This window comes from Thermobia domestica, chromosome 4, assembly GCF_964235325.1.
Source record: "Thermobia domestica chromosome 4, izTheDome1.hap1.1, whole genome shotgun sequence".
In the NCBI taxonomy this organism is placed as follows: Eukaryota; Metazoa; Arthropoda; class Insecta; order Zygentoma; family Lepismatidae; genus Thermobia; species Thermobia domestica.
Window position 1 is genome coordinate 25,138,320 of NC_137457.1, and position 69,274 is coordinate 25,207,593.

Genomic DNA, 69,274 nt, shown 5'->3' on the forward strand with positions numbered 1-69,274 from the left:
ATTTCCCTAAATTTGGGCAAAAAATTCGAAATTTTTGTTTATAAATCCGTACCCATACGTCCGAGTCCAAGTCAACTTACGCCAATTGAACATTTGTCCTTACTTACCAAACGCAAGTGCAGATCGTTACAATGGGGTAATTAGGGGGCGCGCGAAAAGTTCGTATTTAGGTTCTAACCCTTGATTTCTCTAGTTTTTCCCTACTTTTCTGTTCACCGTAATATATTTTTGGTAATTAGATGCTTTGTTCCTTAAATATCGCCATAATACTTGTAGGATATATTAGTGGTGTGCCAATGTTTAACTTAAGATAGTTTGCGTCTGTCTGGTAGCATGTTGCCAGCTACAGAAAATTTTTAATTCCAGATTTTAGGGGGAAATTTTGGGTAAATTATGAGTTTTGTCTCTATTATTTCCCTCTTGTTGGCTATATCGGAACAAACGTACCAGTGTCTAAAAAGCCTCGTCCTTAGCTTACACAGCGCACCATAAAAAGTTTCACTAGAATAATTAGGGGAAGTGCAATTGAGGTTTATAATAAACTATGTTCTGGAAATTGTAAGAAAATGGTAAATTTCTGAGGTAGAATGAGATATTTTTTTAAAAAATTATGCTTACTTTGTTAGATATTGCCATGATACTTTAGGATATATTCTTGGAGTACTAAGGTTTATTTTCAGATAGTTTTCGTCTGTCTGATGGCAGTGCTTCCAACCAAAACAATTAATTCCCAATTTTAGTTGAAAAATTCAGAAAATTTCCCTTTTCCCCTCTATTATTACCCTCTTGCTGGCTACATTGAAACAAACGTACCACTACCTGAAAGCTTCCTCTTTGCCCTCCAGAACGCACCATCAAAAGTTTCAATAGGATAATTAGAGAAGCTGTAGCTCCGGCATATTTGTTGATTTTTGCTTCTGAGGCGTAAAAAGTGTCAAAATTTCATGTGTATGATGACAGAGAATTTTTTCTTTCCCTCTTTGAATGGAAGCCAGCGAGTTCAGGATTTCACTGTATTTTGTCAACACACCAAAGAAATTTTTTAGATGACTTGAACCCATATAGCAGCAGTGGTGCTAGATACAAAAAATTTTGAAATTCGATTAGGGAATTTTGGTAAATTTTAACCTCTACATTCCCCCTCAATAATTTCCCATTCATTGGCAACACTGCAATGCAATTTACACCGAAAAATAGCCACATCCTTTTTCTAAAAAACAAGGCCTTAACCATGTCAATCGAATGAATGGTTTTTGAGCAATAAGACACTAACTGAAAATGTAGGAAAACGCTAAAAATGACCTGGATCTGAAAGGAATAATCACATATGGTGGGCCACCATCCGCTGTGACCCACCATAAACCAGCGACCCACCATAACCTACATACCCACTACGACCCACCGACACACTCTGCTTAGTGCATTGTATATAGCACTCTCTGAAGAGTGGTGAATTTGTCTAAATTTTACTTTTAAGATCTCCATTTTCTTCTTCTTCTTCTTCTTCTTATGCATTTGTTTCTATTTACTTACCTGAGATGAGTATATCTAACAAGGACAAGGCAGACTTTGTTAAAGAAACTTAGGGGCCATCTTTCGCGACATATTAGTGCACATTTAAACTGGGAGAGCCCAATAGCCAGAAATAGCTTAGAAAAAGCGTCTCAAAGTTTCGACTCGCCGTATATATGGTATGACGCCTAAAATTAACAAGTAGCGGTGTGGCAGAGTGTGGAGCATTCACGTCTCTCGTGTAAAGGGTCCAGCGTTCGATTCCTGCTGAAGTCAACTTGTTTTTGCCTTTTACCAATAAAGTAGTCATTTATAACTACAAGTAAAATATTAATTTACTATATGTTCATATATTCTAAACGATAGGAATTTTCAAATCAGTTGTAAAACTTTTCAATGTTTTATGTGAACTAGATACAAAATATAACCTATTTCATAAATCTATTGATATCACTAGCTGTATTACTGTTACCACAGTCGTTGTGTCCGAAGTTTCGTGTTTATATCTGTGTGGATATTGTGCGAATTGCAAGCGGGATGAGTGGGAAATCCGCTAGGGAATACTGGATGTATGCTATAGCCAAAGGGAATTTCCGAATAATCCCCTTTGCAATTCGCACTCTCTCCACAGATGTAGCCACGAATCGTCAAGAAAATTTTTCATTTAACGACTTTACGAAATAGGTTATATTTGTATCTAGTTCACATGAAACACTGAAAACTTTTACAACTGATTTAAAAATTCCTATTGTTTCGTGCATTATAAACATATGGTGATTTAATATTTTAGTTGTAGTTATAAATGACTGCTTTATTGGAAAAAGCAAAAACAAGTTGACTCGAGCGGGAATCGAACTCGCGATCCTTTACGCGTGAATCGTGAATGCTCCACACTCTGCCTCACCTTCACTTGGGATTTTTAGAGGTCGTATCATATATACGGCGGGTCGAAACTTTAAGACGCATTTTCTAGGCTATTTCTGGTTATTGCGCTCTCCCAGTTTGTAATATGCACTACTACCTCGCGATAGTTCATTTAACAAAGTCGGGTTTTTCCTTGTAAGATATAGTCATCTTAGGTAAGTAAATAGAAACAAATGCCAAAAAAGAAAAAAAGAAAATAGAGACTCTACAAGTAAAATATAGACATATTCACCACTGTTCAGAGGATGCTATATACAATGCACTAAGCAGAGTGTGTCGGTGGGTCGTAGTGAGTCTTTAGGTTATGGTGGATTGCTGGTTTATGGTGGGTCACGGTGGGTGGTGGATTGCAGTGGGTCACATCCTGTTGACCCACGACCCACTAACCAACTTACACATCTTGACCCACATGTCTAACCTGACACAAGACCCACTTCAATTCTGGTGAGAGGTTTCAAATTCAGCATGGGAGAGACAATATAGGCTTTGTTAAATCCGAGGCGAGACGAGACAAAGCGTCTGTCTCGTCTCGTTTTCCGACACGAGATGTGACATGTCCTTGTCTACACTCATCGCGTTTTAAATGTCTCGAAAGCATTCCATAGCCCTTTCTTGTCCCATTATCAATTCTAACTTGTAAACTTCGTTACATTTCGAAGTCGCATGGCTTCCAATTTTACTTCTATTATTATGAGGTTTAAGAAAGAAAATTAGAGGAAAGGAGACGAGATAACAATTTGTCTCGTTTCGGAAACACGAGATGACACTGGGATAGCCACGAGACGAGACATAGGCTTCGTCTCGCACCGCTAAAATGAGACAATTTAACATGAGGAGAAGAAACAGGCAACCATGTTGTGCCTAGTGCATCATAATAATTTCTTTTCTAAAGTTCTGTTTTCATTTCATTATCAAATTATTTCTCGACGTCCGACATCGAATCATGTTTCACTGACCGTCACGGTTCCGGAACTTTAGGTGATAATGCTTGCAATTATCACTTTGATGTTTTATAGTTGTTTGTATTCCGCATTCTCATTATGTAAGCGTCTATTTCTCAACTCGTTGATTTGAATGGAAGCACCTCACTCTCAGTTCCGGGAACATCTCTCTCTTTCCGTTTCATAGGTGATGATAGACAAAGGGGCAAAATTGCATAGAAATTTTACGGCATTGCTGGCAAGATGGTCTCTGCAATAGGCACATTTCTGAAGAAATTTGCCTATCGTAGAGACTCAAGTCGAAATCCACTACAAGTAGAATGATTTTTTAATAATGAATACAGCACGTGAGAGGTGGTAAAAGAGAGCGTATTACCCGTTTGAGATGTTAAGTGAAAACTTGGTAAAAATTCCACTGACATTTATTAGAGTAGTGATACAATGAAAATGAGGAAGCAAGTATATCTAATCAGGGGTATGAATCAGAGGGCGGTGATCGATAGAACAAAATTTTTCCGAGTTTCACACATGTGAGTCTCTACAATAGGCAAACTTCTTCAAAAATGTGCCTATTACAGAGACCATCATATTCCACCGATTGCTCTAGCCAAAGTTAGTTTAACAATAACAAATGGTGTAGTGTTTTTTCCTTAGAACGATAAATTAAAAAGTGCATACTGCAGATGAACGAAGTGTTTCGAATGTCCTAGTAATTTCCCTGTCCTTTCCTAATTAACATGCGTAAATCGTCTCTATCATGATACAAGTGTTTGCGTCCACTTTCTTAAGGATTGCTCATTTAGTGACAAGTCACTCTTTGATTCTTCACGATTGCTTTGAAAATAAAATAGCTTGAAAAGGATTTGAAGCTATATTGATTACCTGTATTACTCACAAGTCCGGCACTGCAACCCTACATTATCTTCTCATGCAACATCATAAGCAAAATATTGCTAAGTTCAGCCCTGATGTTTGGAACGAACCGGTAATGTTCCTGTAATGATATTTCCACCAAAGTGCATGCCGAAGTTAATTTATTCGATGATCTGGAGAAAATTTAGTGTCCATTAATAAACTAAATAACATATAATGGAGTAAAATTACAGAAATGATATCGTATTATACAGTAATTTCGCCGTGCAAGTTCAATAGTATAATAATAATAATAATAATAATAATTTTTCATCAGACCTGCGCGGAAATTGAGAATTAAATCAATCACATGTGTAGTCAAGGTAAAGAGCAAAGCCTAAACTGAATAAGACATTGAAGCGGGTCACAAGCTGGAATTAGAATAGTGCATGGTGTAAATAAAGGACGACACCAACAGAGAAATCCAGAAACGGCAGGTAAACGGAGAAAAAGAGTAGAAATTGTTGAAGTGGAAACATAAAATACAAATACGAATAGGGATGAGCACGAGTCGAACCAAAATTCGACTCCACTCGAGTTCAATTCGAGTCAAGTCAAAGGTAATTTTCATTAGTTGAGTTCCGAGCCAAGTCGCTGTTTTCGAGGCCGAGTTTCGAGTTGAGTCGAGTTTGATAATGGCTCGCTCGCTCGTTCAGCTCGTTTTAACTCGTTTTGAAATAATGGCTTGATTAGACTGGGAAGCAAAAGCCATGAGAAATGTAAGCAGTAATGTGAAATACTTTTAGTGTTGCTCACAACAGGGGATCATCTCGTCTCGTAATTTTAGTGCATCTCGTGGGGCAATTTTAGTGTATCTCGTCTCGTCTAAATAACGAGAGGACAAGAGATTTTTTAAAAATTATTACGAGACAGCCTCAAATGTCGTAATCACCAATATAAATATATACTGTAGTTCTTAAAATCAAGGCTGAGACCTGCACGGTCGAATTCTTGAGCCCAAGCAGAAGACCAACCCGGGTAGTGATATCAACCGGCTCGGCTCGTATCAACTGAGCGAATAGCTCGAGTCGGCTCGGTTGGGATGAGCCATCTACTCGGCTCAATTGAGCCGATGGCTCGAGCTTTCTCGGTTGGGATGGGTCTCCTACTCGGCTCATGTGAACCGGTTCGAGCCAGCTAAGTTGAAACTAGTCCTTCGGCACGGTTCGACTCAGCTCAACTAAGCCGATGGCTCAAATCGGCTCGGTTGGGTGAGCTGTTGGCTCGGCTCACTTCTAAGTTCGGTTCGGTAGTGAATGAGCTATAAGCCGAGCTGCTCGAGCCGTTGAGAAGCCTAAACCCGGTCCCAGCTGTTTTGAACATATTTGGCTGAAGCCTATAAGTTTTAACAATTTTTGGCTCGAGCCCGAATACTTCGGAAATCAAACCCAGAACGTGACCAATGTACTTGCCTCCTGAGGACTTCTCGACGACGGAGATCGACAGTCAATTAGCTTTTACTATTCAGATACAAACCGCATATCTTTAGAGATTTTACACGGTGTTAATATAATAATAATAATAATAATAATAATAATAATAATAATAATAATAATAATAATAATAATAATAAGAAGAAGAAGAAGAAGAATGGCGTTAAAAGTTTTAAACTTGCCATAAAATTTGGCAAAACACTTAAAAATAGAGATTTCGGGGAAAGGGTTCCGTTCCTTCAAGACACACCTCTGCAACTACCAAAATTTTAAACTAGAGCGTTCCAATGAAGTTTCATGCAGAAAGTATTCTACTGTATGTTTTAAGAAAAATAACTGTAATAAAAATAACTGAATATCACGCAACAGTAAAGCATATAATATACTAATTTTTAGGATATGCAGAGGTAAATATAAAAGCTTTGCTACAAAAATACCTACACAGGCCATAATTCAATGAGCTCTGAAATACAATGTAACGAAATAGCCTATAAGGTTCAGCCTACAGAGCAACTGTTACTTAAAGAAGGGACATACACTATTTCGGGAATCGAGACAAGACGGGAGATGTTTACGACACTTTCGTCTCGTCTCCATTCTCATCTCCAAAGCGAGACGAATATTTTGAGTTAGCCTTGTCCCATTTCGAATGTAAAATGTTCATTCTCATGTTATTTTGTTTGTTTTAGAAACGAGATGAGAAATTCCTTTTCTCGTGGGCAACATTAAACCAAACCGAAATATTCTTTCCAAATGTCACGTTTCTACTTTTAATGGTATGACCTGAGCGATAATTAGCTCCTAGCTTTTAATCTTCTACGAGATATTAATAATTATTATTAGTTTATTATTTTACTATTATTATTCCTGAAGATTTGATAGTTCAAGTATTGGAACATCCGAGCATTAAAATTCTGAATATAATAAAACGTATGTCATCGCCGATCAATCGCCATCAAAAATCCTAAAGTAAAAAAAAATTGCGACGTGCATTCGCACAAGCACCTTGACCACTGAACCGCGATCTCTACGAAGTAAACGATTCATCTTTAGTCTGGTTACGTTAGGTTTCTTTGTCTCCGCTTGCAAACTTGTATGTTATATTTCTTCGATTCAAAATGTCTTTCGTATTTCTTTCATGATGTCGGCAAAGTTTACATTAATAACTTGAGTTGTTCTTAAACCGTTGGTTCACAAGTTTGTTTTTTCTCCACACGAAACTACAGATATGACAGATTGAATTCTCTTACTCTCCATTTCTTTCAAAGCAGCCGCCATTATCTGGTCAAATACTTATTTCCGTCATCATTCATATTAACCAAAATAAATTCATTTTTCGGAATCGGAATTTTCACTTTCCGGATTTCGGAAAATTGTGGAATTCAGTTAAACTTCGGAATTCAGAACAATTCCGGAACTCGGAAATAATTCGGAATTTAGAAAATTTCGGAATTGAGAAAAACTCCGGATTTCGAAAAAAATCCGGATTTTTCGAATTCCGAAATGTTACCGAAATCAGAAATTTCTAAATTCCGGATTTTTCCGAATTCCGGAATTATTCCAAAAACGGAATTTTCCGAATTCCGGAATTTGTCCGGTTTTACTTTCGGGAGTCCGGAAAGTAAAAATTCCGGAATTGGCCATCCCTAGTTGATACACAATCTTTCAGAACACTTGGCAATTAGCTGTCTACAAACAAACAAGTAATGCAAAACATTTTGTATCCTGCAATACGTCATATATTAAAATCCGACAGCAGTTTTAGTATCTAACCAGAAATTGCATGTATCTAGCTACTGGAAGCTGAGGTATGAAGAATTGTATTGTGTCTTATCTTTTTATGTCTTATACAACCCTGCAAACCACTGAATATCTAAACGGTTTTCGTTAAATCCAAGTTGTAAAACTCACAGTTTCATCCATTTGTGTCTATATGATCGTGTTACTAAAGCTTATTATATGATAGCGTTAGTAAGTCTTTCTCTGCTCTCCCGTAAAGTTATGATACGATCTATTACATGATACAGAACGAATTATCATTTAACCAAGTTGTTGTGTTACTACACATCTGCTTCCGCCTCTTTCAACTCTGGTCGATTTCGTTGATCGCTACATATTTGCTTTTTTTTACCCCTTTCTTCGTTTACTGAACTAAACAGTAACTATTCTGAATTATACTACTGCGCATACCTCGAAGATAAATATTTCTGATGCCAATAGTTTCCGTTTTGTCCAAGGAATGTTCTTTTTCTTATTCCCAGCATGACCCTTTTATTACATTATATGAAGAGCATGTAGGTCTAAATACCTCATGTATTACATAGAATGTAGGTTTAACTCTTCCAGCAAAGAAGGAACATGTGATCATAGTATACAACCCACAGAAGTGATAGCTGGCAATACGGTGGTCGAAATCCATAACGACACAGGGGGTGAGCGGTGTCCTCCCCGCTGGTCTAGTGGTTAGCACGTGCGCCTTTGGTGTATGGTGTCCCTGGTTCGATTCCCGGCGGGAGAGCATTTATGATTTTTAACTGTCCTCGATGTTTCTGTGTTCGTGTCCTTTCGTTATAAGTTATTAGAAAAAGCAAGTTAAACGAGTGAAGCAAGTAAAATTAGCAATAAGTAAGTTACTGAAACACGTTCGGTGAGTCAGTTAAAAAAAAGTGGACAAAGCACTGGCTTTTCACGCCGTCCATGCGAGTTCGAATCTATCTCGGCTAGATTTTTTTATCAATTTGAGAGAAATTATTGTTTCTTTTCGCTACAGGTAGTCCCTCTTTTCGTATTTTTCGCCGTCCTTCACAGTTAAAGTAACTGGCTATTCTTATTCTCTCTACGAATGGTGAATCTTCTCTTTGGTTTCATGTCAAACATGCACACGTAATGAAAAGACGCTGTTGGTAATAATAATAATAATAATAATAATAATAATAATAATAATAATAATAATAATAATATGAAATATTACTAGCTAACTCGTATGTGTATTTCGACAATATCATTTTATATTATTATGTGAAAATAAGTAAGGCTGGCTAGCGCCCCCCTAATTTTTTCAATGCGCCTTACGGGTCCACGGTGTCCAACGTTGGTCCCATCCCACTATCATTTCCTGTCCTCTCGATATAAGTTATCGACATTTTGCCTAAAGAGGGCTCTGCCGTGGCTCCATGACTCCCCATGACAATGACTCTTCGTTCATTTTGCATTGAAATCGCTTATTTTTCTGAGTACTATGAGTGCATACTGTCCAACGTCGCTCCCATCACTATACAATTTCCAGTTCTCTCGATATAAATTGCTAATATTTTGTTTGTAAGGGAGATATGGCGTTACAATCATTACGTTTGAAGAAGAATTGCGCAAGATATTGCCTTGCCACAAACAACAGCTATTATTATTATTATTATTATTATTATTATTATTATTATTATTATTATTATTATTATTATTATTATACTTACTACTAATGTTGCCTACCTTTATTTGCAATGCAATGTGTTACTAAAAAGCAAATCAAATAACACTCCTCGCCATTCACGCTCCCGAACTCGAAATACATGATTTACAGATCTCTATGTTAGGGGAAAGCACATTTATTATATTATTCTTTCAAATAACACGTTTCACAAATTACTTCACTTTCAATGTGTAATTTCATATCATCACTAACAATCATCTTGTTCCGATAGGAGAATATCCCTCCTCTTGCAAAAAAAAAAAAAAAAAAATCCTGACCGTAGCGAAAGGGCGTGAACCTTCGGGTCCAATTAATCGGGTCCAATATTTCAATAAAAGAGGATAAGTCCCTGCACACAAATATTTCAGTAAAAGTGGAAAAGCTACTCCAACTTTTTGAGGACCTATTCATGGGCGAAATTTGGTTCCCTTGGAACTTTTTAAGAGTTTGAAGGGCCGCAATTTGAACATTTTCATCTGATTATTCAGATTAACGAACTCATCAAGATATTTTAACAGTTAATGTTTGTGCCAAGTTTTGTCTCAATCCGCTGAAAATTAGGATGGTAATGGCATTCTGAAATAGCGTTATATATATATATATATATATATATATATATATATATATACAGATAGATAGATAAATAGACACACAGAGGGAGAGAGAAAAGGTGTTTTGCTCCCTTCTCCTTTTTCATACCTGTGCTGCGTCAGAGCTAAACCGGGCCTCTTTGCAAAACGTATTGACCAGCCTAACCTAAACACAAGCCTCTTATTTGCTAACATAGAAACATGACATCTTTGACATCTTTAAGTTTAACGTCCCACGGAGATGGTGATAATGAGAAATGAGTGAAATGGTGGAATGAAGAAAGTGGGAGAAACGGGAGAACCCCGAGAAAACCCACAAGCACGGTGTTTGTCTACCACAAAGTCCACACGGCGCGAGCTGGGATCGAACCAGAGACCCCAAGCACCGGAGGTGAACGCTCTACCACTGAGCCACCGCGCCCCCTAACATAGAAACGTGGTCGAGAGGTGTAAGGCATGTGGAGATTGTATTTTTAATAACCATGAGTATGGATTCGAACCCCTCCACTTAAATATTTTTTTTTTTACTTTTTGCAGCTACGTCGGAACGTTCAATTTTTATTCTTTACTAATTGCAAATGGTGTTTACATTCAAAATAAGCGGAATTTTGGTGGCATTTGTTCGGATATTCTTCTCTTTCGAAATGAAAACAAGAATAAAAGCAATACGCAAAGACAAAAAGTATTATTAGTACTAAACATTACTAATAATAATTGCTACGAAAAACTAAATACGACCTCTTTTACCATCTCTTATGAGCTGTATGTATTATTAACAAAAGCTTTTAAAAATGTCATTGCCGGGGATTGGAACTGGCGTTCTTTGCATTTGTAAGCCAGCACCTTAACCACTACACCAAGATCACGGCGTGTTAAATGTTTAGTTGTCGGCGTATTTGTTGTATTTGTGTTTTATGTTCCCAATTCGAGAATTTTTTCTCTATTTTTTCCGTTTGGCAGCTGTTTCCGGCTTTCTCTTTAGGCGTCGCCCTTTATTTACACTGTGCACTATTCGTATTCACAGCTTGTGCCCTTATGCAATGTCTTATTCAGATTAGACTTTTCTTCTTGACACTCAGTAAACATTTGATTGATTTAATTCTCATACTCTCGACGGATGGAGCGCAGGAATGCCAGACTCGAAAAATAGGTGTACATTTACTTTCCTGACAGATAATACCTGTAAGGCGCACACAAATGTGTAGAAAAAATTTATTCGAGCAAAGCACATCTCTTTACAATGAATTAAGTAGAAAGTTCATTAAATATGAGAGAAACTAGTTGCAAAAATTATCATAATAGATCAAGATATTTAGAATATTTGATGTATAATAAATACACATTATACACGATTAATGTAAAATAATCATTGAAATTAACAATAAAGCATAATTAAACAAGAAATAAAGCATAATGTGGGTTGCTCTAACAATTAAGTCGTATGAAGACGAGAAGAAAACGAAAGCTGATTCCTTAACGAATTTCGTTGATCTTCTTTGTGTCTACAAAAACGCATTCCTAGAAACCTACAAGTTAGGTATCATCTCTGTGATTATATCAGTTTCTAGTGCTACATGTGAAAGATCATTCTCTTCTTTGAAAAGATTAAAGACTTGTATAGCAAGCCAATGACTCATGGTAGGTTGAAAAACTTAGTGTTACTTTATATTGAGAAGAAAATTGCTAAATCGTTAGATCTTTAACAAGTTGTGGATATGTTTGCTGCTGCCCACACGAATAGAAAGATCCTCTTCAAGTAGAGGCATGAACCTATAAGTTATTTTCTTTACCTGTAAAAGAGTATTTGCTTCCACTTAAGTCAACCAGCTACACATATTTTAAACGCCATGATTAAATAACTATTTACTTATATTAGAAATCAAATTTATTAATGAATCCTAGTTGTTTCAGGTACTAAATTCTTATATTTTCACTGTTTTCCAAAGAGTAAAATCATGAACAATAAAGATGGAAACATTCACCTTGAATACACACACACACACACACACACACACACATATATATATATATATATATATATATATATATATATATATATATATATATATATATATATATATATATATATAGAAGATGTCCCCCTCAAAATCCTCTTGGGCCCTTCATTGCCCCCCCCCCCTGAAAAAAACTCTAGCTACCCTACTGGACACCATGCACCAGAGATGAATTCTCTACCACTGAGCCACCGCGGCCCTGCTTGGGCTTGGTCGTGCATATCCAATATCTCTTTTGGCGTTGCTTAAACAACTTCTAGTTTTGTTCAAAATTCAGACTCCATATTGGCGTAGATATTAATATTACAGTCGATTGGTAAAATCAATCTTCCACATTTAAGAATTAAAGTACACACAAGTAGAAAAATAAGCATTTATCATAAAAACACTAGCTGCAAGTGTTCAAAATAGATTTATGGTTTCTATAAAATCAATTGAAAATTGCTATTTTTAATTAGGCAGCTAGTGAAAAACAGCAGCTTTCGACTCCAGCCGAGTTTAAACTCAACCTAAACTCAGTTGACCAAAGTGAACTGACCCGACCCGACAACCCGACCCGAGTGACCCGACTGACCCGACCCGACAACCCGACCCGATAACCCGACCCGAGCTGACCCGACAACCCGACCCGATAACCCGACCCGAGCTGACCCGATTGACCCGACCCGAATAACCCGACCCGACAACCCGACCCGAGCTGACCCGACTGACCCGACCCGATAACCCGACCCGAGCTGACCCGATTGACCCGACCCGACAACCCGACCCGAGCTGACCCGATTGACCCGACCCGACAACCCGACCCGAATAACCCGACCCGACAACCCGACCCGAATAACCCGACCCGACTGACCCGACCCGATTAGCCTGACCCGACAACCCGACCCGAGTTGACCTGACCCGTTTGAGAGCACTAACTGTAACAGAGCGGTACTTGAGCAATTAACCGTAGAAATTCAATCTCCGATTAGTGATAATTCACACCCTTCTTTTATTACAAGTGTAAACTCTTTAGTCAGTGGAGAGGAGGGCGTAGATCATGGGTCAGAGTTGATGATGATGGGTTTTGGTGGGTGGTGCGATAGGTTGTGTCATGGTGGGTTCTGAGTCACAGTGGGTGGTGGGCCAGAGTCGGTCATGTTTGGTAGTGGGTTCATGGGCCGTAGGTGATGGTGGGTATGGGGTCCAGTTTGTCGTGGGTCACGATTTGTGGTGGGTCAGTGAATCATGAGTCAAGTTTTCATTCACACACGCCATTTCTGACGAAAATTGAGTAAGATTGAGGACAATGATGATTTCAGGGGGTTGCCTGGAGAGAAATCCCATCGGAGCTACGAAATTACCCCCAGGTCCATATCTCTAGGCACGTAGCAAACGGGAGGATCCGGCGGGTCCGGACCTCTCCCCTTCGAGACCAGAAATGAAAAAATAAGGAAGGATGAAAAAAATGAAATGAGAAAAAGAATAATCGCGTTAAAAATTTTAAAAAAATCAGGAAGCTTTTGGTTACTCTTTCTTATTGAGGAGATTTGTATTAGCCTACTTGAAATACATGGTGGCGATGTGAGCAAGATATCCTGGAATAGTCAGGGAATTTGAAATTTCTAGAAAAGTTACGGAATTCTCAGAATTTCTAGAAGAGTTATGGAATTCTCAAAATTTCTGCTACTAGTCAGTGGAATTTTAAGGGAGATTTCAAGCTTCCGAAAGTGTAGTACCGTTGTGTAACAACGTGGCCATTTTTACCATAAATTTTCGTCATCGCATCCTTGAAGTATCAAATATGTTATTTCAAAAACAATTTTCTACTGCTCCTTTAACCTGTCATTTTAATAGATAATAGTTGACGGAGTAATAAAAACAAATATATATATATATATATATATATATATATATATATATGGATAGGAAGTTCTGTTAACATTTGATTCAACAGAGAAAGGAACGCAGATATTGTAAAATCTTTTTCAGGACGTTTATTATTATTATTATTATTATTATTATTATTATTATTATTATTATTATTATTATTATTATTATTATTATTATTATTATTTTACTCGAGATTTCTCATAGTTTGTTATTAAAATAGCTACCAACATATCCTCATTTTATTGTCCTAACAAACCAACATATGTTGATAGTAAAGTAGTTTAGATTGATCGAGCTCCTAGGCCTTCAGAATTTCATGTCACTCCCCCCCCCCTTTCACGAAATCCTGGCTACGTGCCTGATATCTCCTATCATGTTCAATGTGTATTATCAGTATTTTGCACTAAAATCTTTTGAAATCATTACTGATTGAGGATATTATTAGCATTTAAACTTATTTAACATTTTTCGAAGAACGGTATAAAATATTCTATAATTCGTACATTTATTAGTTATACTGTGATTGCTATCAAGCTTTATGTAGATAAAAATAAACTCATTTATTTGTTATATGAATGTTTGTCTCATAATGAATTCCCAGAAAGATAAAATGCCATTATCACGTGTAGGCCTACTTAAGCAACAAGATCGAATGTAACATTGTTAACACTTATCGATTGACATACCCAAGAGGAATAAGTTAACATCATTCTAGTACTATGGAAATAATTGTCAATGCCATACCAATAAAACACATTATATATTTCCTATTTATGAACAATTATATACTTTGGGTTCTTAAAAATGTAAATTAAATACGAGGGAGGATCAGAAACTAAGGCTACAAGGCTGGTATTTCTGGAGTTTCGTCTCTTATAGGGAAATGAGGAATGTGCGGTAATTTTAATACATGGAGTTGGCAACTGTGCAGAGTCTCAGTCAACCACCACCTGTTGTAGGTAGACACAAATAGCAACTCGTTTGGAAAACTAGTCTCGTGAAAGAGTCCGCTCAGTTATTCGATTTCTGTGGATGAAACATGTAACCGCGGCTGAAATTCACCGGCAGATGGCAGAAGTTTACGGAGAAACCACAAATGTTTCGTCAGCATGTCGTAGAATGGTGTCGAAAGTTTGCATCTGGTAGAGAAAATGTCAACCGACGAGGAGCGCAGAAGATCTCCAAGCTGTTGAAGCAAGTTTCGCTGCTGAGGTGTCATCGACCGCCCTCCCTACAGCCTGAACCTCGCTCCAAGAGACTTTCACCTGTTCCTGCACTTGAAGGAGCACCTAGGAGGGCATTGCTTCTCTTCAGACATGGAGGTGAAACACATCGTGACAACGTGACTGAACACGTAAGGACAGGACTTTAACCAGGAGGAAAACTCAAACTCATACCGCGATCCAACAAGTGCCTCAACAGATATGGAGACTATGTCGCAAAATAACATAATGTATGTACTATCTGTTGGCTGTATAGGTTGTATGAAGTAATATATACACGTTTCACTGCTGGCTTTGTAACCTTACTTTTTGAATACTCCTTGTCTAATATTTTGTTTATGTTAAAATTGTATGTACGGGCATGTACAGTGTACATCAATTTATGTATCTTTGCATTATGTTAGACGTTGCAAAAGTCATCTTAAAGTGTGTACAGTATTTTTATTCTTGAACTTTTCACTGTAATAAATGTTAAAATGTATAGTACAGTACATAATACAAGCATTTGCCTTAGCTAGGAGATCAGAAAATATGAATAAGAGCATTTTTTTTTTTGGTACGAAAAGTGTATTTTTAATGGTATGAGTGGGGCAAGAAGTGAATAATTATAGAACTCTACGGCTTTTTGTCATCCAGCCTGCTCTTCCGCCACATTAGGCCGGATAGTTTATAGAGTCTATTGTCCTTCCGGCACATTACGCTAGATAGTCGAGAGTCTACTGACCTTTCGCCACATTAGGCTGGATAGTCGAGTGTCTCCTATCCTTCTGCCACATTAGGTCGTTCAGTTGATACTCTATTGTCCTTCTACCACATTAGGCCGGATAGTTTAGAGTGTACTGCCCTTTCGCCACATTACGCTAGATAGTCGAGAGTCTACTGTCCTTCCGCCACATTAGGCCGGATAGTCGAGAGTTTCCTATCCTTCCGCCACATTAGGTCGTTCAGTCGATACTCTAGTGTCCTTTTACCACCTTAGGCCGGATAGTTTAGAGTCTACTGTCCTTCCGTCACATTACGCTAGATAGTCGAGAGTCTACTGACTTTTCGCCACATTAGGCCGGATAGTGGAGAGTCTCCTATCCTTCCGCCACATTAGGTCGTTCAGTCGACACTCTATTGTTCTTCTATTGTTCTTCTACCACAAAGACCGGATAGTTTATAGAGTCTAGTGTCCTTCCGCCACATTACGCTAGATAGTCAAGAGTCTACTGACTTTTCGCCACATTAGGCCGGATAGTCGAGAGTCTCCTATCCTTCCGCCACATTAGGACGTTCAGTCGATACTCTATTGTTCTACCACATTAGACCGAATTGTTTAGATTCTACTGTCCTTCCGCCACATTACGCTAGATAGTCGAGAGTCTACTGACTTTTCGCCCCATTAGACCGGATAGTCGAGAGTCTCCTATCCTTCCGCCACATTAGGTCGTTCAGTCGATACTCTATTGCTCTTCTACCACATTAGACCGGATAGTTTATAGAGTCTACTGTCCTTCCGCCACATTACGCTAGATAGTCGAGAGTCTACTGACTTTTCGCCACATTAGGCCGGATAGTGGAGAGTCTCCTATCCTTCCGCCACATTAGGTCGTTCAGTCGACACTCTATTGTTCTTCTATTGTTCTTCTACCACAAAACCGGATAGTTTATAGAGTCTAGTGTCCTTCCGCCACATTACGCTAGATAGTCGAGAGTCTACTGACTTTTCGCCACATTAGGGTGGATAGTCGAGAGTCTCCTATCCTTCCGCCACATTAGAACGTTCAGTCGATACTCTATTGTTCTACCACATTAGACCGAATAGTTTAGATTCTACTGTCCTTCCGCCACATTACGCTAGATAGTCGAGAGTCTACTGACTTTTCGCCCCATTAGACCGGATAGTCGAGAGTCTCCTATCCTTCCGCCACATTAGGTCGTTCAGTCGACACTCTATTGTTCTTCTATTGTTCTTCTACCACAAAGACCGGATAGTTTATAGAGTCTAGTGTCCTTCCGCCACATTACGCTAGATAGTCGAGAGTCTACTGACTTTTCGCCACATTAGGCCGAATAGTGGAGAGTCTCCTATCCTTCCGCCACATTAGGTCGTTCAGTCGACACTCTATTGTTCTTCTATTGTTCTTCTACCACAAAGACCGGATAGTTTATAGAGTCTAGTGTCCTTCCGCCACATTACGCTAGATAGTCGAGAGTCTACTGACTTTTCGCCACATTAGGGTGGATAGTCGAGAGTCTCCTATCCTTCCGCCACATTAGGACGTTCAGTCGACACTCTATTGTCCTTCTACCACATTAGACCGGATAGTTTAGAGTCTACTGTTCTTCCGCCACATTACGCTAGATAATCGAGAGTCTACTGACCTTTCGCCACATCAGGTCGGATAGCCTGAATCTACTGTAGTTTTGTTGTCAATGTGTGTTTTTTATTATCAAGGAATATACCTTGAAATTACTTATGACGTCATAGGGTGATGACAAACTGAAGATGAATGAAGAACATCTGAGAACCACTGAAAACCATTATTCAGCAATGTTTTCTACTTTCTAGAAGGTTACACAGATAAGATTACTGTTTTTTTTTTCTAAAGGTAGATATGAGCGTACAAAGTTCAAGAGCATCTTTAACAATCAACGGTGACCATAATAACAATGGAAAAGAAAGTGAAAGTAATTCACATGTCACAGAAATCATCTGTGGGTGTCCAAGGAATATATAGGTCCTGGAATATTGGTATGTCCATGCCGTGTTGCCAGATCGGGCTACAAGTAGTGAATTGGACATTTTTAATTGCCCTCGCTACGGACATTTCAAATTGGGCGACACGCTACTTTTGTGCTACTTTTAATTATCTGCAGGCTATTACTCTTAAGAATGCGCTACGTCTTATTTTCATATATGAAATCACAAATTATTAGTTTCACATAATACAATGAAAATTTTATTTGCTGAATATTCTATTTACAATAAAGAATAGTTTTAGTAAAACTAACACGTTCGGTACTACTTTAATTCTTATTTAAGTACTTTTTAATCTACACATCTGACAACACTAGATTTTTGTTAAGTTTGTACTATTGCATCCAAGGATGTTATAAAATAGAGGATCTGCCCTTACAACAAAATCTTATAACGGTACTTAGGTGCTATGACTGGCGTTATGATAAGTTAATTATGCATCAGTGAGATGCCTGTCACGTAAATAAAAGATTAAAAGGTTGGTTTCTATATTTTATTATAAAATAGATGATGATGATGGTAAGATGGATGATTAAACTGAAAGATCCGGAGTTCTTTAAACAAATGGGAAGAATTTAAATTTCTGATTACACCGGTCTACACATTGACCAGAAGGGTCTCGGTTTATGACCGGGTGTCTCGTTAGCTGAAGGCTAGATCGAGACGGGAAAGTTAAAACATGCCAATGCAAGGCAATGCGTAGTCATAGAGTGATGACTTCCTTTTTCCTCAAATGAACCTCTTTGAGAAAACAATTCAAATATGGTTTTGTCTACTCACGTATATCACTGCCTGATGCTGTCCAAGGAACTGGCTACTGATTGCGAATCTGTTATTGCTTTTGGAACGTTTATGCGACGCACTAACACTTGTCTTCGGTTGACGAGGTCCTTGGTTCAAACCCGCCGCGGAAATTGGATCCTCTTCTTCTTTCCTCAATGGCGTTGCCTCGCAGACTCGCTGATCTCGCTGCTCGGCTTGGAACCTTGTAGTCCTGGGTTCGAACTCGGCTGGCGGCTGTCCTTTGGCGTCTACCTTCAGCGGATCTGGACTGAAACCTTGGAGTCCTTCCTGTAGGTCGTCCTGGGTATAGACGGTTCTGGACACTCGGACTGGCCGGATCAGCTACCTGGACCTCTGATTCTTGAAGTTACATCCCTGAAGACTGGCGCCGGGTCCTATGGGTCCTCGCGCAGAGCGACGGCGTTGACACACTATTCACTCGTGTGAAATGGATAAGACTGCACGAGTAAACTTTCTAATTCTGGGCTTATATATGAATAAGCATCCTGGTTTACTCATATAGGTTTTTAATTTTAATCTGGGGAAAGTGTGTTACTGTGACATCTTCGTTTCTATTTCCAGAATAACAGTTTGTACTGAAATCGTACTTGATGTCTACAGCTTCACACAAGAAATGTGAATTTCTTGATATTCAAAGATGATTGTTAAAATAAACGTATAATTCACTCCATTTTATTCGCATGTTCGCTACAATCTTGAAGCCATACGTAACAGTTTCGCCGCCCCTACTCTGCCCACTCCGCTCAATAGGATCGCAATGTTTTGAGCCAATAATCATGGCGGAAACGAAAGTAGCCAATCAGTCGATGGCAGAAACGAGAATAGCCAATCAGACGTGCCGATGCTCGGTTGTTTTTTGGCTTCATCGTTTTAATAGAATGAAGATACATATGGGCAGATCCTCTATTTATAACATCCTTGATTGCAGCTTCGCTTACCGTACCTAGGCTTAATAGTTGTACGTAGCTATGTGAACGTAAACGTCGCAGATTTAATTTTGATACTACCTGGGTATATTATCCATATTAACAGCATGAATAAATAGAGCTACAATAAAAACTTCCAAAATTAATGGCTCCCAGATTAATTTTGCAAATGTATTAAAGTAAGGAATAACATAGAAAAGCATACTATAAACGTTGTAAAGTGTATTTAAGAACTTACAAAACTAACTTAAGTAAACATGTCTTCTTGAAAATCAGAAAAATCGACGATTATATACTATTACCATCTATCCAGTTCATTCCACACTCCAGGTCTACTGCTTATGATATAGTATGGAGTATACCTTAACACACAACCAACAATACGAAACTGCAGTCGCCTCCTGACCGTTGCCAACTCCGACATCTGACGTGTTTAGCTGCAAATTAATTCATTTTTATGTTTGGGCTACAAACAAGGGCGTCGATTTCTCTGTAAATTTAGGGGGACCCATCCAGATGCAGGAGGAATATATGAGGATTTTAAGACAAATTGCATTCAAATTATACCAAATATTGTATATTCATAAATACAATCTGAGGGGGCTTATATGAGCTTTGGGGGCCCCGGCCCCCTTGACCCCCCAGGAACGGCGCCCTTGGCTACAATAGTTCAAATCCGCTACTTCTATAGCACAACCTCGCCACTTTTTAATATTCCAGTCTGTTAACACTGTGTACATGATATGATATGTCTCACATGCAACTCTATCCATCACGACTCTGGAACTCAATAAAGAAATAATAAACACTTCTGACTAGAGTACATCCACTTGTTTATTAAAAACTAAATTACAGTGTAACGGTTTCGACAACTTAACGTTGTCTTCATCAGACACTAACTGAGTTTGAGAGATAATCACAGTATGACCTCTGGACAGCCAAATATTGTTTCGTGATATGTTGAAGAAGTGTCAACCACACGTATTCTTTATAACGGATGTAGTCTTTGGAACGAGAGATCCGGGTTCGTTCCTTGGTGGGAACTCATGTTGTTCGGATCCTACGTTAAGTAATAGGTCGACGTCTCAAGTAGTTTCGCTGTTGGAAACAATGCTAAACTCAAAATGAAATCAAAGCAAACCTATGACGAATGGCCATTAGCCCTCCTTAAGACCATAGCACATTTACCTTCAGAGATGGAGTGGTTCGGTGAGTCAGTGAGTTCACTAGGTCAAAATTTGTGAGTCGGTCAGTGGTTTGTGAGTCAACAGGACGTGACCCATTACGATCCACCACCCACCGTGACCCACTCTGATTCACTGACTCAGTCTGATCCATTGATCCACACTGACCCACTGGTAGGGATGCACACGAGACGAGTCGAGACAGGATTTTCCTGAGAAAATTCGAGTCGAGACACGCCTCTTCCAATAGAGAAATATATATTTTTCGAGTCGAGACATGACTTGTACAGCACATTTTCGAGGCGAGACAGCCACAAATCTTGTATCGTGCGCATCCCTACCCACTGGCTCACTCTGCTCAGTGCATTGTAGATTGCATCCTCTGAACACTGGTGAATTTGTCTACGTTTCAGAGTCGCGAGTTTTAGAGTTCATTCTTTATTTAAAAGTCCACAGAAGCATAGTTGCTCATTGATAGAATGCTCAACTCTAAGAGGTTTCTGGTTCGATCTTCGACCATGTAAATTTGTATTGGAGAAAAGAGTATCCGTTGATTCTACCGTCTGCCCCACATTTTCATTCCATCATTTTTTCAGAAGCATTCACTTCCATTAATTATCCTTCTCTTTTAGCCTAAAGGGTACCGTATAATTATGTATAATTATGGAATGTGAAATTAAATATTGTATTTCATTAAAGAAAAGTTTCACAATTCAGCTATATGCAGTTGATTGGTTTATCTAATACTAGCAGAATAACCGTTCTTCGCACGGGAGAACACGCGTCATTTTGCAAATAAAGGGCTGAATGGTTTTAAATCGCATCTTAGGTGCCACTTCCTTTTCCTATTTCAACTGTCTAAAAGATAAGATTCTGTATTCCAACAAAACACGCATTTAAGTAACATGGGAAATTCCTCATCCCCCCTTTAGACCCTTTAAGAACTAAGAAATATATTCACTTTTGGCAATTTTCCTATGAGTTGTTTCCGAAAAGCTACAATTATGTCAAATTTAATCGTTGTTGCCCTACAGAAAGTGCCCAATAATTTTGTGATGTAAAAGGTGTCCTATATAAATAACATGGAGAAGATTTTTCAGTTGCCCATATAATCAGTCTAAAGTTGGAAGTTTTTAATCGTGCTGATTTACTTAGGTAACACTGACGAAAATGTACAAGCATATCGAATTTAAAGTTTTTATTTCTGTTCCAAGTACCTAAAGACCATGAGATTATAGGTCCAAAAAATGTCCCATTTAAGTAACATGGGTAATTTGTTCATTACCCCTTTAGACCCCTAAAAATTAAAATATTAACTTTTCCAATTTTCCTATAGGTAAATCCCGGAAAGCTACAACCATGCCAGATTTCAACTTTCCATGTCAACCGAAAGCACCCGTTATTTTATTTCAGTTCATGTAGTTATATAGGGTCATTTAGGGAGATTTCGACACTCAGGAGATCGCGAAACTTTCAAGGTCTGGTAAAGCTAGTGATCATACACGCAAGAAAGAAGAAACATTCAGTACGTGGAAGGTTAGTGTCGATTCTCAGTGACAAGTTGCATATTCAGGGAAATTAATTTTGCCTGTTGCAAAGGAAGGAGAAGCCTTTAAAATGGGTACATAAAGCTTTATTTAAGAAAACGTATCCATACTATAAGCTTCAGTAAGTCAAAAATAATCTATAGTAATAATACATGTTGATGAAAGCAAGCAAAGGATTGATATTTTGATAGAGTGTACCCTCTGTATGCATGTGTGTCAGGCTGACACACATTGCTTATTACAGTGACAACTCGCGCCAGATTTTGTTGATCAATGCAGTTAAGGAATTAATCAACAGTGATTGCAAGGAGATTTCGACATGTAGTTCTTTTGTTATAAGGAAAGTCATCAGACAAAAGAACTACCGTCTGGTTCATCTTAGTGTATGCATCATAGGTTTAGGTTACATAACAATCACGCTTTCTCAGCTTATGGGTCATTTAGTCCGTTATAGCCTAAGGTAAAGTATCTTTGGTTTTAGATTAGCACGATACATGTGTCATGCTCCCACTACACAGCACTTAAAATTGTCAATCGTTCTTAATTCCGCAGTTTGAAAACAATTTCAACTTCTGGCAACTTTGTTCATGGGAATCCTGGCAAAATGTTGTTAAAGAAGTCTATGAGAAAGTCAGGTTCAGTTGGAAGAATTCAGGCTCTGTTCGACTCTTCGCATGCGGACTCCGAAAATGACCGGCTTAAATTGTGATTTTCGATTATTCATTATTATGCTTTGTGAAATATTGAAATACAATATGTTGCAAAACAGGTTGAAAACAAAGTTTGTTATTAACGAGCTTACATTGTTTCAATGTTATTGTATTTCAACTTAGGTTGTAATGAATCGCAGCAAAGTGTGCAAATAAGTTATATGTAGGTAGTAGAAACCTTACATCTAGTATTTCATTGCGTTTTATGTTCGTTGTAAATGACACTGTTTTCAAAGATGTGAAGGTTTTCATTGTTTATATAGTATCGACATATCCCATAGTAAGTGTCGATTTCTCACGCAAGACTTCCAAAATCTATTGATCCGCACCATTCCGTGTATGTATTCTTGCATTAGCAAGTACTGCATTCACGGGATGATTTTGTGTTTTATAGCTAGGGCAAGGATTATTGTCAAATATTATCGCTTTTGCAGAATAAAATTATCGTAACTTTCAGAGTATTGTTGAGTTGTTTCTTAATGTGATGATCCTATATAAAACCTATAATCTTCTTCATAATTATCATTAGCTACGTGATTACAAAATCTTTCTGAAATAAGAACTCAGTGATTTATTAAATAATAATCTAAACTTGTGCTTATTAGCACTGCAAAGTTATCTAATACAATCTTATCTACATGTGTCATTTTTCGTCTATTGAAAACAATTTTCATTACTTTTTTTTAAAAAAAATAATACTATTACATCTTCAATTTGACAGCCTTTCTATACTACTAGTATAGATAGTACTAATCTTTAAAGTTAAATATGCATTTCTTGTGGAGAGAACGTGAAACAATTATCTTTTTCTTCTTTATCGATATTGACGTAAGGAGAAATTCTGAAAAGAGAAATGGCTTTTGCATGGGTAAAGGTCAAAACCTTACTAGCAAAAATAGCTTTCATGATCTTGAGATGCTTCAAGATTGATATATAAAGTAGCTACACATTTTGTGAAAGTAACAGTCGACTGTGTGTGGTAGAACTGCAATCAGTAGTCAAAAGAAGTGGTAACAATGAAGACTCTGCTAATTTTGGCTGTATTTCTTCCAGGTAACATTGTGTTTCTACTCTTATTACAACATTACCTGAGCTTCCTTGTACCTAAGTGGCTACCCTATTCCGTAAATGTCGCCAACACCTAGTGGCCAACTTGCCGGTAAATGTGAATCGTCGATATTGCGACGAGTCGAAGTATTGCCGCTAGTGTGCCGATGGAGGCAGGGTTTCATTGAGACGAAACAGATACCTAGAGTCGGAGTGTTGAAGTTACCACTGTGTAGCAGTGAGTGCTTCTTCGATTCGTCGCGGAGAATCACGAAGGGACCAACACGAACTATTGCAGTCATGTGCAAACGGTTATTATTATATATTACTAGCAGCGTTCACCCCGCTTCGCTGCGGTCACCCCGGAACGCAATAAACTTTGTTACTTAGATAATTTTTACTTTTTCGCTTTCAAGTGATATGATAAAAACCATAGAAGATTGCAGTAAATCTTAACATTATATCGCCTGTCATTTATGTTAACCCGCCCCGCTTCGCTGCGGTCATCCCGGTGCTGGCATATTGTAAAAGTGTCTGTAAAAATAAGCAAATCAATTAAAAAATTTTAAACAGAAGATTCAAGCTATTTTCCGCTGTATATCGCCTGTCATTTATGTTAACCCGCCCCGCTTCGCTGTGGTCATCCCGGTGCTGGCATATTGTAAAAGTGTCTGTAAAAATAAGCAAATCAATTAAAAAATTTTAAACAGAAGATTCAAGCTATTTTCCGCTGTATATCGCCTGTCATTTATGTTAACCCGCCGAGTGACACGGTCATGCGGGTTGCATATAAATACGTTTATTTTTACCTATGATGAACTAATAACAAAGGATTTGTACGTTATGGACACTTGAATGGTCAATTATCTCAAGACACTGGTAATTAAAAATTAAAGTGATATGATAAAAACCATCTAGGGTCCAAATCCTAATAACCCCCCAAAAATGAAAGAAATTGGTTCAGCCGTATTAGCGTGATGAGCGGACAAAGGATTTTGTACGTTCTCTTTTATATATATAGATTTGTTTCCTGACGAAATGTTGCCAAAATAAGCTCCGAGGATCAAGAGTAACTACATCATGAAGTGACAAACTTTGAGATGAGTGCGTATCATTGTATGAATTTAGATGGCAACTGTCGCCGATCATTAGAAAGTGAATATGGGAGAACTATGAAATAAAGTAAATATACGCGCTTCATTTTGTTATAAATTTACATGGCGAATGCATTTTATCTGATCCCAAACGGTTGTCGTCGAATATACATGGTTAAAGGAGCACTCTGATTGGCCAAATTAAGAAGACCTGAACGATTTAAGCCAACAAGCAAACTTTTTCTTCATCGCCTCCATGGCGAAGTCGGAAGAACTCAATCCTAGTAATCATAAGGTTGGTGGTTTGCGCCCACCGCGGGGTGTGTTTTTTAAACTCACCTTAATGTAAAGAAATCACGTATATAGGCGATTTAACATATTTTGAGGGAGCAATTTTGTGGTTCATTGGCGTTTCGTCGCGTCTCTGCCGCTGGTACTATAATTTTTAAAGCCACCACGAATCATCGCTGTGAGACCGTCAATTTTTGACGAGATATCGTTAGTTGCCTATCAGTGGTCGACCGACGCTTACGGTATGGGATAGAATACGCTCCATTGAAGTGGGAGACATGGGTTTGATTCTCGGGTTTGCAATGCTGCATGTGATTGGGATCCCACGTTAAGTTGTAAGTGCATGTCTTATATAGCGTCGCAGATGAAAGGAACGCTAAACTGAAAACTCAACTCAACAGCTCAAGCGGAAATACCCGTTTCTTGGTCGGGAACAAGAAGGTTTATGGCAAACATGTTAAGATAAAAGTTAAGCCCCTTTCACCGTACTTAGAACACGAATTTTGATCAAAATGAAATAATAAAAGCAAGTGCTAATCAAGTGCTATGTTCAAAAGTTCAATTCGAAAGTTTGAGCCATTTTGTTTTCGTCATGGTATGACATAGAGAGTTTGTTTTAATTATATTTATATAGATTAGTTTACATCTCAACATCTTCGTCTTAATACTTGTTCAATCTTGATAGGATGTCCGGTAAGAATCGCAAGATTTTCCTTTGCAATTAAATGCGTCACTTACTTGAAAAGTGACGATATTTGCACATCAGGGAAAAATACGCACACCACGATTAAACGTGCCAGACACACAAGGTATGATTAAAAAGTATGGTGAATGTAATTTCAAAATGCCATCTACAAATATTGTATTCATTTCAAGTAGTAAAGGTGTAGGTCAGTGTAGAGTTTGAACAAGTTGTGACTTGTTAGTTGGCTTCCAGAGGCAGAAGAGTGAGGACGTGTTAACAGTGTCGCGTGCCAAAATTAAATTTTGTTCTGAGCTGCAAAAAGATGCCAAAGAAGCTCACCAAATGTCAAAGTCAGTTTATGGCAATGAAGCGGTGGCATGGAAGATTGTTTACAAATGGTACGAGCGATTCAAAAACAGCAATAAGTCGGTTGAAAACGAGCAACGATTGAGACGTCCTTCGACGTCAAAAACAGATGAAAACGTCGAAAAAGTGGCACAAATGATTTGTTTAAACAGGCGAATGACTATTCGAAGAACTAAACACCTCGTATGGGTCCGTGCAAAGCATTTTGACTGTCGATTAAATGAACAAATGACTTCCTTCTTCACCTCGAAAACGCACCGTGCCACACCTAGCTTTTGATCCGCGAGGTTTTGGCCGAAATAAATATTTTTCTCTGTCCATGGTCCATTCAATTACCTGTAAAATAAAAACCGTTCATGGTACAATCGTGAAATTTGGTACTTAAACATATAAAAGATCATAATTTCACATGACATCAAACACATCAGGGTAGTACATTCGGAAGAAGGTCGGGCCGAGAATTTATCAGCCGACTCTCGTATGAGAATGGGTGCATTATCATCCAGTATGCTCGGAAACATCATTTGGACCATAGGATGCACACGGTTTCATAAAATGGCAACATAATCACAAGCAGTGTTATGACCGGTAAGCGTCAACTAACTAACTAACTAACTAACTCTATGGTCTATGGAAACCGGAGGTTCAGTGCCGCGTTCAGAAAAGCTCTCCATTTACTTCTATCCTTAGCTAATTGCATCCAGTTTCTACTTTGTATTCCTATCTCTGCGAGATCCATCTTAATATTGTCCTCCCATCTGCACCTAGGTCTTCCTAATGGTCGTTTTCCTATGGGTCTACCAGTCAAGACTTTGAAAGCGTTTCTACTTTCTTCCGTTCTAGCTACATGACCTGCCCACCTAAGCCTCCTAGACTTGACGACCCTAACAATGTTGGGTAAAGTGTACAAACTATGTAGTTCCTCGTTATGAAGCTTCCGCCATTCCCCATTCTCGTTCCTCTTGGGTCCGAATATTCTTCTCAGGGTCCTGTTCTCAAATACTTTCAGTCTATGTTCTTCCCTCAGAGTAAGCGACCATGTTTCACAACCATACAGAACAAAAGGCATGATTATCGTTTTCTATATTTTAAGCTTCAAATTCCTCCACATAATTCGCGACGACAAGAGATTTTGAACCGAATAGTAACACGAATTTCCTGCTTTTAGTCGACATTTAATTTCTTCGTGAATATGATTTTCGTCTGTTAATATTGATCCTAAATATTTGAAAGTATCCACTTTATCAAAAGCATTATTTAATATTTTAACGCCTCCACAATTTGCCGTATTACGGTCCCGACGCACTTCCATGTATTTAGTTTACTCTGCATGTACTTCTAAACCCATGTCCCTGCAAGCGTTTAATAAGATCTCTGCATTTATTTCTACTGTTCTCCTATCATCCCCTATTAAATTTACATCATCAGCATATGCCATAACCTGGTGAATGCCGTTCAACTCTAGGCCCTGGTTGCTATCTTTGATTTTCCTTATGGCGTATTCCAGCACAAAGTTAAATAATAATGGCGACAACGCATCTCCTTGTTTCAGGCCATTTTCGACGTGGAAGCTCGTGGACAAAAAGTTTCCTACCCGGACTTTACTTTGGGATTCACTTAAACATATCTTAATTAATCTAATTAGCTTTCTCGGTATTTCAAGTTCTGTAAGAACGTTGTATAGTGTTTCTCTCCTAACGGAGTCGTACGCCTTTCTAAAATTAATAAATAGTTGATGTACCGGGGTATTGTATTCCCACTTCTTTTCGAGTATTTGGCGAATGGTAAATATTTGGTCGATAGTTGATCGATTTCGTCTGAATCCGCACTGATAATCTCCAATAATTTCATCTGCGTATGGGGCCAATCTTGCTAACAGAATATTTGAAAGGATTTTATAGGATGTTGACAGAAGAGAAATGCCTCGATAATTATTACAGTAAGTTTTGTCGCCTTTCTTGTGAATTGGAACAATGATTGATTCTTTCCACTCTTGTGGCAATTCTTCCTTGTTCCAGATAAGGAGAATGAGTTTGTGTATCTTGTTCCACAATTTTTCGCCTCCAGCTAAACTTAACTCAGCCGGAATTTCATCTACACCCGGAGATTTGTGTTTCTTCAATTTCTTTATAGCGGCTTCCACTTCTATTCGATTGGGTTCTGGAATATACGTTTCTGCGGTGTGTATCTCCTTTTCTCCACGCACATTAGTTTTTGGCTGCGTGTTAAGCAAATCGTCAAAGAAATCTTTCCATCTATTTAAGAGGCTATCCGTATCGGTGAGAACTGTTCCGTCAGATTTCTTTAATATATAAGCACGAGATTGATAGCCTTTCTTAAATTCGTTGATCCCATTATACATGTCCCGAATATTTTTATTTTTACTATTATCTTTAAGTTCCTTAATTTTAGCTTTCAAAAAATCCCGTTTCTTTCTTCTAAAAGTTTTGGAAGTTTCCCGCCTGATATCTGCGAAATTTTGTGTTGTTGTTTCATTCGGATTTTGTAGCCACCGTAATTTTGCCTGTTTTCTCTTCTCTGCTAGTTTAATGCATTCTTGGTCGAACTATGGTTTGTTCCTACGTATTTCCGCGTGTCCCAATTTTTCTATTGCTGAACTTTTAATGCTATCTCTAATTTCAATCCAAGTATCCTCAACACTAGTGCACTCCGAGTCTTCTAAAACCGCGAATCTATTCGAAACTTCAAACTTGTATTCCTCTCTTACCTGGCTCTCTTCTAATTTCTTTAAATTAAATCTCTCCGTTTTCGGACATTGAATATTACCTTTATTCAACGATAATCTCTCCCGTATTATCGCTACTACCAGGTAGTGATCAGTGTCACAATCAGCCCCTCTAAACGACCGGACGTCAATTATGCTAGATTGTCTTCTTCTATCTACTAAAACGTGATCAATTTGATTATGTGTTTTTCCGTCTGGTGATGTCCAAGTGTATTTATGAACGTCGCGATGTGGGAATTTTGTACTCTTCACGATTAGGTTTTTGGATGTTGCAAAGTTCACGAGTCTAACACCGTTGTCATTACTTTCCTTATGCAAACTTTCGTTCCCTATAATCGGTTTGAAAATATCCTCTCGTCCTACCTTCGCATTGAAATCCCCTAATAGAAACTTCATATGGTATCGCGGGAGTTGGTCAAATATCCGTTCCACTTCTTCGTAAAAACTATCTTTTATATCGTCACCCTTATCTTCAGTTGGAGCATGTACATTTAAAACAATAATATCACACCACCGTCCCTTAAGAGTAATAAAAGAAAGTCTGTCAGTAACAAATTCAACCCGTTTAATTGCTGGTAATATTCGTTTGTGAATGAAAAACCCTGTTCCTAACCGGTGATTTTTATTTCCTTCCCCGTAAAAGAACGTAAAACTTCCGGAATTCTCAGATCCATTTCCTTCCCACCTAACTTCCTGAACTCCTACTAAGTCCATCCTGTATTTCTCTAACTCACTCGTTACAGATTTTAACGCGCCTGCCCTATAAAGACTTCTAATATTCCATGTTCCAAATCTCATGTCCATTTTCTTTTGCTGATGTCGTGCCAAGTTATCAGTCCTTGTCCGAGGCTTTTGTGAATGTTTCTGAACAAGTACCTTTTTTTTACAGGATGAGGGTGTTAGCCTTACCCAAACCCCCAAGCTGGAGGACCACTCCTAGTCGTCTGTCCGCGACTGCTTATTCAGTATATAACAAAACCATGGTATTACGCCCCATAACATCACAGAACGCCTACCATGTTTCATAGTGTTGCGAACACACGGTGGAGCATACGCTCCTTTGGCCGTTTCCACAAATAAACATTGCCCGCGCTTTAAAGAAAGGAGAAATATGACTCATCAGCAGTCCATGTTACATGTTCCGGGCACCATTAGCATTTTGCTAAAGAGTTAAAGTTCCTTATTTGCAGTTTCGCCCACGCAACCGGATTCTGTATGTCTATGTCATGTAGCTCGTGGCAAACTGTAATTGTCAACATAGATTAGGGAAGGTTCTGTTTGTGTTCCTCTATCACTTGACCTTAGAAGCAGGACGGTTGCGAATGACAACTCCCTTGAATCCTCGGTGTGACTTGTTACTGAGGGTTTCCTTCCGACTACTGTTCCTCTCTGTCGATGGTTTTGTTGTAAGTGTTGTTAACCATCACCATAGACATGGTTTCTGACGATACACCTAACACAGTTACTACTTTTATTACTCTCGCATCACATAACTGAGGGTCAACAGTTTGCCCTCTTCGGAAACCAGGAAGGTCGGTCATTTCACACTATTACCGTCTGCTCAGTTCATTGCTCACTACTGTTCTGCTACGTCTAACATAGTATGACATTTGCTCTAACATACTACTTACAATAGCCCGACGCTCTGATTGCCATTTCACGATTATCATTCAGATATGTTTGGTGTTTCGAACTCCATATTAAGGCATATTAGATATATAACGCATATTAAGACATATTAAGGCTTTTCCATTAAACTTGAAAGTTATTATAAGTCATATGTGGTCAAATTGCAGGACTGTGGATACCTATTATTGTGATCACTGTTTGGGTAACGCGGACAAAGTTTGTTTCTTTCTTTCTTTATTTATTTCCTTTCCTTTTATTTAATTTATTTATTTTCTTTTTTTTTATAACCAGTGGAATGTACGGGTCAAATTACTTCTGGCAAAGTCTATTTATGGTAAATTCCGAATCCTACATATTACATTATTTTCTTAGCATCTCTTGTCCATCTGACAAAATTTATGGCAATTCAGAAAAGATATTCTTAATTTTGTTTAAACCTTTTCGTTGAGCAATATTTGCTATATGGTTTATTTAGACTAATAAAACTTAACCTTTTACATACCAAATATTTCCATACCCCAAAAAGAATTATCATAACCGATTTTTCTAATTTACTTCTCCTGTCCAAATTTTGTTAGATGAACTGAAGACGTTTTGATAACTTCGTGATATGGAACCTACAGTGTTTATGCCATAAGTTGACGTATACAAGAGAAAATCTTAAATTTTGTCCAAATCTCTGTGACAATAAACTTTAAAAAATAAATACTAGGGCTGTTCGGGAAATTCGTGGACTGGGCTCACTATTCGTAGTCCTAGTTCAGTAGGAGAATTGGTGTGATTCATATATCGAATATGCTTTCTTTACTAAGCACCCATCTTTATTGGAACTGAAATTTTAAGTTTTAGAAATTGTCATCGGAAGTGTCAAAATTATTTACTCATCCATTGAAATAATATAATTTAGCTTAACATCCTACATTTATTCCCTTTAGACTAAAAGAGACGAATGTTTAATGAAAATGCGCGATCGTGAAATTAAATTTTTGAGGTTTTTCACCGGGAATCGAAAGCGGGACGACGGGGGCCAGAGGCACACGCAGTAGCCACTGGACCAGCGGCTACTATAGATTCTAAACTATGCTTTAATTAGCATGTACACAAAGTAATTAATGAAGCATGTAAATTTTTAGGATTTTAAATTAGAAATACAAGTAAATTTACTAACACAAGAGCTTATACGGTTTTGCTTAATAGTATAGTACGTAGCAAGTTGGAATATGCGTCAGTAGTATAGGCTCCTTACTATAAGCAATTCGAAAGAAACATTGAAAGAATACAAAATAACTTTTTAAGATATTTGTATTTTAGATGTACAGGGTGAATTCCTATGACATGAGAGTTTCTTACAGTACATTATTATATTTAAATATTCGTCATTAGCTACACGACGGGAAATATCTCAATTGATTTTCTTATTTAAATTTGTGAATGACATTATAGATAATCATACGTGCATGAGTATGTTGAATTTTAATATCACCAAAACCAGTTTAAGAACTAGAACATTAATTTGTAATCCGAAATCTAGAATTTCTATGCATATGAATTCTTCCCTAATTTGAATTTGTCGAAGTTATAATGATGTATCTAGGATAAGTCCAGAGATTGATTTTTTCTCTTTCATACCCTTTATATCCGATATTGTTGAAACAAATATTAGATAAGAAATGCGTCAGATGGTTACTGGAATACTGTATATATTGTTTTTTCTTCTACTAAGGAGGAGAAAACAGACTCTGGTAAATAAACTTCAGGGCTATTTTTCGCGAGCTAGTAGTGCACATTTAAAGTACTCTTAAAGTTTCCAACTAGCCGCATATATGATACGACGTATAAAGGTACCAAATGACGGCGTGGCAGAGTAAGAGCATCTACGGTTCATGTGCAAAGGATCTTGGGTTCAATTCACGTTCGAGTAAACATTTTTCATTTAACCAATAAAGTAGTCATTTGTAACTACAAGTAATATTAATTCACCGCATGTTTATAATGTATAAAATACTAGAAATGTTCAAATCGGTTGTAAAACCTTTCAATGTTCCATGTTAAATAGCAATAGAATCTAACCTATTACTTTAAATATATTGATATCACGAGTTATGTTATGGTTACCACTGTTGTGTAAAAAAATGTTCTTGAGGCTTTGTATCTATATCTATGGACAGTGTGTGAGTTACAAGGAGAATGAGGGGAAATTCCCTTTGATAATACTGGATGTATGCTATGCAGTGGTGTCATTTCAGACGACAATAGCATGGGAAAGTATGATAGTTGTAGTCAGGGGCGTCATTTATTGGAGCAAGAGGGGAAATTGCCCCCTGCAAACTTCAAGGAATACATGTACTTCAATCGATTGTCTACTAATATACTAGTACAAAACGTGAGTCTTATGTCGGTGGTGCTCTTGCCTCCCTCAAGCGAAGTCTAAAATGATGCCGCTGGTTATAGCATACATCCAGTATTACCAAAGGGGATTTCCCCATCCTCCCCCTTGTAATTCGCATACTGCCCACAGGTTTAGACGCGAAGAACATTTTTACACAATGACTGTGGTAATCATAATATAACTCGTGATACCAATATATTTACGGAATAGGTTACATTCTATTGCTAGTTAACATGGAACATTGAAAGATTTTACAATTGATTGGAACATTTCCATTGTTATATGCATTATAATATGGTGCATTAATATTTTACTTGCACTTACAATGGCTACTTTATTGGTTAAAGCAAAAAAAAAAAAAAAAAAAATGACTCGAATGTGAATCGAAACCGGAACCCTTTGCACGTGAACTGTACATACTACTCACTGTGCCACGCCATAATTTGGTAACTTGACGCGTCGTATCGTATATGCTTCTAGTCGGAAACATTTTAGGCGCTTTTTCTCTGCTATTTTTTGGCTATTGTTCTCTCACAGTTTGTAATATTAATACTTTGAATGCGCACTACTACCTCGCCAAGGATGGCCCCGAAGTTCATTTACCAAAGTCTGCTTTCTCCTTTGTTATAGATGCAACATTGTACACTAATACCAACTTTATATATTCATATTATTTTACTATATTTATTCTTCTTTCGTATTTTATTTTGCATCCTATCTATTAGTTTTGTTTTATCATTGTACTTGTATATAGTATCTCTATATAATTAAATTTTTGTAAGACTATTGTCATTGGGACAATAGTCCTGTTATAAGTGACAAATAAGTAAATAAAAATTAACTAGAATCCTTCCACCAAGAAATGTGATAAAACACCATTTAAACCATATTAATTATTATTATTGAAGTATATTTTGTGTAATGTCCTCTTGTCTTGTAGCAACACTAAAAAAAGTTAAAGCGCGGGCTACAACACGTTTCTAAATTCTCTTTTTTACTGACTAAACCTTAAATTTTTCAGATTTCTTAGCAATCTTGCAAAATAATTAGTTCAGGGGTTTTCAAACTGTGTGGCGCGCCTCCCTGGCTAGGCGCCGAAGGTTGTCAGGAGAAGCGCGATGATTTTTGAAAAAGATCCTACAAAGGAACGTATTTATAATGCAACACGCATACTTAAGTCTGCACCCTTCTTCTTTAGTTTATCACCTCTGTTCAACATACGATCAGGGATGACCCTTTCACCTTTGGCTTAAACGTGTATAATGCTTGTTACATGGCCACTATCTTCTACTTTATATATGTAGAATAGTATGTCTTCTTAAATGTCTCTGGAATTTCGTGCGACGCCATGCGAGCTGAATTTTTCTTTCTGTTAATTTTCTGTTATTAATTTTGGGACGATTACTGAGTTTTAATCTTTTCTAAAGTGTACCGCCATTCACAAATAGTTCTATTTGTTTTATTTTTATTGGTCGAAGCCGTCTTGCATTTCAAAATATGTGCCGAAATTTAATAAATTTTGTGACTCTAAACAAGCTCATACATTCCATTGACTTTGCTCAACATTTAAATGTGCCGGTTTCTATTATTTAAATTCCCTCTCTACTCGTATTTTTCAATTTTCACATAAATATCTGACTTATCACAATTAAGAATTATTAGCACCGGCTATTAACATTAAAAGGTGTAGTTAGTGTGTACAATGTATAGTACCTGTGTTAATGAGATATTTCCATTAGTGATTAATAAATGAAACATAGTTTATCATAGTGATAGTCTTTCTTTTAGGGACACATGTATTTATGTTTTTGACACTTCATTTTTGACAGGGTAGGCGCATTCAAACCTTGGTGGTTGAGGGGAGCCTCAACTGCAGAAAGTTTGAAAACCCGTGAATTAGTTGTTATTAAGTTTTTCAAATACTAAAACAAATAACCTCTATATATATATATCTTTTTACGTTTGCAGCTGTATTGCTTGACAACCCATGCCAGCGACGTATGTACAACGGTAAGTAGACATGTTCAAATAACTTCTTATATATACTTTTCTAACAATTGAACATTTATTTTATACAGTGGCGTATTTACGATTTTATTTCGGGAGGGGCTTTGCTAACTTTCGGGGGGGGGGGGGGCTTTGTCTGAAAATGTGAAAATTCTGCAAGATATTTCATATACTTTACTATAGTAAGATTTCGGGGGGGGGCTTAAGCCCGGAAGCCACCCCCTAAATACGCCACTGATTTTATACAATAATGATAATAAGAATGTAAGATGACACTTTAACACTACTTTCAACGGAGTTATTTCTACTAATGTTCAAAATATATTTTTATGAAATCGGAAACCCGTTTCTCTAAAACCCAAAAAGAACATATTCAATTCCTCCAAAATCAGTTTGTTTTATTCAGAAAACAGGTTTGATTTGTCATCGGAACTGGTTTCTCATTTCTTTAATAAAAGTTTTCTGGTGAAACCAGTTTGATTATCGCCAAAGTCAGTATGTGTTCTTGTTCGTGTTTTTTTCTTTTTTTTAAAATACTGAAACCAGTATGAGTTTTGCCGTCGCATCCTCAGAATAAAACTGTCGTAACTCTGAAATGTAAATTTTAAAAGTAAGTCAAAGAAATTTGTTATATCTAAAGGAACTTCATTATCTCATCTCTTTTTTAAAATTGTGACGTTATTGCAATATGTATAGTAATAATTATTGCAGACAAAGTCTTTCTTAAATACATACACATTGCAATTACTACACGTTAAAAATTGATAACAATTAAAAATCTATTTTGAGTTACGACAGTCTTATTCTGGGGGTGCGTCTGTTCTTCGTGTTTTTTAAATACTGAAACCAGTTTGATTTAGTCCGAAGCCGGTATTTATTCTTGTTCGTATGTTTTAAATACTGAAACCAATTTGATTTTCGCCGAAGTCCGTATCTAGTCTTATTCGTGTTTTTTTTTTTTTTTTTTTTTTTTTTTTTTTTATATACAGCAACTAGTTTCATTTTCACCCAAGTCGATATAAATTCTTGTTTTTTAAATACTCAAACCAGTATGAGTTTCGCTGAAGCCGATATCTGTTCTTGTTCGTGTTTTTTTTTTTTTTTTAAATATTAAAACCAGTTTGATTTAGTCCGAAGCCGGTATTTATTCTTATTCGTGCGTTTTAAATACTGAAACCAATTTGATTTTCGCCGAAACCGGCCACTACTCTTGTTCGTGTTTTTTCTTAAATGTTGAAACGAGTTTGATTTTCACCGAAGCTGGTATCTATTTTTGTTTGTAGTTTCTTTTTTAATTTTAAATATTGAAACCAGTTTGATTTTCGACGAAGCTGGTATCTGTTCTTGTTTTCTTTTAAAATACTGAAACCAGCGGGATTTTCTCCGAAGCCGGTATCTCCTCCTCCTCCTCCTTCTTCTTCTTCTTCTAATACTCATTTGCAAATGAAGAAGCAAGAAGTTTTCAATAGAAAGCCCAAACTAGTTCTTTAATAATAATAATCATCCTAAAAACTGATTTTAATTCAAAACTGCTTTGGTAAAGTAAAAACAGGAACCACTTTTGATTAATATATATTAATATATATATAAGATATTTGAATATATATATATATATATAACCGGATTTGCAAAACAAACAGGATTTATAGACAACTGAAAGTCGAAAAAAACAGTTTTGTGTCCGCTATTAGTTACTACTTAATAATAGGCATAACAAATAATAAGTCATACGAAGGTATGATAAATGTTTGTATGGGGACTCTATACATTCGAAATAGTGTGTGCGTTAAAGCTAGGAATATATATGTGTGGCTAGCCGTTATTACAAGACAAACAACATTTAATACAATTTTATAGTTAATAGTGTATATATATATAACTAAGTAACTAACTAACTCTGTGGCTTATGGAACCCGGAGGTTCAATGCCGCGTTCAGAAAAGCTCTCCACTGACTTCTATCCTTAGCCAACTGGATCCAGTTTCTACTTTGTATTCCTATCTCTGTGAGATCCAGTTGGCTAAGGATAGAAGTCAGTGGAGAGCTTTCGTGAACGCGGCATTGAACCTATATCTTAATATTGTCCTCCCATCTGCGCCTAGGTCTTCCTAATGGTCGTTTTCCGATTGGTCTTCCAGTCAAGACTTTGAAAGCATTCCTACTTTCTTCCATTCTAGCTACATGACCCGCCCACCTAAGCCTCCTAGACTTGGTGACCCTAACAATGTTGGGTAAACCGTATAAATTATGTAGTTCTTCGTTTTGAAGTTTCCGCCATTCCCCATTCCCGTTCCTTTTGGGTCCGAATATTCGTCTCAGGATCTTGTTCTCAAATACTTTCAAATCTATGTTCTTCCCTCAGAGTAAGCGACCATGTTTCACAACCATACAGAACAACAGGCATGATTATCGTTTTATATATTTTAAGCTTCAAATTCCTCGACAGAATTCGCGATGACCAGAGATTTTGAACCGAATAGTAACACGAATTCCCTGCTTTTAGTCGACATTTAATTTCTACGTGAATATGGTTTTCGTTTGTTAATATTGATCCTAGATATTTGAAAGTATCCACTCTATCAAAAGTATTATTTAATATTTTAACGCATTCATAATTTGCCATATTACGGTCCTGAAGCACTTCCATGTATTTAGTTTTCTCTGCATTTACTTCTAAACCCATGTCCCTGCAAGCGTTTAATGAGATCTCTGCATTTCTTTCTATTGTTTTCCTATCATCCTCTATTAAATTCACATAATTAGCACATGCCGTTACCGTTTACCTGGTAAATACCGTTCAACTCTAGGCCCTGGTTGCTATCTTTGATTTTCCTTATAGCGTATTCCAGAACAAAATTAAATAATAATGGGGGCAACGCATCTCCTTGTTTCGGGCCAAGTTCGACGTGAAAACTCGTGGACAAAAAATTTTCCTACCCGGACTTTACTTTGGGATTCATTTAAACATATCTTAATTAATCTAATTAGCCTTCTCGGTATTCCAAGTTCTGTAAGAACGTTGTATAATGTTGCTCCCCTAACAGAGTCGTAAGCCTTTTCTAAAATCAACAAATAGTTGATGTACCGGGGTATTATGGGTATTATATTCCCACTTTTTTCCGAGTATTTGGCGAATGCTAAATATTTGGTCGATAGTTGATCGATTTCGTCTAAATCCACACTGATAATCTCCAATAATTTCATCTGCGTATCATATAAAATGTCTCCGCGGTTTTTGGGTACTAACAAAAAAATCTTTATTGAAAATCAGTTTTAATCAAATACATACTAAACATTATTATCTTTGACCTTTTGCTGCATAATTCCATCGCTGTAGAAATTCTGTGATTTATCGTGGAAAAACTTGGCCAAGTGATTTTCAGTGGTGCTTCGGTCGGTCAATTTTTTTAACCATCAAGAAAGTTTTGCAGAGACTGAAACAAATAATAGTCAGATGGTGCAAGATCCGTACTATACGGTGGATACATCAAAACTTCCCAACCAAGTTCCATTAATTTGTTACGAGTCATCAAAGATGTGTGTGGCCGCGCATTGTCCCGGTGGAACACAATTCCTTTACTGTTGGCCAATGCTGGTCGCTTTTTCTGAATTGCTTCATTCAAACGGTTGAGTTGTGCACTATACAAGACCGAATTGATGATTTCGTCAGATTGCAGCAGCTCATAATGGACAATTCCCTTCCAATCGTACCATGCACTCAACAGAACCTTGTTTGCCGACAATCCAGGGTTTGAAGTCGTTTGTGGAGGGTCACCAGCCTTCGATCTTTATCGCTTGCGTTTGATATTCTCATATTTCACCCATTTTTCATCGCCTGTAATGAGTCGCTTCGAATAGAATTTAAAAAAAAAAAAATGCATCTTCTGATTACCATTTGTTTCGGTCTCTGCAAACCTCTCTTGATAGTAAAAAAATGGCCGATCGAATCGCCGCAGAAAATCACTTGGCCAAGTTTATCGGCGATACACCACAGAAGGTCTACAGTGATGGAATTATGAAGCTACTCGAAAAATGGCAAAAGGTCATAGATAATAATGGTGAATGTGTACTTAAATGTGATTATCAATAAAGAAATGTTTTGTTCAAAAATGTACCAAAAAAACCGAGGAGACTTTTTATATGACCTTTAATTTTATATGAATTGTATATATATAAGGTCATATAAAAAGTCTCCTCGGTTTTTTTGGTACATTTTTGAACAAAACATTTCTTTATTGATAATCAATTTTAATCATTATATATATATATATATATATATATATATATATATATATATATATATATATATATATATATATATATATATATATATATATATACAATTCAGTAAGTCACTAACTATATGAGGAGCATACTGATAGTCTTGAGCAACATTTGTGATAATGTTGTACAATCTAGTGTCAACTTTGAACATTTTTACCCGTTAAAGGCTAATAATATTGTGGAATCTAGTGCCAGATTTGAACATTTTTTTCGTTAAAGAGGCTAATAGTATTGTAGAATGTAGTGTCAGCTTTGAACATTTTTCCCGTTAAAGGCTAATAGTATTGTAGAATGTAGTGTCAATTCCCAGTAAAGCTAATAGTATTGTAGAATGTAGTGTCAGCTTTGAACATTTTTTCCCGTTAAAGGCTAATAGTATTGTAGAATGTAGTGTCAGCTTTGAACTTTTTTTTTTTTTCTAAATGCTAATAATATTGTAGAACGTAGTGTCAACTTTGAACATTTTGTCTCGTTAGAGGCTAAGAGTATTGTAGAATCTAGTTCCAGATTTGAACATTTTTTTCGTTAAAGGCTAATGATATTGAAGAAATTATGTTATTTTAATACGGCATCATTTTTAATGAACCTCTTATTTTCCAGCTCATTACCGTGTGAAGGCCGCTGATGAAACAACAACAACAGAAGCCCCGACAACAACCGAAGAAGAAACAACCACTGAAACAACATCTACTACAACACCACGACGTAAGATCTACTTCCTGTATAAACATCTGTAATATTGTTTCACATTGATTGCGAAAGAAATGCCTTCTTTGACGCCTGACAGGAAACTCATCTCAACAACTCAGTACAGAGAGGACTCAGGTCACGCATCGGAAATATTGTACGTGTTCAGCAAATAGTCTAGGGTGCCCACACGGACAAAAAATAGTGGCTCGTCAAATAAGATCGTATAGAAGTGCACTATGGACTAAGCGCAATCGCCAGAGTTTTTTCCTTTATGAATTTAAAACTACACATTCCGCAAAACAAGCCGAAAAAGAAAACTTTAACAATATTGAATGAATAAACCATTCGCCATTAATTTGCCAAAATTTCATTCCAATGACACGGCTTTGCAAAATGAGCCCCATAAGCACCGACCAACTACATGTTTAAATGAAACAGTATTGCAAAATGAGCCTTTTAGATACCGACCTACTTCATGTCCGAGTGACACGGCATTGCAAAATGAGCCCCGTGGACACCAACCAACTCCATGTTCTAATAACACGGCATTGCAAAATGAGCCCCATGGACACCGACCAAATTCATGTTTAAATGAAACAGTATTGCAAAATGAGCCCTTTAGATACCGACCAACTTCATGTCCGAATGACATGGCATTTCAAAATGAGCCACGTGGACACCGACAAACTTCGTGTTTTAATAACACGGAATTGCAAAATGAGCCCCGTAGGCACCGATCAACTACATGTTCCAACGAAAAAGTATTGCAGAATGAACTTTTTAGGCACGGACCAACTTCATGTCCGAATGACATGGCATTGCAAAATGAACCCCGTGGACACCGACCAACTTTATATTCGAATGATCCTCAGAAACACTATCGAAGCGGACCCTCGGAAAAGTGTTCGTGCCTTTGCCGACAACTTAGACATACCCTATCGCTGTAGATCGGCGGCTGCGTACAATCGGTAATTACTCATGGGTGGTATTTCATTTACGTCACTATTAAATTGCTTATCACAATGGATCATTCGTATGTGTATGTTAAGTATAGTTTAAAATACTATTTAATGTCTTAAGTTATTTAATTAAGGGACCTAGTCAATTTACAGCAGATTAAATTACATACATTTGTAACAACGTTGAGATTCAGTACAAAACCCTTCATATCGAAAATTGTTAAGTATTATTGTTTAATTAACTAGGAGGTATTGCAATTCTCAATTTTATATTTAACTTAGTCCTACATAATAATATGTTTATAGTTCATCAACAAAGAAAGATATTTTATTTTTCCTATTTTTTTGTTTTACAGCCACTCCTATTCCAGGTTACAACGTAAGTAAATTTTTATAATTATAATTTAATTATTATTGCCAGTGAATTCTAGTGGTCATTATGACAATAAAATTGTTAAATTAGAATTAGTAGTCATTCATGTAAATTATTCCTTGCAACTTTGGAAAATTCAAGATTACTAATAAAATTCCAACTGACCAAAGTAGTATATACAGTGTGTAACAAAAAGGTCCGGCAAAATTTCAAGGGTAGATTCTTTATGGGTAGACAAGCAATATATATATATATATATATATATATATATATATATATATATATATATATATATATATATATATATATATATATATATATATATATGATCATATGCCGGGAAATGCATCGTTACAGAGTTACGGTCATTGAGCCGCCTAACGGTGTGATATAGTCATATTTTGGTCGCCTATTAATGTGATTCAATTTAAAGCTAAATAACTGAGTCCCTAATTAAGCTACTACGAAAATTTGGTATCAATATATTCCTGAAGGACGAAGCTTTCCGCCGATATGCATTTTCTGTATGTGGAAGATACCACAGCGGACGGGGGAGGATTACGTGCTTTTTCGACTTTTGCATCAGGATTTTGATAATAGATTCCTTCCCCTTTTGGGGTACATTTAGAAAAACATGGTATATGAAACAATGAGGTAGTCCGCTATATGGTAACACCCTTATATGGCTTTATGGTAATGTACTTATTGCTTATATAGGAGGAAAAGGAGGAGAGAAAATTTGGCCAATTTTTTGAATCTCAGTTTGCAAATTACTTTATTTTCAGGTCGGTTCCATATAAGACTTCTACGCAACAAGTACACATACAGGGTATTTCCATATCATGGACTACTTCATTGCTTCGCATACTACATTTTATGAATGAACCCCAAGGGGAAGGAGTGCCATCCTCAAAATTCTGATGCAAAAAACGAAAAGGTACGTACTTTACCCTCCCCCATCCGCCGCGGTATCACTCACACACATAAAATTTATATCGGCGAAAAGCTTTGTTCTTCAGAAACACATTGATACCAAAATTATTTTCTAGCTTAATTAGAGGCTGGATTACTGAGGTTTAAATTGAGTCACGTTGAGGGGCAACCAGAAGGTGACTATATCACACCGTCAGGTGGCTCAGTGGCCGTAACTCTGTAACGATGCATTTCCTAACATAAGGTCATATGAAATTTTTTGCTTGTCTACCCGTAAGGAATTCACCCTTAATATTTTGCCGCACTTTTTTGTTACACCCTGTATATTTTAAGAGTATATATTTATATTACAGTTTCGGCTATATAACATAGTCTTTCACAGACACATTATGATAGAAATATCCAATAGAGATAATATATAAGCTATCAAAATTGGTTATTTCTCTCATAATATAGCTGAGGAAGGTTGTAGCTGAGGAAAACTTTAACACAGGTATATACTCTTAAAATATATATAATGAAACATGAGTTAATAAAACTAATTTCACAATGTAATAAAATTAACATCAAACCTATTTCCGAGCAAACTAAGATGTCGTATTTAAAAATAATCTTTATTTCGTATGGGCTTGAAGAATATATATATATATACTTATCATGACGGCCATCTCGTATTTCGCTCGGTTGTTTTGAATAGGAAGGGGGTCAAGTATTATATCAAAGTGGGCTGGAATTTTAGGAAAATACACTGGTGAAGTCTAAGTTGTCATACGTTTATACGTATTTGTAAGAGTTAATGAAATGTCTAATTATTATGAAGAAAGAAAAATGCACTTTAGGACTAACAGTTTTTAGATGCATTTAAGGAACAAATGAATATTTTTGAAGTATATTTTCAACTGATGTTATCTGCAATGTTTCTGTGTGCATGCATGCAAATCCATAGACAAATATGTAAATGTTTAATTGTAATTCAAGTAAATAACAATTGAATCACATACAATAAGTAGAAAATAGCAAAATATTAAAAAATAAAATTTCAAACTTTACAAGGGAATAGTCTACATAAACCTTAATTTCGTGAATATGGATCAATTGTTTTGTAACGTATGTTAAAGGCGTGAAACACAATAAAGTGCTCAGAAAATTTGGTCCCCGGTAGACTTGCGGAACTGCACACAATACTATTTTAGATATAGTGTTAACAAATGCGTCTTCACCATGGAATCCCGCGGTTCAGTTCTCCTGTATATTCTCTTATTTTTAACCCTTTATTTGGCAAGCATTGATAGCATTGCCATGGTTGAACCATGTCTTCCTGATCATAATTTCGTAATTTGAAAAGTATTCTTTGTACTTTGGTTACAAAATACAGGATGTTTATTTCAAAACAACATTACCATGAAATACGTCTTATGTGTAGCTACTAGGGATGGCCACAAAGTTCCGGTTCCGGCGGAACCGGTTCCGCGAGGAACCGGTTCTCGGAGATCCGGTTTTCAGAACCGGTTCCGCACCTGGATCCGAAAACCCGGTTCCAGAACCGGATCTTAGGAACCGGTTCCAGACCTGGATCCGAAAACCCGGTTCCAGAACCGGATCTTAAGAACCGGTTCCAGATCTGGATCTGAAAACCCGGTTCCAGAACCGGATCTTAGGAACCGGTTCCAGATCTGGATCTGAAAACCCGGTTCCAGAACCGGATCTTAGGAACCGGTTCCAGATCTGGATCTGAAAACCCGGTTCCAGAACCGGATCTTAGGAACCGGTTCCAGACCTGGATCCGAAAGCTCCCAAAGACCCGTAAAGGAGGGATAAAGTTCACCTTCAAAAATAATGCAAAGAGGACCATGCGCTTGTGCCTTTCCCGCCCAGACCCGCTTGTGCCCCCAGAAAAAAATATTTGGTCCACCAGTGGGTGTTTAGCCAAATGAGTTGGCCAGTTTGCCTGTTTAACCAATGAGTTTGCCAGTTACCCTGTTTATTTAGCCAAATGAGACAAGCTGCCGCCGCCTGGGTGCCTGCCTGTCGCTTCCACTATTTCATCTAGCATACTGTTCACAGCTTGCCAGCAGCTCGGGTTTAGCGTAGGGATGGTCACAAAGTTTCGGTTCCAGCGGAACCGGTTCCAGATCTGGATCCAAAGAACCGGTTCCAGACCTGGATCCGAAGAACCAGTTCTAGACCTGGATCCGAAGAACAGGTTCTAGACCTGGATCCGAAGAACCGTTTCCAGACTTGGATCCGAAAAACCGGTTGCGGAACCGGATCTTCTAGAACCGGATCCGTTCAGAACCGAAAACCGGTTCCACCAGGAACCGGTTCTGGCCATCCCTAGTAGCTACTGAGCAGCATTGCCCTATTATGGTCAAATATCATAAGAATAATCTCAATAATTAGCAGCAGTTTCCTTGAAATATTTTCGTACAGAACAAGAAACCACAAGTAAAAAAAAAAAAAAAAATCGCGGAACGAAGGAGATAAAGCTTCAACAATATTAAATTTGACTGGCTCCTGTCGACGAAGGTTAGAAGTATCTGTAGAAGTGACCTGCAAATCATGTATATGAATATGGTATGAAAGCAATAATGCCAATTAAATGATCACTGAACTTATGATTCGTGTGGATAACGCAACAGAAAGCGATGTTGCTTGAGAGTAACAGTGCCAAAGTGTTAAACACCTCTATGCAAAAATTATGCCTTGATTTTTTCTTAATTTTATCTAGAAGTTATCAAAATCTTTTCATGTTACGAAAAGTCCACGAAGGGTGTAATCTAACCACATTTATAATTGGGGTAATATTGTGTAATGAATTCGTGTCTTGATAAATTCTTCTCATTATATTCGTAGGTTCACTTTGTCAATTTATAGTTTTCTTTTATCGTATGAATGATCTAACACTAAACTAATGGTTGATATCTGAAAGTTGGCTAAACTAGTGTTGCCCATCCACGAGACTCGGGAAATTTCTTCTCTAATCTTAAAAACGAAAAGTGACTACTATCGAATCTCGTTTTCGAGACAGGCTCGTCTCATGGGCAATACTAGCGCTTACTTCTCGTGCTAGACATCTATAGTTCAACCTCACATTAAGTGAGTTTGTTGTGTGGTTTGGTGGAGAATGTCCTTTTCTTCAAATTTCTCAGATTGTTTCCGTTTCCTCCCACATATGCATTCTACTATTCTTCCATAATCATTGTCTTTCTTAATTATTCGTCTCCTTCTGCACAAATCGCATGACGTAATCACGGGACGTGGTATTAAATATTTTTTTTTTTCAAATTTCTGATCTTCATAAGGCGTAAAAGGAATCGTTATTATTTCCTTTTTAGATTAATGTCGCACGATTACGCATCACGGCTAACGGACACGGTGATATTAAGATGGATGATAATGATGGAACGAAGGAAGTGAGAGAATCCGGAAGAACTCCGAGAAAAGGAATGCCCATGGTGTTTCTGCACCACAAAGTTCAATTCAGGGGTAAATTTGGATAAGGGCGTAACTAGCAATACTTCAATTTTTCAGGACAGCAGAAAAACAAACGCCCTTATCCAATTAACCAACGTATTCACACACTACTTTTGGAGACAGGCGTTCGCTACGGAGCAGAGATATTACCTTAACACAACCTAAACATATACGGGCATGCTCAAACTTGCAGAAAATATGTATATCTCATTTTACCGGAAATAGGTCGATACGCCCTTATCGAAATTATCCCTTCAATTGGTAAGAGCTAGAAACGAAGCAAGGACTCCACGCGCCAAAGGTGAACTGTCTATCACTGAGGCACCGTGGCTCTGAATGAATGATTATGAACATAAGATACTGACAATGTAAAGAAAGCATGATTTAGAGTAAGAGATACATAGTTTTGTCTGCGCTATTGGTTCGTTTGAAGCTGGACTGGTGAAGTCTAACACAGAAATCTCTGTCTCGAACAGAAGAAATAGGAAGTGTTACAAATGGTTTGTGTTTAAAAAGGGGAAGAACACTGTAACGCATCAAAGTAAAATCTTATAACATTTGTAGACTATTCCGAAAATACAAATAGTGATCTTTTCGAAACAAAAATTTATGTCTGCTTGAGACGGACTGATAGCATGATCCGGTAAATTCAACACTCTGCTTATACCCTAACAGCACGGACAGTAAGCTCAACAGTTTGAAACGTTAGACTAGCCAATAGCCAATCGCCTGCAGTTCATTTCTCCCAGTACTATATTCCTTATATCATCACTGACAGGAATCAAAGGTGTTTACCTGGGAGTCAAACATTGATCAGTGGACAAACACATTTTATAACTTTGAGTCAATAAGGGATAGGAAAGGTTTTACTGACCGCGGCGACTCGTGAAGCCTGCGCTCAACACTAATCATAGAATTGCTTTCCCTCACGGAAGAATTCGGTACGATTCGTGACGACCCGGTCGGGAGAGTAATACTCCCGCAAGTACGTTTTTTTCGCGCGCTACTCTAGCCAGCTGTTTTACGCGCTACCCTAGCCAGAAGTATTAAGTTGGTCACAAAATTTATATCATGGGGATCAAGGTGGAACAAAACGAGCCCTGCAGGGCTTCTAACCCGTTCCTACTACTACTCCTATTACTACCAGTAGTACTACTATTTCTACTAGTATTCCTCCTCCTACTACTACTAGTACTACTGCTACTACTACTTCTCCTACTACTACTACTTATCTGCACCAAAGTAAGTAAATCACATTTTTGAGTATTATTTCCATCTTATTTTAATGAAAAGAGTGTTATGATTTTTTTTAAATAAAAAAGATTTCCTTGGGCCGGGTTTGAACCCACGCCAAAAACTATTTCTGTTAGTAGCCCGTAGCGCTAGCATGCTCAGCCACGAGGACAGAGAGCAGCAAGCGTTTGATTTCTGCTATATGTTGTCTATGTGGAAAGACACGGATAATGCCAACCAATCAGAAGCGTGTACTTAGTTCCTACTAGTGCTGGGCACAAAACCGGTTTTTAGAAAAACCGAAACCGGGTTTTGAAAATTTTCAAAAAACCGGTTTCGGTTTTCACCGAAACTGGTTATCGGTTTTTTCTAAAACCGGTTCGGTTTTTCACCTGATCCGTTTTTTCACCGATTCCGGTTTTTTTCAAAATTTGTTCTATTTCTGACCAGAATGGTGTTTCGTTGTTCTCCGGAAACCGAATCCATTTCCACAGAAATAGTTTTATGTTTTCGAAAAGTTCTCACCGAAACCAGTTTCGGTGAAAACCGAACCGGTTTTGGAGAAAACCGAAACCGGTTTTGGAGAAAACCGAAATGTCGGTTTTTCGGGTTTCGGTTTTTATAGAAACCGGTTTTCGGTTTTTATAAAAAACAGTTTTGCCCATCCCTAGTTCCTACTTCCGGGAGTATTACTCTCCCAAGCTAGCCTTGATTCTTACAGCTACCTTCAGAGCACACACTTGAAGAAAAAAACTAACATCTGAAGTGCTCCAACAACGTTGTCAAACTTAGAGGACATAGCAAACGAGCGAAAAAGAAAAGAAACTTAAAGATGTATAACACGAACATTAACAATTCAAATTAAACAGAAACAAGCAGAAATATAAAACAACAACAAAAGCAACAAAACGAAACTTAATGGAAATCCGACGCACTGTAGCCTCAGGGGATGTTCTCCGTATAGCGCGAGAGACAACACTGGCAAAATTTCATCGGTGGGGGTTGACGACCGAGACATACCCTCGCGTTCGATCAGGTTGTGTAATTAATAAATGTACGTCAAGCTTCACGACTCATTGCGGTCACTAAGCACGGGAAAGCAATCCATCTGTCGTTTATATGAAATTTTGTTGCAATAGGTGTCTCGTCTCAATTCTCTTTCGCATTTTCCTCTCTTGTTTCGAAGTTTAGATTATGGCTATGGGGTGTTCAAAATTTACTACCAACAATGCTACCATGGGCGCAGATTAGGGGGCAAAGGGGGCAGTTGTCCCCGCACTTTTTTGAAGTAACCCATTAATATATATAGTTTCATTTAGAAATATAAAATTTTCATAGAATACTGATTCATAGAAAAAAATGGTGCCATATATTTGCCGTTCCGGGAGTACGTATTGGTTGTCTTCCCGTGGAGTAGAAAAAAGAAAAAAAAAATACAGGAATTGCGTTTTCATTGCCACAGAAAATAACCCCAAAATTAATCTATTGGAACACAACAATTTCAGCATACTTTCAGTTCTTACAAGGGCTCGACATGCTAGTCAGCCGCTTTGAAACTAATTCAGAGAGCAATTCGCAAAAGAAAAAAAAAGTCTTTCACAAGTTAGTTTTTAATTGCACAAAAATTGACAGTTCCTAAAATGTCTTTTCTTCTTTTAAAAGTAAAGGAAAAAAGTGTAATAAGAAACAACTTCTATCTTTTCCAATGGTCTGTAGTGTAATATATGAGTGAAGTGGTGTGTTAGGAGTGCATGAGTGTATATACCATTAAATTTAGTGAATTCAACATAATTCTAGGTTTTAGTGTTATTTTGTATAACTGGAGTGATTCTAAGTATTGTTTATATTGTTTTGGTTTGATGTGCTCCAAGAAAGTGAAAACTGCACCTAATGGCAACGAACATGTTTCGGGAAGTTGCAAAAGCAAATATTTCTTTAAATGTCATAGCATATTCTTGTAGTATTTACTGTCTTTCATTTTCTAAGAGTAATAACATATATTTAAGAGCATGTGTGGAATTAAAAATTAAGTTGTTCGTTAACCCCTGTTTCAGTATGACTTGCAAAACAAACATTATTATTTATAACTATGATTAATATTATCCTATTTATTTGTTTTGCAAATTTGTTATTCAATAACCTGATCACACAGTTTTCCAGATAGAATTTTAAGATGTTCATGAGCAAGGAATCAAATCTCTTCTTACACTTTTGTTGTTTAAGAGTACAAAGGGCTACTACCTAGTGGCGTTGTCAATTTACTTAATAAAATATGAAATACTATATACGGTATTTTAACTGAAAAAGATAGTATCCTATAAGTTATACAACCTTTCGTCAAACAAAATATTAGAAACAAGCAGGAAAACTAACATTTATACGCAAATATTCTGATCATGTCTTGGCCCACCCACTTTTAACGTCCAAATGCCGCTACTGAATGCTACAACTGTCCGATATTTTCATAATACAAACCAATGACGGACTTTGCGTCAAGGCCTTCTTTCGGTACTTCTGGTTAATTTAGTGTTATGTTACTGTAACGAAATTTGCATTATTGTTATTATTATTATTAAATTTTCTCGTAGTGCCCAGGAGATGGGTATTACCCCCATCCAACCGATTGCCATGAGTTCATCATGTGTCTGAGTGGCAACGCGTGGCTTCAACATTGTCCAGCGAACTTGGAGTTTGATATAGATGAATGTGTCTGCAAGACGGCGAGCTCGGCTAATTGTGGATCCACTCCACCATATGTGTTCTAGTAAAGAAATCGGCAACTCGTCTGTTTTAACTTCTTTCTTCATATGGTAAGCAAGTTAGATAAGAAATCTACAAATGAATGCAAGGGTAGGTATGAGTGAAAATAATGCAGATCACTTATTGACTACCAGCGTATTCCCTATATTCGGTTCTGTACTCCCAATTCTGTTGCTGGTAGCTCAATGTAAGCGAATGCAGGCGTATTCGAACAAATAAAAAAGGAAAGGATGCACAATTTTCGTGGGTCCTGGGGTTTTAAACACAAGTGGAAGAAATATAGTGATTTTATAGAACTCAATATCGAGCTTCAATCTCAATAAATCAGTTTTCAATCCCAGTGCAACTACTTCTTTTATCTTTACTTTTTGATTTTCTTTTCGTATCTGTCAAAGTTATATTAAAAAAATGCTTCCATCTTCAATGATATGAAAGTTGTGGCAAACACAAGACTAATTTTCATATCAAAACTATGATAACTAACTAAGTGAAACAGATGTTCGCTACTGTTCGAGAATTGAGTTCTTGTATGACAACAATCAAGCAATTCATGCTGGGATTTATATGACCATTTGCTTTAGTACTGTCCATGTGACTCTAAATAAATACGACCTATACATGATTTATGAATATAGTATTCAAGTAGAAGGTCAATTTAGTAAATTTAACTACCATCATCATGAAGTGTGTTTCCAATTTTAAATAATATAGTTACGATAAATTTTGTTACCCCTCGAAACTTACCGCCCCGTGGAAATGCACGTGTTGTACATATGGTAGAACCGGCCCTGGCTTAAAATATCTTTCTTTGGTAGAACTGCAGAAGCAATATTTCAAAATATAGACATAAGGATAATATTAATTGTACAGCGGGGGACACTTCTAAATGGTACACCTTAGCCGTAAATCTCCATATGGCTGTACCATTTAGAAGTGTCCCCCGCTGTACATTCATTGAATTGAATGTTCGTAAACGTTATACCATTCGACTACACTAGGATTTAAGTGTGTCTCCGTCTGTTCGGCTGCCGATTTCACGGTAACTCTCCTGAAACTTACCCGATTTTGATAAAACTTGTATGTGCCTTCTATCTACTTAGAAAAATAAGTCTACTCTTTGGGGTTGCAATCAATCAAGTACAAGGGAGGGTGTTAAAGGGCGTAAAATTAACTCAGTGTTTGTAAGTTTTTTCATGTAATGCAAAATAATATTCCAATATAAAATACGTACAAATTTCTCGATTATGACAAAATAAAATTTTCTTTATGTCGTCGGGAATATCCCCACAGCTTAAGGTTAAAATATGCCAAGAGGAAAAGTGTGAATTTATTCTCCCCCTCCTCACCGATGAATTACAAAAATATATTCCATAATATTTTTTGTTTAAGGAAATGCTTGATTTTGACGTAATATGTTGCAGCTGTTCCTTGAGGCTCCCCGATCATCTTCTCTGCAAGCGTTTAGAATCAGTAAAGAATAAAATACTGGATTTACCCTTCCACCCCCATTTCTTTCCGAGTAGCACGATAAATTTTCTAAAATTCATTTTGTTTTGATACAATATTGATCATTTTCTTTGAGTGTTTTCCATAACCCTAGTATTTGGGATTGAAATCAGTTAAGAATGAGTGGAAAATTTGGCGCTTTAATGTAATATAGATTACCCATCCGAAATTTAAAAAATATGATCCAGATCATATTTCGTAAAGTATTAGATTTTCATTTAATATGCCTATACTTTTAGAGCCATCACGCTCATTCCCGCTACATGGATTTAAAATAAATGAGTACATGAATAAATCTCTCAGGCCTATATGTGAAGAAATAGTGGAATTTTGTTTTTGAAATAATTGATAAATTCACAAAGTTTTCTTTTCACTTTCTTGTTACATTTTAAACAATGGAATAGGATAATTGTACTCTGTGAACTCTATTTATGTTTCCTGTACTTTATATATATATATATATATATATATATATATATATATATATATATATATATATATATATATATATATATATATATATATATATATATATATATACCCTCCATTCCAAAAGAAACCGAACTTTTGAAAACAAATAGTACCACTAGTGCCATCTGTTGTAATATTTTACCGGTAGATGGCGTAGTCCCTCATTGACAACTGGTATAAATGTCATGACATTTGGATGCACGGCAACAAAGTTATTGCGTTTCAACTGTCAGTGTGTTGTGTACATCGGTCGGAAAATGAGTTTCAAACAACGAGCTGCAATTGAGTTTTGTGTTAAACTGGGTAAAACTTTTAGTGAAACGCACCAAATGCTACAAACTGCATATGGTGATAAGTGTATATCCCGTACGCAAGTTTACGAGTGGTTCAGGCGATTCAAATCGGGTAGAGAGACGCTGGATGATGACGAAAGATCAGGCCGTCCCAGAACAGGATTATCGGAAGAAAACATCGAAAAAGTGCGTGAATTCATCAAACATAACAAAAAATCGTCGGTCAAAGTTATTGAAATGGAATTAGGCATTCCTCAAACAACTGCATACCGCATTTTGACCGAAGTTTTGGGCCTTAAGAAGGTTAATTCGCGGTTTGTACCACACAAACTCACCGAAGACCAAAAAGTTGATCGAATTGCGCATTGCAAAGACATCGTTAAAAGTGCTCGGCAGGATCGAAACTTCTTGAAATCGATTGTAACTGGTGACGAGACGTGGTGTTTTGAATATGAGCCCGAAACAAAGCGGCAAAGTGCTGAATGGAAAGCGCCGGATGAAGGAACACCCAAAAAAGTCGCTTGGTGAAGTCAAAAGTTAAGGTGATGCTGATTTGTTTTTACGATTCAAAAGGAATTATCCACAAAGAATTTGTTCAGCCGGCCAGACAGTCACTGGAGAGTTTTACTTAGGCGTCATGAAGCGTTTGCTGGCAAGAATTCGTCGTATTCGGCCCGAATATCGCGAAATCGGCAGTTGGACTCTTTTGGACGATAATGCACCATCACATCGTTCGCGACTTGTAACTGAATTTTTGGTCAAAAATCACATTATTCGGTTGCATCATCCGCCCTATTCACCAGATCTCGCTCCGTGCGATTTCTATCTGTTCCCGAAACTGCATTTGGCGATGAAAGGAAAGTGGCACGCATCGATTGATGCCATTGAGAAGGCGACGACCGCCGTCGTAAAGACCATTCCAATAAAGGACATGGAGAAGTCATTTGACAACTTGTTGGAGCGTGCAAATATGTGTATCGATGCAGAAGGGGAATACATTGATTAATAAAAATGATTTGTTCCAAAATGTACATTGCTTTTTTGTTTTTTTAAAACGTTCGGTTTCTTTTGGAATGGAGGGTGTATATATATATATATATATATATATATATATATATATATATATATATATATATATATATATATATATATATATATATATATATATATATACACGGAGAGAAACGCTATGTAAGTTTTTACTTGCAAACTCGAAATATTAAAAAATTTTCCGGTTCCCGAAAGCTAATTGGAAAATTATATTTTGTTGCTGTCTAACATTCCTATACAGGAATTCAATTTTATAGCTCAATGTGCAGTTAAATATAGTGGAAATTTTTCTTCCTAACATCACTACACAAAATATTTAAAATTGGCCGGATTATGAGAAGTTTTCCACTTGTATCTACATCATATCGAAAATTTTCCGATCCCTGAAAATTTCTTTCACTTGTTTCTACAGAGAAATAAAACTTTCCGATTCATAAACAGCTGTTTTACTTTTTGCTTTAAAATTATGAAAATTTTCCTGCTTATAAAACGTTTTTCAGTTTTTTCATACACAACATAAAATTTTTCGATTCATGATAAAATGTTTTATTTGTTCCTATATAGCACCGGAAATTTTCAGAGCCACGAAAATTTTCAGATTACATAGATTTTCCACTTTTAAACATTTCTGCACATGAAGTCGACCAATTCTACGGGTTATGAGGAATTGTTACTTGATCACTGATATTTGTTTAGAACGGAAACTTTTCCGGAAAAATATAGGAGAAAAGTTTCCGGAACATTTTCTGAAATGGAAAATTTTCTACCTCACATCGCTAAAGAAAGTATAAACGTAGTGTCTTTATTACAAAAACCAAAACATACATGTATGTTACACGAAATACGAATATGGTAAATATGGCACCTCAGTTTTATTGCCCCTTTGTTTTTGTATAGAACGTAGAATAATCGTTCAAAATGTTCGTATATTTTCGTTGATCCAAGCCCGATCCACACGTAACTAGTTCATCCTACAGGGTGGGCTCACACTACATTGTACGGAATCGTTTGTTCAAGAAGTATCCACTGCATCCTCTAACTTGAAAGGTTCGGTTTACTTCATTTCATATGGAATTAAAATGTTACTGAAGAACACTAAGCTGTATCGGTAACGTATTATTCGACATTTTCGTGTACTATCACTTCATGAAAAAGTTAGAATTTTGGAGACTTCTTAGTGCATATTCACCTCAAGCCATCACTTATTGCGCACCTCTTGTCCGCACTCAAGTTTATCTTTACCACCCACTCTTTACATCACAAAACAGGGTGCGTTATTATAAATTTCAGTGTCAGACTATTATGCACTGTTGAAATTAGATACAAAGCTTAATTTTTAAAATTTATAAATTGTACACAAGTATTTAGTCTCTAACTTTTAAGTATTTACGGAGTTTTATCACATGCGCTTTTGGTGTCGCGAGTCTAACAGCTCACCAAGTTGAACATCTCTTTGTTTTTCCTTTCCTATTCTATGTTCCTCTGATACATGCGCATGGTGAACTAAATGTATACTTGGATTACTGGAACTTTCTGGTGGACAAACACCGTGTGCGTGGGTTTTCTCGGGGTTTTCCTGTTTCCTCCCACTTTATTCATTCCACCATTTCATTCATTACTCATCATCACCGTCTCCTTTAGCCTCACCTGCATAACCGTGGGACGTAAAACTCAAAGATTTCATTTTCATTTCATTGGATTACTGCAATCATCAGGTACAAAACGCAAATTTTGCGTTTAAGTAAAGGAATAAAATTATGCATAAATTTGGAGCAGTTACGCAGTTAGGTATGTACATTTTTATCTTGGTTGGCTATACACCAATATAATTGGTTGCTAAACAAAACAACTTACCACCATATTCGTGCTACTGTTTTGGAGAATTTAGTTGCGATGCGACAAACAGAAATATGTGGACAACCGTTGATATTCCTTGTAGATTGTTTGAAAATATGCTCCGATAGGTAACCTTCAAAATGTTCCTTTTTTCCAAATGATGAAATTGAATATCGAACATTTCTTCACTTGTATTTAATTTTTTGCTTGTGGACTGGGATTGTATCTTGTCCCATCAATTAAATGTTTCTTTCATGTAGTTGTCCACTTGCTGCTTTTAATATTAATTTCATGGACTGGTTTACGCTAAGATGGATGGATTTGAATTCTCAACGGGCACTAAAAATTATTACCTTATTTGTCTCTTTGCACTGCACCGAATACTTAGCGTCCTTCCACATGTCTTCCTTTGTTAAATTTTCTGGCCAATGTTTAGTTAAGGGAGGACAGCTTTTTTTCGTGGTACAATTTCCTTAATTTCTGTTAATATTAGGTTAGGTTAGGTTAGGTTAAGTTTGGTATTTTCAATTAGCATGGCACCCTTCACCTAAACATGACCCAATTTTCTTTTTGCGAATTCTGCTTCGGCTATTTCCACCACCTTGCGCACTTCACCGATAATTTGAGAATTCCTCAAAGCCGGGTTAACATACACACACACTTCTCTATAGTATGAACTCCTATCAGTAACCGTTTTGAACTTACTTCAAACTCATTTTGAACAACTTCATACCTTGCATATGATAATGTGCACCCAACGACGCAAATATACTAGTTGTCGTCGGGGCGAGAACTCCCTTTAGCGCCTCCTGACCAATCAAATATTTGCCCAATTTTGTGCCCTTTCAATCCAGCGCCCGGAGCACAAGCCCCGTTTGCCCCCTCTAGTTACGTCACTGCATGCAGCAATGAGTAATACGCTACTGTCCTTTCGATTGTTAATTTGGAATCTTCGAGGAAAATACCTTTCACTATGGATAAATGAGTGTCACATTGTTTGCTCTAACTTCCTTTACGGCAAAAGCGCAGTATATGTATTTCTCTGTGCCTGTATTTCAGGGCTGGATTAACTCACCTGGAGGCCCGGGACTGGAAAAATTATGTGGACCCTTCTGACATCGCCTAATACATTTTCTGTGAAAGTACATAATAAGGGAATATAATTAATATTTTTGGTCATATTTTATCTTATGATTGTGATTTATCTTGTATGATTCTTTCTAGACAGCCAGTTAAGATTTTGATCAGAGAGGAGGCCGCCGTCCACCTAGAGACCGGGGGATACAGCTCTCCTTAATCCGACTGTGTTGTATTTTCAACTCGTTTCCACATTTACTGCAATTCAACTCACGTTTTATCATTCAATGTCGCTATAAAAATTCCTCTGTAGGGTAGTTCTTTGTCTTAAAAAAAAGCTTTATTGGGATTACAACCGGTATACAGTACCGGTATAATGTTGTAATTACTTGATTTGATAATTTCCCGCCATTTCATTTCACGAACTTCCTTATTTTTAATCGCTGGATTGTCACACAGAAAATAGTTCCTCAATATAACAATTAACGACCTGTGTATATTCACTAATACATACACTCTTGTGTTCTACACAATCTTACATTGTCGTTTTACTTTGCTGAAGAATCATTCAAATACTCAATTCTACCTGTAAATGGAGCTCCTCCGTGGCTAAACGGTTAGCAAATTCGCCTTTGGCGTGAGAGACCCGGGTTCATTTCCCGGTGGGAGCTCATGTGGTTCGGATTCCATGTTAATCAGTAGGTCCATGTCTCATATAGCCTCGCTGATTAAAGGGACGTTAAACTCAAAATCAACTCAACTCAGCTACCTGCAAATGTTCTATTTGGTAGAACCATCTGCTGAAGTAAAACCCTTCTAACATTGACACAGATAATCTTAACATATTACCGGCACTTGTTATTATATCACATTGAAATATCACCCCCGGTCTGTCGAAAAAGTGTAAAAAGCTTTTCAGGCCAGCTTTGAGTTTTACTCAGGTTTCCTGGGTTTACCTCATTCACACCATGCAAATGCCGGGATGATACCTAATATACAGGTCCCAGGTCGCTTCCTTCCTTCTTCTTCCCTGGTGTGCTCGCCGAGGGACGTCCTCTCTCAAACGTGACAGGCTAACATGGTCATAGAAGCCCACAAATCTAAATCCTGAATCCTAAATCCCGAAATATCACCGTATTTAAGTGCGGATATGTGTCTAAACAAATCTTATACACTCATTTGAAAAAGCATTGAACATATATATTTTAATTTATTTTTAGTATTAAGGACAATCATAATGTATTTTAAATATTAAAATAATTTTAAGAGAAATACAATTATTTACCTATCAATGTAGTAACTTATTATTGTTTTCTATTTGATTATGACATAAAAACAATTTTCTGTAATTTATCCTTCTTCTTTGTTTGATTTCTTTTGTAGAATTTCACGGTGGAATCTAGTGCCCAACTTCTGAAGTAAACTTCGTTATGAAATGGTTTACTGTGTTAATTTATTTTTCTTACTCATGTATAATTTATGTATTCTATTAAAACGTGTACTTGCACAATAAATAAATATAAATTTGTTTATTAAAATACGTGTTATTGTTTATTACGGTAAATTAAATAGTTTATATTGTATCCTCTGATCTAAATTTTTGTGTGTTTGATTTTCGACACAGGGAAATTATTGGAAACGAGTTCTCGATTAAACTAAGGACCCATCCGGTTTGCCATAAGGATTAAACTGTGTCACGTGATCAGGTCAAATGACACGTTTCGTGCTAAATTCAGTCTGGAGATTTCATCGTATTTCAAGTACTTAACTTCAGCATGGGTTGCCCTGGGTAATTCTCCAGAAGATGCATATACGCACTTTATCATTAATATTGATTGTACTCAAACGACTTGACTTTCGACATTGTTCTATCCATATTTACCTTCAGTGCTATACATAGTTTTTAAGCACTTCATTATGCCTTTGCAATAAGCTGTCAATTAACCATCTTCTTATAGTTTTTGAGATATGTGGACTTCATTTTTTTTAAATTTATTTTCTATTGACTTTAATGTTCATGTTTCGTGATGTTTTACTATGTTGCATCTATTTTAGGACAATTTGATTTTGAAATATAGAAACCACATAACCTATTCTACAATTGAGCTGATCTCTTAGCCATCTCTTTCGTTTGTTTTTTTTTGGGGGGGGGATAAATGAAAAATTATTTTTTAGTTGATTTTCTATTGACATTAATATTAAGAGTTTGTGCTTTTTTTGACTATGTTTCATCCATTTTAGGATAACTTGCTTTGGAATTGAGAATCTACATATTCTCTTCTACATTTGAGCTGAATTTCACCCATTTCCCCCAAAGTCTTCTCACATCATTGTAACCGGATAGTCCCTTCTAGCTACTAATACGAAATATTGCCCAATGTCACGCTGCATCAGTGGTAGAATGCTCACTTTGGTGAACGGAGTCCATAATTGAATTTCAACTCGCGCTTATCAGGTTTTGTAGTGCATAAACACCATGTAAATTTACTTTCTCGGGGGTTTCTCCGCTTCCTCCCACTTTCTTCATTTCACCATTTGATGAAATATCGTTATCATCATCTTCTTTAGCTTCCAAGCATATGTGTGGGACGTTAGAATTAAAATGAATAAAAATGGGGCACTATTGATGTTTTATTCAAATTACCCTTTCTGTGCCGTTGATGTTGGGAGCTTCCTGCTCGTATTTCGAGCTGTCAAAAAGAATTACAAATTTAAATCAAATGTTAAATATTCCTTACACCAGGGATGCAAATAAGTAACAAAATTTTACTAGCCCAAGAAAAAAGCTACTAGCCCACATCTCGCAGTTCTGGTATTTTATTAAAAGTTAAACCAAGCATCTTTTGTCAGATTCTCTAACATATAATGGTAACAAGTTAAAACATAACAAAGAAATTTCTCAGGCATTCGCGCATTATTTTCAGTTATTATATAGTAGTGTACCCGCTAAATACGACACGAATTATCTAATAACAAATAATTCGGAATGTAGTATATTAGACACTTTTCATATAAAGGAAATAAAATTAGAGGAGATTGAGGAGGCTATTAAAGCGCTGAAACCTAAAATATCTTGTACTATAGATGGCATTCCACCGTATGCGGTGAAGGGTTGTTTAGATATATTCAAGCATCCACTCCATATTATCTTTAATATGTCCATTAAAACCAATACATTTACGAATAAATGGAAAGAAAGTCTCATTTGCCCTATTCCTAAATCCGGAAACAGGAATGAGATAGAGAACTTCAGACCCGTAGCCATCCTATTTCGCTTTGGCAAAGTTCTTGATACCATATTATGCAACAGAATTTTAAACAATGTAAAGCCTGTCATATCTGAACATCAACACGGATATTTAAGGAATCAATCCACAACAACCGATCTAGCAATAGTAACGAATTACATAGCAAGAGAATTAGACAAAGGCAGTCAAGTGGACGTCATTTATACGGATTTCAGTAAGGCTTTCGACAGAGTTGACCATGACGTGCTACTACAGAAATTGGTATCTTTCAATTTTTCTAAACGAGCAATAGAGTACTTCGCTTCCTACTTGTGCAATCGAGAGCAAGCTGTCTCTTACAAGGAATATATTACCACGAAATTTACCACATTATCAGGTGTTCCTCAAGGATCTCATTTAGGTCCGCTATTATTTCTTCTTGTAATTAATGAAATTTCAACCTATGTTAAAAACTCTCAATTTCTGTTGTTTGCCGATGATCTCAAATTATATTCTAAAATAAGCACAATGGATGACTGCACACAATTCGAGCACGATTTACAGGGTGTTGGGCAATGGTGTGCCAAAAACAAACTTTCATTGAATATCTCTAAATGCAAGTCTTTATCGTTCTCAAGGAAAGAAAATCCCATCAATCATCTGTATATAATTAATGGCATATCTCTGTGTAAACCAAATTCAGTTAAAGATTTAGGAGTAATTTTTGATTCAAAATTGACCTTCTCTCATCACATTGATGCAATCTCTAACGCTGCATTCAGAAACCTCGGCTTTATCTATAGAATGGGTAAAGGGTTTAGAAACGAGTCAACATTCATTAAACTTTATAATTTGTACGTGAGGTCCCGATTAGAATATGCGTGCGTTATTTGCACACCGGATGTAAATAAATACTTACAAGTAATAGAAAACATGCAATTTAAATTTCTAAAAATGCTTACGTACAAGAAAACAGCTTTCTATTCCAAACAGATTTCCTACGTGGACTTAGTAAGGAGTTTGAATTTCCTAACGTTGACGAATCGACGAAGGATGTTTGATTTACTATTTTTATGTAAAGTATTAAATAATAAAATTGACTGTCCAGAGCTACTCACGAAAATATATATTTGAGCGCTCCAACAGGCAGAACAAGACCAGGGAATACTGGTATATTTTTCTGTGAAAGGGCACGAACAAATATTTTCAGTAAATCTCCGCTGTGGAGAATGTGTGACTCCTACAATAAATTAAGTCATAAAACTGATGTTTTAGAGATGTATTCAGTATGACAGAATATATATTTAGAAACAGGATTATTACCGAGTGCCTGACACTCGAAGTGAATTGATTAATTGTATGGATAAATATATATATATATATATATATATATATATATATATATTTATCCATACAATTTATCCATATATATGTCTATGTATGTATTATACGACACTATAATTAGGTATTAAGCCTGTTGTGTTGTTTTCTAAATAAATAAATAAATAAATAAAAATCATTAACTTACCTTTGAAATAAATAACAGTGATACAGTATTAAAAACTCGAACGCACCGATAACCACTCGCCCCGGGCGAGTGGTTATTTGCATCCCTGCCTTATACAATAGTTTGTAGTTTTTGTTAACATTGCGTTTGTAGTGAAAACCTTGTACTGGGGTTGTTGTATCTTCTTGTTTCATGGCATCTATAACTAATTGTTTGTTGGTAATTTTAACACGCTGAAAAACTTAATGTATACACAGCATGTTCCAAATAATTTGTTTCATAATAGAGGAGCAGGATCCTGGGAGATCTGGGAACAATATTTTAATAGCAAGCGTTGGCAAAAGGAGAAGTCAAGTTAGGTTGTTGTAGGGGTGTCAAAAATTTGGCAACACAATCTAAATCAACCAGATAAGTATTTCGTTTTTTAAGTCTACACACGTGATCAATAGCTTCACAAAATAAAAAAAGCGGTCAGGGTGTTCGTCAGAAGTTACAGACTTGGTAACAACTAAACAGTAACTACCCCATACCGTAAGCGTCGGTGGATCACTGATGGGCAACTAGCGACATCTCGCCAAAAATTGGCGACCCCGCAGCTACCATCCGGGGTGGCCCCACTTCCGTTTTGAAAATTATACCACCAGCGGCCCACTAGCGGCAGAAATGCGACGAAACGCCAATGAACAACAAAAATTACTCCCCAAAATATGTTAAATTGCCTAAATGCGTAATTTTTTTTATATTAACGCGAGTCTTAAAAAAAACACTTTTAAAAGTTAAAAAAAACACCAAAAAGTAAAGAAGAAAACATCCTGGGATGGGCGCGAACTACCAACCCTTTGATTACTAGGTGAGTGCTCTTTCGACTTAGCCACAGACGCGATGAAGAAAACGTCACTCTCTTTGAATTTGGCTATTCAGAGTGCTCCTTTAACTGTGTATATTCGACAATAACCTTTTGCGATAAGATAAAGTCTGCTTGTCATGTAATATTATAACAAAATGACGCGCGTCTATTTACTTTATTTTATGTTTCTCCCATAATCACTTTCAAATGATCAGTGACAGTTGCCATCTAAATTCAAACAATTACACGCACTCATCTCAAGATTTTTCACTTTATGATGTAGAGGCAGGGGTTACTCTTGACCCCTAGAGCTAACTTTAGGAACAATTCAACAGGAAAAAATAATCTAATATAAATGGAATAAAGAGCTTGTTTGTGTGTGTGTCTGTCTGTGTGCGACCTGGGAACAAGACGAGTGGACTGACAGTTACCAAAATTTGGTCACAAGTACCTTGGCCCAGGCCCCAGATCAAGACGAAGCTTTTTTTTTTAATTTCGAACCAGGGGAGGCGGGCGTTTACCGGGACCGGCCTGGGAACAAGACAAGTTGACCGAGAGTTATCAAATTTTGGACACGGATACATTGATCCAGGCCCCATACAAAGGGGAAGCATTTTTATTAAAATCCGAATCAGGGGTCTCACGGGGGGCGTTTCCCGGGACCGACCTCGGGACAAGACAAGTTGAACGAGAGTTACCAAATTTTGGTCACGGATACCTTGTTCCAGGTCCCAGACCAAGGCGAAGCACTTTTGTTAAAATTCGAATCAGAGGGTCTCGGGCGGGACGTTTACCGGGACATGCAAAAGTAGTAGAAAATGACATATATTACTGTCGAATTCATAGTTTTTGCGGTCGCTGAAATCAATGGTGAAAGCCCGATCGCATTAGCTTCCAAATTCACTCTATTTGGCTGCGGGTCGGACATGTAAAATTAATCCAAACTGACCGATATTAAGTGTCAAATTTATAATTTTCGCGGTTCCTGAGATCAATGGTGACACTTCCACTAGCGATGATTTGTAAATACACCTACCATTGTATGCCGGTCGATGTGCCACGGGAGGAGGGGGAATACCGAGATATGTTAAAAGAGAGCAAAATGAGCGATATTAGTGTTAAATCCATACCTTTCGTAATCGCTGAAATGAATGGTGATACACCCACATGTGTTGACTACCAAATACTGGCCCCATGCGAAAAATAGGTATATTGAGCTAGTGTACAATAATAACCGCATGCACAAGACTGGCGATAGTTCGTGTTGGTCCCTTCGCGATTCTCCGCGACGAATCGAAGGAGCACGGACCAAAATGAAGTATTTGCTGCTACGTGGTTGTAATTTCAATACCCCGACTCTAGACATCTGTTTCGACTCGACGAAACCTTGCCGCCAGTAGCACACTAGCGGCAGTCCTTCGACGAGTCGCTATAGCGAAGAATGACATTTACCAGCAAGTGTGCCACTAGGTGTTGGCGACGTTTAACGGCATAGGGTAGCTAAATCTACGTTCTCTACTCAGCGTATAATTCTGTTATGATCATGAATTTCCTTCCCACTGTGGTCTTCTCACTCACACAAGTAAAGGACAGGAGACCCACAAAATATTTAAATTAATATATACAAACACAAAACCATAGAATTAATGTATTGATGTTGGAGTGAGTTTGTAGGAAATTTGTAGAAGTGATAGGATATCAAGTGGGCATATTTTTTTCTAATAAATCCGTATCGATCCGAGTACGCTCCATTGATGCTCTTGAGTCCTTTGAAGTTGCCAGCACATACGAGGTTTTGCCATCAAATTTAAGCAAAGCGCCCGAAACGTCCGTCAACCCGTTGGTTGCCTAACAAATATGTTAGCCTTATCTTCGTCCTAGCTACAATATTAAACTTATGGGCTCAAAACGGCCCCTAAAATGTTGAATAGAACAATAACGGAAAGATCTATGAACATTTGAATGAAAACTACACAGGCAGGTCTACACAGAATTTGAAATAGACCAGTGAAAACATCACACTTCTAGAGCTTGTGATTTTTGAGATCTCATTGTCAGAAGGAACTGACCACAAACATATAAACGGAATTGACCATTAACATACAAATATAGCATTTTAACATATAGATGGACTTCCTGAGATACATCGTTAAACATAGATCTCCTTTGAAAGAGGCAAGAAAGATAGTGGTCTCATTGTACTACCAAAATATCTTTTTCTCAGAAGACTATAATAGTAGGACCACCAATCAGAAACAAGATTACTCTAAACATAGTCGTAACCACCTGAATAAAAGTTATATTACTAACTTGTGGACAAAGCGGGTTCAAATCGCATAGCATGTGCGTGGTTGAGTTAAAAGAAGTAAGTTTTGTTTTGTATTATAGAAGTATAGTAGACATCCAAACTATACGAGTTCAACATTAGAAGCGTAAGTAGAAAATATTATCACTTCCATTCCAGCCTCAAGCTTATGTGCACCCAGCAACAAAATTTCTTTCCGTTTGATGAAATTAGATTCGTAAATAACTTCAGAATGGATGGACAATTTGAGTACAGTTTTCAGTAAATTGAAAAGAATAGAATTTTCTGTAGGTTCTAAGCCATATCACTGTTGTACATTCCAGCCATACCATCGATATTTCCAAAATAAATTTTATCAAACGGGAAGAACTTTTGCTGCTGACTGTACAGAGTGGACTATTTATCTTGGCTCACCTTCGTAACTTTCAAATTAATTGATAGAAAGGATCTGAAAGTTTGTTTAATTCAAAAATCAAAACCGGGACATTATTTGGATCACTCTGCAATATCACCATATTAAGAGTGTTATAAGCCAAAGCCAAACTTAAAGTAACGTATTTTAAAAGCCCTTTATCTGTCGAATTACTTTCCAACTTACCAGAGGAGCTTTTGCTTATAAAAGTTTAGTCTCTTAGGTATATAATTAAGAGATTTATCCAATATTATTCTTTCTTTTTTTATTTTCTACACATGTGAATTAGTATGTTCCCATTTCGGATTTGATATTACACTGTTCCACTGCGCTTGAATTAAGAACTGCATGCAGCTTGTGATGACAACCAGAGGAGCTAGCCTTGAACACGCTAGTAAATTTTGGTGAGCAAGTATAGCAGATGTTGTCTTCCAAAATCTAAGTATTTTTTTAAATTTTTTCTATGAACTTTTTCGTGTAGTTTTCAACTTGCATTGACTGCCAGATTTAAACCATTAGAGAATAAGTTCCAGGACCATTTTTTTCCACATGGCTGAACTTCGTAACTTAATAACATACCATTAATGACATCCATGTTATCCATTCCGTTGTTGTTTTTACATCTATGCGATGTTCAGAGTAGGGATGGCCAGAACCGGTTTCGGTTTTCGGGTCTCAACGGATCCGGTTCTAGAAGATCCGGTTCTGAACCGGTTTTCAGATCCAGATCTGGAACCGTGTTTTCGGATCCAGGTCTAGAACCGGTTCCTAACATCCGGTTCTGGAACCGTGTTTTCGGATCCAGGTCTGGAACCAGTCCCTAAGATCCGGTTCTGGAACCATGTTTTCGGATCCAGGTCCAGAACCGGTTCTGAAAACCAGGTCTCCGAGAACCGGTTCCGCCGGATCCGGAACGTTGTGGCCATCCCTAGTTCAGAGACGTGGATCCGATTCTTCGAGTTACGAGAGCATTATTTCGTTCTCCCAATTGGTAAGCGGATCTCTGCTAGTTTGATGCCATGGTGGCTAGAGAGTTCTCATTTCACGTGTAAATATCACCATCACACCAAAAAATCATACCATCTTATTTCCTCTCTTTTCGTTTCACTACTGTAGTGAACTGGAAACGGCCAATTACCAGTTCACTACACTATTATACCGGTTGCTTTGAATCACTTGACTTGCAGCTCTTTCAACAGCAGGTATAAGGTGAAGACACTCTTGCTTCAACTCGCTAAAATGGAACCTCAATTTGCAGAGAATTATGCAAAATCACAATATCCAATAAGGATGTTACTGATTTAGTATAAGTGGAGATTCAGATTTATCAGCATCCTTCTATGGATTGTCTTGGGCTGATAGTTAAACTATTTTTGAAGGACTTCCGCAATTGCAGCAATAGCTAAAAGAATTATGAGATCCTTAGTTATGTGTGCGGGAGATTGGCATTCCTAAACAAAACAAACATAAAGATATCTACTCCGAAAAGTTATGGATATAGGGCAATACTAGGTTAATATATATATTTATATATTTAATATAATAGCTCCCTTAACTTCAGCTACTTGCATGTTTTATTTTAGTGCGTTCGATATTTACATTCTATACGTCTTTAGGATGGTGAATCCGTACCAAAACACAGGGAACTTTCATACCAATATCATCCCGTAAACGAGTGTCATGCACGTACAGGTAAAGCAACCAGTGGTTAGTTTGTTTACCAGTATGGTTAAACCAGAATAACACAACATATTATACTAAACACCAAGTATTTGTAGCAAAATACAATTTATTTAAGTTGAGAAAAGATAATAAAAATCATGGCGAAGAAAAACATTGATTTTATCATCACTTAAACACATTTCTTAAAGATGATAATAAATATTTAATACTTGCATTTCATTTTAAAGAAATTATTTATGTACATATGGTATGTACACTCATGTCCAAATGATTGTCGCAAATCTGTAACTGTCTTCTTGTAAGAATATAATTTGATAATGATTTTGCAGGGTACTTTTAATATGATACTATGTGTATAATCAGAAAATGTATATTTGTGGTAAATTTCGTAGGAAAAGAATTATAAATACGAAAATTAGAATGAGTAAAACAAAATGTTGCTAAATGGATAGGAAAATTTTAATTTCGTTGTATTGTTCTTATTTCCTGCTCTTTACACATAAAATTTGCCACATACATGTCTTTGCCGATTATAGACATACTAACATTATAAGAAATACCGGGCGAATTCGTTATCAAATTATATTCCTACAACATATTTATAGACGTGAGACAATAATTTTGGACATGAGTGTACATATCTCCGAGCGTTTATATTTTTTTTCGTCATTTATATTTTTCACTGATCACTAACAAGTAAACCTTGCGAGGTCGAAATCGATTTCGTTGACCAAACTTAACAGCAAACTGAGGAATATTGAGAAACAAGTGTAAGCAAAATTTAAAGTGTTTTTCATCCATAAAGAGGGGCACTGGCCAAAAACCATGATTGATCAGAATAAGTTAGAACAATGTGTTGCAAGTTTGAAAATTTCAGCAGATTTGTAAAATGGGTAAATAGATGGAGAACAAAAGCCCATTAATAGAAACCGGGAGAAAGCAGACATCTATTAGAGGGTAGACTTGTCGCATATATTTTAATCACGCTCGACTCTAGTCATACAAGCTAAATACAACGTTCTAATTGGTTGAATTTACCCGTTTCTCGGTACGTAGCATACATATAACACAAATTAAAGGCCAGATGATGTTGGTCCTCGCGTCCAAGCATGCTAGTAACAAAAATCGCTTTTGGCGTGGGTTCAAACCCGGCCCAAGGAAAGTTCTTATTTTTTTTAATTTTAATAGCAGTGTAATCATTATATAAGATGAAAATAATAATCATTTGCCTTTATACGTAATATATAATGCTTTTAAAAGTGATTTACTCACGTTACAAAACATAGTTGGGCGAGCGTCAAACCACAGGGCTCGTTTTATTCCATCTTCGCCCTGATGATAATACCACATGACACTACGTCACACTCGGGAAGTGCAACTTCGATCTAAATCTAACCTCATCCGCTTCCTTGTGACCAACTTAAATACAGTTGCAGGGTAGTACATCAAAAGAATATATGTAGACTTGTCATTAGGGCCATCTTGTATTTCGCTCGGTTGTTTTAAAGAGGAAGGGGTCAAGTATTATATCAAAGTGGACTGGAAGTTTAAGAAAATACACTGGTGAAGTGTAAGTTGTCATACGTTTATACGTATTTGTAAGAGATAATGAAATGCCTAATTATTATGAAGAAAGAAAAATGCACGTTAGGACTAACATTTTTTAAAAGCATTTAAGGAACAAATGAATATTTTTGAAGTATATTTTCAACTGTTGTAATCTGCAATATTACTGTGTGCATGCATGCAAAGCCATAGACAAATGTGTAAATATTTAATTGTAATTCAAGTAAATAACAATTGAATCAAACACAATAAGTAGAAAATAGCAAAATGTTGAAAACTAAAATTTCAAACTTTACAAGGGAATAGGCTACATAAACCTTAATTTCTTGAATTTGGGTCAATTGTATTATAACGTATGTTAAAGGCGTGAAACACTCAAGAGTGCTCAGGAAATTTGGTCCCCGGTAGACTTGCGGAACTGCACGCAATACTATTTTAGATATATTATTAACAAACGCGTTTTCAGCATGGAATCCCGAGATTCAGTTCTCCGTAGCAGCACATATCATTAAGATTCTACGTCAAATGGATGGTTGAATAAATTAGTCATTTGTTGTAGAAACGATAAAAACCCAATACATTCTTGAATTTCAATGCGTCATGCAAGTATTTTCATGCTTAGATTTTAACAAGTTATACTGTTACAAGTTACAAGTTATACAAGTTATAAATGTAAAATAAATGAAGCTTTAGTTAATGAAGCTGGTTAAAGTTTCACAACTGTTACGAGTACGTAGGTTTCGTATAAATTTCAAATTACACTTCTCGTATATTGATAGGTATGTAACCAGTGGTCGAAGTGAGACGGTATGCGGTGGTACGCCATACCGCCTCTGGTTTTTCAGTGATGAAGGTATACCACCTCACGTTTTTCAATGATCAAGACATACCGTCAGGGTAGAGTAGATACTAAATACCTTTAATAAATCCACTTTTATACATAGTAATTGACGAATAACTATGCATTTTATTCCTTACGTAGAAATAATTTTTAAGTAACAACCCAGACATTTTTATCTTTTTCCTACCTTTTGTTTTCAAAATGAGATGTCTTCAAAGAAGTTCATCTAGTTTATATTTTGATGTGCTATATTGAGTTGTTTCTTTCGTATGTATGTGTGTGTCTTCTTTTCTTAATTCATATAAATGTCGTGTTTTGAGCATGAGCGGATTTAGGGGTTTTCTGCTATGGGGGCGATTCATGCGGGAGTTTGAAATACCTCTCAGTCGAGTGGGGGTCCGGGAGTTTTCCCGCAGGGAATTCTTGATATAAAAACTGGGTTTTTGAGCATTTTTGTGTATAACTCTCTATAATACAACATAAGAGAATATTTTAAATTTGTTTTAGAAAGTTGTTGGCGAGGGATCAAAGTCTTCCCATGCCTTCAGTAATTAAAGAAGCTCTCCAGTGTTTTTCAGTCATTATATAAATAGAAGTACAATCTTTTGGCAAGATACCTTCACTGTATTTGAACATTTAGATAGCTGGTATGCCGAGTCAAAATCGTAATAAAACATACCGCCTCTGCTTTTTTTCCACTTCGAACACTGTATGTAACCGAGTGTTTTTTACAGTCGATTAAGAAATTCAAGTTGAGGAAATATGTTGCGTGGTGTTAGCAGTATCAAGTGTTTCGCACTCCATAAACAGCTTGAATTCTTTGTACTGAGTAAAGTATGTAGAATACAGTTCAATAATTCTGTATGTAAGACATATATTGGATACATGATTACGC

General features: G+C 36.9%; 1 protein-coding gene across 1 annotated transcript; it reads left to right on the forward strand.

Moving 5' to 3' along the window:
* The first annotated feature begins 23,719 nt into the window (after positions 1–23,719).
* On the forward strand, positions 23,720–57,529 carry LOC145683275 (uncharacterized). Its single transcript, XM_081754641.1, has 6 exons — positions 23,720–23,852; positions 35,015–35,056; positions 39,937–40,041; positions 41,342–41,364; positions 49,587–49,808; positions 57,375–57,529. Exons 1-5 carry the CDS (start codon positions 23,816–23,818, stop codon positions 49,761–49,763), a joined length of 384 nt encoding a protein of 127 aa, XP_081610767.1. The 5' UTR covers positions 23,720–23,815; the 3' UTR covers positions 49,764–49,808; positions 57,375–57,529.
* The last annotated feature ends 11,745 nt before the right edge of the window (positions 57,530–69,274 follow it).

Coding starts and splice junctions, on each gene's coding strand:
- LOC145683275 (XM_081754641.1), top strand. CDS start 23,816: ATGAAGACTCTGCTAATTTTGGCTGTATTTCTTCCAG. Junction 40,042..41,341: donor ATCTACTACAACACCACGAC/GTAAGATCTACT, acceptor TTTGTTTTACAG/CCACTCCTATTCCAGGTTAC. Junction 41,365..49,586: donor CTCCTATTCCAGGTTACAAC/GTAAGTAAATTT, acceptor ATTTTCTCGTAG/TGCCCAGGAGATGGGTATTA.